The sequence below is a fragment of the Lolium rigidum genome, chromosome 2, assembly GCF_022539505.1.
Source record: "Lolium rigidum isolate FL_2022 chromosome 2, APGP_CSIRO_Lrig_0.1, whole genome shotgun sequence".
Lineage (NCBI taxonomy): Eukaryota > Viridiplantae > Streptophyta > Magnoliopsida > Poales > Poaceae > Lolium > Lolium rigidum.
This window is the reverse complement of record NC_061509.1, coordinates 209,018,881-209,088,819: the sequence shown is the minus strand read 5'-3', so window position 1 is coordinate 209,088,819 and position 69,939 is coordinate 209,018,881. Positions and strand designations below refer to the sequence as shown.

Here is a 69,939-nt window from a genome sequence, read left to right as displayed (position 1 = left end):
GTGATTATAGTAAACGAGCGAGGATTAAAATATCGTAGGCACGGGGACGGATGACGGGCGTTGCATGGATGAGAGAAACTCATGTAACAATCATAGCGGGGCATTTGCGGATAATAATAAAACGGTATCCAAGTACTAATCAATCAATAGGCATGTGTTCCAATTATAGTCGTACGTGCTCGCAATGAGAAACTTGCACAACATCTTTTGTCCTACCGGCCGGTGGCAGCCGGGCCTCAAGGGAAACTCATCTGGATATTAAGGTACTCCTTTTAATAGAGTACCGGAGCAAAGCATTAACACTCCGTGAACACATGTGATCCTCACATCACTACCATCCCCTCCGGTTGTCCCAATTTCGTCACTTCGGGGCCATTGGTTCCGGACGGCGACATGTGTATACAACTTGCGGGTAAGATCATAAACAACGAATATCATGATGAAATAATAACATGTTCAGATCTCGAGATCATGGCACTCGGGCCCTAGTGACAAGCATTAAGCATAACAAGTTGCAACAATATCATAAAAGTACCATCTACGGACACTAGGCACTATGCCCTAACAATCTTATGCTATTACATGACCAATCTCATCCAATCCCTACCATCCCCTTCGGCCTACAGCGGGGGAATTACTCACACATGGATGGGGGAAACATGGCTGGTTGATGTAGAGGCATTGGCGGTGATGGCGGTGATGATCTCCTCCAATTCCCCGTCCTGGCGGAGTGCCAGAACGGAGACTTCTGGCTCCCGCGACGGAGTTTCGCGATGTGGCGGCGTTCTGGAGGGTTTCTTGCAACTTCGACTTCTCTCCGTGCGTTTTTAGGTCGAGGCGAATAAGTAGTCCGAAGGAGGGCGTCGGAGGCCGGCCGAGGGGCCACACCACGGGCCGCGCGAGCCCCCCTGGGCCGCGCCGCCCTATGGTGTGGGGCCCTCGGGCCTCCACTTCAATTGCCCTTACGGCTCCGTTAGTTTCCTGGGAAAATAGGGCCTTCTGCATAAATTCCGAGGTTTTTCCCGAAAGTTGGATTTCTGCACAAAAACGAGACACCAGAGCAATTCTGCTGAAAACAGCGTTAGTCCGTGTTAGTTGCATCCAAAATACACAAATTCGAGGCCAAACAATAGCAAAAGTGTTCGGGAAAGTAGATACGTTTTGGACGTATCAGCCCCTCGCGTCGCCTCCTGACCTGCCCTTCCGCCTACTTAAAGCCTCCATCGCGAAACCCCCAGTACCGAGAGCCACGATACGGAAAACCTTACTGAGACGCCGCCGCCGCCAATCCCATCTCGGGGGATTCTGGAGATCTCCTCCGGCACCCTGCCGGAGAGGGGATTCATCTCCCGGAGGACTCTTCACCGCCATGGTCGCCTCCGGAGTGATGAGTGAGTAGTTCACCCCTGGACTATGGGTCCATAGCGGTAGCTAGATGGTTGTCTTCTCCTCATTGTGCTTCATTGTTGGATCTTGTGAGCTGCCTAACATGATCAAGATCATCTATCTGTAATGCTATATGTTGTGTTTGTCGGGATCCGATGGATAGAGAATACTATGTTATGTTAATTATCAAGTTATTACCTATGTGTTGTTTATGATATTGCATGCTCTCCGTTATTAGTAGAGGCTCTGGCTAAGTTTTCGCTATTAACTCCAAGAGGGAGTATTTATGCTCGATAGTGGGTTCATGTCTCCGTGAATGCGGGGAGTGACGAAACCCCTAAGGTTATGGATGTGTTGTTGCCACTAGGGATAAAACATTGATGCTATGTCCGAGGATGTAGTTATTGATTACATTACGCACCATACTTAATGCAATTGTCTGTTGTTTTGCAACTTAATACTGGAAGGGTTCGGACGATAACCTGAAGGTGGACTTTTTAGGCATAGATGCATGCTGGATAGCGGTCTATGTACTTTGTCGTAATGCCCAATTAAATCTCACTATATTTATCATGACATGTATGTGCATTGTTATGCCCTCTCTATTTGTCAATTGCCCGACTGTAATTTGTTCACCCAACATGCTTTTATCTTATGGGAGAGACACCTCTAGTGAACTGTGGACCCCGGTCCATTCTTTTATACTTGAAATACAAATCTGTTGCAATACTTGTTCTTTCTTGTTTTCTTGCAAACAATCATCTTCCACACAATACGGTTAATCCTTTGTTACATCAAGCCGGTGAGATTGACAACCTCACTTGTTTCGTTGGGGCAAAGTACTTTGGTTGTGTTGTGCGGGTTCCACGTTGGCGCCGGAATCTACGGTGTTGCGCCGCACTACAGCCCGCCGCCATCAACCGTCAACGTGCTTCTTGACTCCTACTCGGTTCGATTAAACCTTGGTTTCTTATCGAGGAAACTTGCCGTATTGCGCATCACACCTTCCTCTTGGGGTTCCCAACGGACGTGTCAACTACACGCATCAAGCAAATTTACGGCGCCGTTGCCGGGAACCGAAGAAAAGTTACACCACGGGGATCTCTAACTCCCACGTCAACTTTGCGCCGGCAACAAATTTCTGGCGCCGTTGCCGGGGAGATCAAGACACGCTGCAAGGGGAGTCTTCACTTCCCAATCTCTTTACTTTGTTTTTGTCTTGCTTTATTTTATTTACTACTTTGTTTGCTGCATTATATCAAAACACAAAAAAATTAGTTGCTAGCTTTACTTTATTTACTATCTTGTTTGCTATATCAAAAACACAAAAAAATTAGTTACTTGCATTTACTTTATCTAGTTTGCTTTATTTACTACTGCTAAAATGACCACCCCTGAAAATACCAAGTTGTGTGACTTCACAACCACAAATAATAATGATTTCTTATGCACACCTATTGCTCCACCTGCTACTACAGCAGAATTCTTTGAAATTAAACCTGCTTTACTGAATCTTGTTATGCGAGAGCAATTTTACGGTGTTAGTTACGATGCTGCTGCTGCCCATCTTAATAATTTTGTTGAACTATGTGAAATGCAAAAGTATAAGGATGTAGATGGTGATATTATTAAATTGAAATTGTTTCCTTTCTCATTAAGAGGAAGAGCTAAAGATTGGTTGCTATCTCTGCCTAAGAATAGTATTGATTCCTGGACTAAATGCAAGGATGCTTTTATTGGTAGATATTATCCCCCTGCTAAAATTATATCTTTGAGAAGTAGCATAATGAATTTTAAACAATTGGATAATGAACATGTTGCTCAAGCTTGGGAAAGAATGAAATCTTTGGTTAAAAATTGCCCAACCCATGGATCGACTACTTGGATGATCATCCAAACCTTCTATGCGGGACTAAATTTTTCTTCGCGGAATTTATTGGATTCAGTCTGCTGGAGGTACCTTTATGTCCATCACTCTTGGTGAAGCAACAAAGCTCCTTGATAATATGATGATTAATTACTCTGAATGGCACACGGAAAGAGCTCCACAAGGTAAGAAGGTAAATTCGTTGAAGAATCCTCTTCCTTGAGTGATAAGATTGATGCTATTATGTCTATGCTTGTGAATGATAGGACTAATGTTGATCCTAATAATGTTCCGTTAGCTTCATTGGTTGCCCAAGAAGAACATGTTGATGTAAACTTCATTAAAAATAGTAATTTCAACAACAATGCTTATCGGAACAATTCTAGTAATAACTATAGGCCATATCCTTATAATAATGGTAACGGTTATGCTAATTCTTATGGGAATTCTTAAAACAATAATAGGAACACACCCCCTGGACTTGAAGCTATGCTTAAAGAATTTATTAGTACACAAACTACCTTTAACAAATCTGTTGAGGAAAAGCTCAATAAAATTGATATTCTCGCTTCTAAGGTTGATAGTCTTGCCTCTGATGTTGATCTTTTGAAATCGAAAGTTATGCCTAATAGGGATATTGAAAATAAAATTGTTACTATAGCAAATGCCATCCAAGTTAGAATTAATGAGAATATAAGATTAATGGCTGAACTGCGTGCTAGGTGGGATAGAGAAGAAAACGAAAAACTAGCTAAAGAGAAAAATGTAGCTAAAGTTTGGACTATTACCACCACTAGCAATGCTAATGATTCACATGTTGCTGCACCTCCTACTATTAATGGTAAAATAATTGGTGTTGGCAATGTTTCTACTCCTAGTGCAAAGCGCGCAAAATTACCCGAAATTGCTAAAACTGTTGAAACCGACTCGTGATAAAGCTGCTGAAATTTTTTCCAACCTTGGGGATGATAATCCCATTGCTTTAGATTGTAATGATTTAGATTTTGATGATTGCCACATCTCTGAAGTTATAAAGTTCTTACAAAAACTTGCTAAGAGTCCCAATGCTAGCGCTGTAAACCTGGCTTTCACAAAACATATTACAAATGCTCTCATAAAAGCTAGAGAAGAGAAACTAAAACTTGAAACTTCTATTCCTAGGAAGCTAGAAGATGGTTGGGAGCCCATCATTAAAATGAGGGTCAATGATTTTGATTGTAATGCTTTATGTGATCTTGGTGCAAGTATTTCTGTTATGCCTAAGAAAGTCTATGATATGCTTGACTTGCCACCATTGAAAAATTGTTATTTGGATGTTAATCTCGCTGATAATGCTAAAAAGAAACCTTTGGGGAGAGTTGATAATGTTCATATTATGGTTAACAATAACCTTGTCCCCGTTGATTTTGTTGTCTTGGATATTGAATGCAATGCATCTTGCCCCATTATATTGGGAAGACCTTTTCTTCGAACAGTTGGTGCTACTATTGATATGAAGGAAGGTAATATTAAATATCAATTTCCTCTCAAGAAAGGTATGGAACACTTCCCTAGAAAGAGAATGAAGTTACCTTATAATTCTATTATTAGAACAAATTATGATGTTGATGCTTCGTCTCTTGATGTTACTTGATATACACTTTCTGCGCCTAGGCTGAAAGGCGTTAAAGAAAAGCGCTTATGGGAGACAACCCATGTTTTTACTACAGTATTTTTGTTTTATATTTGAGTCTTGGAAGTTGTTTACTACTGTAGCAACCTCTCCTTATCTTAGTTTTATGTTTTGTTGTGCCAAGTAAAGTCTTTGATAGTAAAGTGAATACTAGATTTGGATTACTCGCGCGAAACATGATTTCTTTCTTGTCACGAATGCGGGTCTAATTCTCTGTAGGTAACTCAGAAAATTAAGCCAATTTACGTGAGTGATCCTCAGATATGTACGCAACTTTCATTAAATTTGGGCATTTTCATTTGACCAAGTCTGGTGGCTCAATAAAATCCATCTTTACGGACTGTTCTGTTTTGACAGATTCTGCCTTTTATTTCGCATTGCCTCTTTTGCTATGTTGGATGAATTTCTTTGATCCATTAATATCCAGTAGCTTTATGCAATGTCCAGAAGTGTTAAGAATGATTGTGTCACCTCTGAACATGTTAATTTTTATTGTCCACTAACCCTCTAATGAGTTGTTTCGAGTTTGGTGTGGAGGAAGTTTTCAAGGATCAAGAGAGGAGTATGATACAATATGATCAAGGAGAGTGAAAGCTCTAAGCTTGGGGATGCCCCGGTGGTTCACCCCTGCATATTTTAAGAAGACTCAAGCGTCTAAGCTTGGGGATGCCCAAGGCATCCCATTCTTCATCGACAACATTATCAGGTTCCTCCCCTGAAACTATATTTTTATTCCGTCACATCTTATGCACTTTGCTTGGAGCGTCGGTTTGTTTTTGTTTTTGTTTTGTTTGAATAAAATGGATCCTAGCATTCATTGTATGGGAGAGAGACACGCTCCGTTGTAGCATATGGACAAATATGTCCTTAGGCTTTACTCATAATATTCATGGCGAAGTTTCTTCTTCGTTAAATTGTTATATGGTTGGAATTAGAAAATGCTACATGTAGTAATTCTAAAATGTCTTGGATAATTTGATACTTGGCAATTGTTGTGCTCATGTTTAAGCTCTTGCATCATATACTTTGCACCCATTAATGAAGAAACACCTAGAGCTTGCTAATTTGGTTTGCATATTTGGTTTCTCTAAAGTCTAGATAATTTCTAGTATTGAGTTTTGAACAACAAGGAAGACGGTGTAGAGTCTTATAATGTTTACAATATGTCTTTTATGTGAGTTTTGCTGCACCGTTCATCCTTGTGTTTGTTTCAAATAAACCTTGCTAGCCTAAACCTTGTATCGAGAGGGAATACTTCTCATGCATCCAAAATCCTTGAGCCAACCACTATGCCATTTGTGTCCACCATACCTACCTACTACATGGTATTTCTCCGCCATTCCAAAGTAAATTGCTTGAGTGCTACCTTTAAAATTCCATCATTCGCCTTTGCAATATATAGCTCATGGGACAAATAGCTTAAAAACTATTGTGGTATTGAATATGTACTTATGCACTTTATCTCTTATTAAGTTGCTTGTTGTGCGATAACCATGTTTCGGGGACGCCATCAACTATTCTTTGTTGAATATCATGTGAGTTGCTATGCATGTCCGTCTTGTCCGAAGTAAGAGAGATCTACCACCTTAATGGTTGGAGCATGCATATTGTTAGAGAAGAACATTGGGCCGCTAACTAAAGCCATGATTCATGGTGGAAGTTTCGAGTTTTGGACATATATCCTCAATCTCATATGAGAATAATAATTGTTGCCACATGCTTATGCATTAAAGAGGAGTCCATTATCTCGTTGTCCATGTTGTCCCGGTATGGATGTCTAAGTTGAGAATAATCAAAAGCGAGAAATCCAAAATGCGAGCTTTCTCCTTAGACCTTTGTACGAGGCGGCATGGAGGTACCCCATTGTGACACTTGGTTAAAACATGTGTATTGCGATGATCCGGTAGTCCAAGCTAATTAGGACAAGGTGCGGGCACTATTAGTATACTATGCATGAGGCTTGCAACTTGTAAGATATAATTTACATAACTCATATGCTTTATTACTACCGTTGACAAAATTGTTTCATGTTTTCAAAATAAAAGCTCTAGCACAAATATAGCAATCGATGCTTTCCTCTTTGAAGGACCATTCTTTTTACTTTTATGTTGAGTCAGTTCACCTATTTCTCTCCACCTCAAGAAGCAAACACTTGTGTGAACTCTGCATTGATTCCTACATACTTGCATATTGCATTTGTTATATTACTCTATGTTGACAATTATCCATGAGATACACATGTTATAAGTTGAAAGCAACCGCTGAAACTTAATCTTCCTTTGTGTTGCTTCAATACCTTTACTTTGATTTATTGCTTTATGAGTTAACTCTTATGCAAGACTTATTGATGCTTGTCTTGAAGTACTATTCATGAAAAGTCTTTGCTTTATGATTCACTTGTTTACTCATGTCATTACCATTGTTTTGATCGCTGCATTCATTACTTATGTTTACAAATAGTATGATCAAGGTTATGATGGCATGTCACTTCAGAAATTATCTTTGTTATCGTTTTACACCGCTCGGGACGAGCGGAACTAAGCTTGGGGATGCTGATACGTCTCCAACGTATCGATAATTTCTTATGTTCCATGCCACATTATTGATGATATCTACATGTTTTATGCACACTTTATGTCATATTCGTGCATTTTACGGAACTAACCTATTAACAAGATGCCGAAGAGCCGATTCTTGTTTTCTAGCTGTTTTTGGTTTCGAAATCCTAGTAAAGAAATATTCTCGGAATTGGACGAAATCAATGCCCGGGGTCCTATTTTGCCACGAAGCTTCCGGAAGACCGAAGACGTAACGAAGTGGGGCGACGAGGCGGCGACACGCCGGGCGGCGCGGCCCACCTCCCGGCCGCGCGGCCCTGTCGTGTGGGCCCCTCGCGTCGCCTCCCGACCTGCCCTTCCGCCTACTTAAAGCCTCCGTCGCGAAACCCCCGGTACCGAGAGCCACGATACGGAAAACCTTGCGAGACGCCGCCGCCGCGAATCCCATCTCGGGGGATTCGGAGATCTCCTCCGGCACCCTGCCGAGAGGGGATTCATCTCCCGGAGGACTCTTCACCGCCATGGTCGCCTCCGGAGTGATGAGTGAGTAGTTCACCCCTGGACTATGGGTCCATAGCGGTAGCTAGATGGTTGTCTTCTCCTCATTGTGCTTCATTGTTGGATCTTGTGAGCTGCCTAACATGATCAAGATCATCTATCCGTAATGCTATATGTTGTGTTTGTCGGGATCCGATGGATAGAGAATACTATGTTATGTTAATTATCAAGTTATTACCTATGTGTTGTTTATGATCTTGCATGCTCTCCGTTATTAGTAGAGGCTGCGGCCAAGTTTTCGCTATTAACTCCAAGAGGGAGTATTTATGCTCGATAGTGGGTTCATGTCTCCGTGAATGCAGGGAGTGACGAAACCCCTAAGGTTATGGATGTGTTGTTGCCACTAGGGATAAAACATTGATGCTATGTCCGAGGATGTAGTTATTGATTACATTACGCACCATACTTAATGCAATTGTCTGTTGTTTTGCAACTTAATACCGGAAGGGGTTCGGACGATAACCTCGAAGGTGGACTTTTTAGGCATAGATGCATGCTCGGATAGCGGTCTATGTACTTTGTCGTAATGCCCAATTAAATCTCACTATATTTATCATGACATGTATGTGCATTGTTATGCCCTCTCTATTTGTCAATTGCCCGACTGTAATTTGTTCACCCAACATGCTTTTATCTTATGGGAGAGACACCTCTAGTGAACTGTTGACCCAGGTCCATTCTTTTATACTGAAATACAAATCTGCTTTGCAATACTTGTTCTTTACTTGTTTTCTTGCAAACAATCATCTTCCACACAATACGGTTAATCCTTTGTTACGGCAAGCCGGTGAGATTGACAACCTCACTCGTTTCGTTGGGGCAAAGTACTTTGGTTGTGTTGTGCAGGTTCCACGTTGGCGCCGGAATCTCTGGTGTTGCGCCGCACTACATCCCGCCGCCATCAACCTTCAACGTGCTTCTTGACTCCTACTGGTTCGATTAAACCTTGGTTTCTTACTGAGGGAAACTTGCCGCTGTGCGCATCACACATTCCTCTTGGGGTTCCCAACGGACGTGTCAACTACACGCATCACCCTACGCTTTTGGGAATGGCTGAGTCCATCGGGGCACCACCTTGGCCGGTGGTACCTATCCTCTTCTTCATCTTCTGACTCTTCAAAGTCTTCATCTTGAGAGGACTCAGCACGCTTGTTCTGTGGCGGGAGAGGTCCTAGACGCTTGAAAACTGAAACTTCCCCTGCATCCTTCTTCCGGCGTCTACACTCCGGGCAGTTTTCGATTGTAGGCAATCGGCTCATCCCTGAGTCCCAGCAGTGTTTAAAGAAGGGACAGTCCCAGTGTTTATCCATGTCTTCCTGTTCCCTTGACCTCTCCTTAGCGTGGTGCTCACGCCCTTCGTCGTCTCTGTCATGCCGATGGTACCTTCCTTTATCTTCATCGGACCGATTGTATCTTTCGTCGTTTCTGTCGTACTGCCGACGTCGGTCATACTGATATTCATATTTGTTGAGGAGGTGCGTGGAGAGTGGTTTTGGTATCGCACGCTTCTCACTTGTTCCTTGGTAAGGTACCGCTTATCATCATATCGGGGCCGGTCGCGTGGATCGGCCTCCTCCTTTTCCTTGTTGCGGGAGTGACTGCATTCCTCTTTATCCTTGCCATGGTGGCGCGCAGGCCCTGCCATGTTGACATTGCACGAGAAATCCAGTCGACGCCTCGCGGAGTGGTTAGGTTCCACCATGTTGACTCCAGGGAACGGATGTGTGTCCACTTTCATGGCGAACTGTCCGAAGAGCAATCGGCCTTGTTCTATCGCCATTTGGATCTGCCGACGAAACACCTTGCGGTCTTTGGTGGTATGGGTGAACGAATGATGCCATTTGCGGTACGGCCTCCCATTCATTTCTTGTCTTGTAGGGGTTTTATGGCCTTCGGGTAACTTCAGCTATTTTTCCTTAAGCAATAGATCGAAAATCTGCTCAGCTTTGCTCAAATCGAAGTCAAACCCTTTTGGAGGCCCTTGTGGTTTTACCCACTTGCAGGACACGGGATGTGCCCCCCGAGCCCATTCAGCTACAGCCACCTCCAGGTCCGGTGTAGGATCTTCAGTTTCTTCAATCTCAATCAGACCCACCAGACGCTTGAACTTGTCTTGGTACAATTCAGGGTGCCGCTGCTCATAGGATGTGAGTTTCTGCACCATGTGCGACAATGAGCTCGTACTCCGCTTGGGAAGTCGGATCCTTGATTGGCGTTGCGAGGCCCGATCTTGCCGGCTCGATCGCTTCCTTCTCGGATAAACGAACCGAATAACATCGGTTCCCGACGATCTGAAACGTTGGATGTATTCAGATACTATTTCTCCCCGCTTCTGCCGCACCCGTGTCAGATCGGCAATGCCGGCCTCGGTAGCTTCTGAGTGATATTGCACATGAAACTGCTCCTCCATTTGCTTCCACGTCCGAACTGAGTTTGGTGGCAACGACGTGTACCATCCAAAGGCTGAACCCGTGAGAGATTGTGCGAAAAACCTCACACGTAACTGGTCTGACGCTGAAATCATGCCCAGCTGCGCCAAATATCGGCTTATGTGCTCTATTGAGCTAGATCCTTATGCTCCATTGAATTTTGAGAACTCATGGAGCCGATACTTGGGTGGCAGCGGGATCAGGTCATACTCGTCAGGGTACGGCTTGGAATAGCCGATTGTCTTCCTCTTCGGCAGGATGCCGAATTGGTCTCTCAAGATGGTGCTGATCTGCTCCATGGTGTTAGCTGTAGGGACCGAGCCTTCATGACTCGTTCCAGTAGCATATTTGGCCAGCCATGCTTGTTTATCAGCATCCACTCCAGAAATCCCTGTTGGTGCGATCTGGCATGTGCGCGCCCAGGCATTGCAGTCCGGCACGTATGTGCACACGTACCCATGCGGGATCTCCTTAGGCGGCTCATATAGGAACTGGCAATCGCTAGGATCGCCTCCAACCTTGTAGACGACGTACGCCGGTGAACCCGGCGGCTGCGGGGCTGCAAGCGCGAATGGCAGCGGCGGCCTGATCTGGAGCGGTACTTCTCCCTGGTGAGTCCCTAGGGTAGGTCCTGATGGGGAGTATTTATGCTTCATGATTTCCTGCACCACACAGACCGCGACGCGCTCGAGAGTATTCACCAGGCTCTCAGAATAGCGGTGTAGAGAATGAGACGCCATGTAATTGATTTCCTAGCGCAGAGCTCTGGTACGTTCCTCCGAGGGGGTAGACAGGTCTACTCCGTCAAGAACACCTTCAGGGGAGAACCCCTTCCACCTTACGCCATGTGAACGGGTCCTCACGAAAGAGCCGATGAGATCGGCTTCCAAGATGGCTTTCATCTCATCATACTTCTTCTTTTGCTCTTCCGGCGGATCCGCGTACGTGGTCGGTTCGCCGACCACCTCCTCCGCAGCTTTTGACATGGTTGCTTGCGGATGTCGATGTTGTCGTTGTTGCGAGTGTCCCACCGGGCGTGCCAGAATGTGTTGCGGTCAGAAACCCACCGGCGAGCAACGACATGCAACACAGTAGAGCCGGGAGGCTCCCAGGATTGCGGCTGACCCTGGTCCCTCGGGCGACGGCCCGCAATGCCTTCTGGCACACGCGTCCTGGTGATTACGAGGGCGTGCCACTTGACCTATACCTGGTCAGGAAGGTGATGGATTGCTTCGACTAGTTTCCTGCATGGCAAACACGTAAACATTAAATACGAGCCGCGATCGGCTCTTAAGTTGTTCTGTGGATCGGCTCAAAGAGCCGATTGCCCCATGGTTCATGTTAGATTTATAAGGACATGGGGATCATGCTTTATCAAAATCAAGCTAAGCTAATCTACGAGAGTTTAGGGTTTTCACCGTATAATCAGAACATCCTATGCGTAATTGAGCCTAGCAGATACGTAAGGTGATGGAAAACCAACCCTAAAGAGGCCTAAAAACCAACATGAAGTCGATCCCCGGAACAATCCCTCTAGAGCTTAGTAAACCACACCTTACGCGCTGCCGGATCCTTCAACTCGTTTATAAGGCCTAACCATACGGATATCAAACCAATCCTTGAAGAACAAGGAGCAACTATAACGGATTAGATCTACTCAATAACGAACAAGCAAGGTGCTTCCCTTACACCTAAAATAGGTGTAAGGGCAGCTAGATATCGAGGGGAAGCATAGCTAAACAAGTGCATCGTGAAAGCATTGTGATCAACCCCAAAACACCTAAGATAAGGGTGTTGCTCGCCATCAAAAAGGCTTCGGCACGAGCAACACCAAGAACGACTAAGCGATCTCGCCTAGATCGCGAGATGCGATCTAGGCGAGATGTTGCTTACCGGGAGAAACCCTCGAAACAAGGGGTGGCGATGCGCCTAGATTGATTTGTTGTGAACGTGATCGTCCTCCTTTCTCAATAACCCTAGATACATATTTATAGTCCGTAGACTCTCTAACTTGGGAAAAAACCCAAACGTGTACGAGCTAAACTCTATCTCTTAATTCTAACCGACACATATCCTACTATATTTACAGATACACGGGCAATCTTGCCCAAACTCCTTGTACAAGGCCGATTCGGGAATATCTTCCATGTATGTCTTGTAAGCCCATTTAATCACGGCCCATCTCCAGACTTGGTCAAATTCTGGTGATAACAGATAACCCACAAGTATAGGGGATCGCAACAGTCTTCGAGGGAAGTAAAACCCAAATTTATTGATTCGACACAAGGGGAGGTAAAGAATACTTATAAGCCTTAACAACTGAGTTGTCAATTCAGTTGCACACTGGAAAAGCACTAGTAACGGGGGTGATGTGAAAGCGACGATAATATGGGAGCAATAGTAACGAGTAACACAGCGGTAGTAGCGGTAATATGAGAGCAATGGCACCGGAAAATAGTTGATACTACTTCCAATGACATATAGGACCGAGTATATAATGATGAGAGATGGACCGGGGTTCCCGACTATCTACACTAGTGGTAACTCTCCAATAACAAGTGTTGGGTGAACAAATTACGGTTGGGCAATTGATAGGATTGAAATAGCATTAAGACAGAACATCAAGATTATTAATCATGTAGGCATGTTTTCCATATATAGTCATACGTGCTCGCAATGAGAAACTTGCATAACATCTTTTGTCCTACCAGGCTGGTGGCGCCGGGCCTTTAGGGAATCTATCGGAAATTAAGGTACTCCTTTTAATAGAGCACCGGAGCAAAGCATTAACACTCCGTGAAAACATGTGATCCTCATATCTAAGCCTTCTCCTCCGGTTATCCCGATTCTTTGTCACTCCGGGGCCTCGGGTTCCGGACATAGACATGTGCAAACAACTTGTAGATACAATCTAAGCAATAAGTATAGAGCTTAAATCTAAGATCATGCCACTCGGGCCCTAGTGACAAGCATTAAACACAACAAGATTGCGAGCAACGAGTAACTTCATAAACTTTATAGATAGACTAATCATAATGTAACAATCCATCGGATCCCAACAAACACAACACCGGTTACATCAGATGAATCTCAATCATGTAAGGCAGCTCATGAGATCATTGTATTGAAGTACATGGGGGAGAGAGTACCAACTAGCTACAGCTAGAACCCGTAGTCCATGGGGGAACTACTCACGGAGCATGATGGAGGCGGTGGCGTCGATGGGGATGGCTTCCGGGGGCACTTCCCCCTCCCGGCGGCGTGCCGGAACAGAGATTCTGTCCCCCGAATTGGATTTTCGCGATGGCGGCGGTGCCCCTGGAGTCTTTCTGGAGTTTCGTCAATTCGTATTGCGTTTTTAGGTCGCAAGGGCTTATATAGGCGAAGAGGCGGCGCAAGAGGGGCACCAGGGCGCCCTCCCCACCTGGTGGCGCGGCCAGGCCTGGGCCCGCGCCCAGGTGTGGTGTGGTGGCCCCCTGGCCCGCCTCCGACTCTCCTTCGGTGTTCTGGAACCTTTCGGGAAAAATAAGATATTTGGTCTTCGTTTCGTCGAATTCCGAGAATATTGTCCGAACAGCATTTCTGGAACAAAAAACAACAGAAAACAGGAACTGGGCACTTCAGCATCTTGTTAATAGGTTAGTTCCGAAAAATGCATGAAATCATTATAAAGTGCGAGCAAAACATGTAGGTATTGTCATAAAACTAGCATGGAACATCATAAATTATATATACGTTGGAGACGTATCATCCCGCCGAATCCGCTGGAAACTGACCGGATTTGAACTAGGGGTACGCTTTCCGTCGCTCAATAAATTCCACGAAAAATGTTTTTAGGTCTATAACACATCACTTTATATGATAATTTTTTTCCGTTTAGCGTGTTGGCGACGGTGCACCAGCGCGCCCGGTACAACCATTTCACATCTCCGAGGGGGCTGTTTTGGCCAGATGGCAAACTGGACGTCATATTTGGATTCCTGTAATTTTTAGGTTCAAATGATGATATGGATGTTATATTTAGATTCCTCTCATTTTTATTATCGATTTAGACATATTATTTGTGGAATTTCAGTTTTCCGATTTGAAGATATTAATTATTCCATATTAAATAGAATAAAGACCAAAAAAATAATTTTATTGTTATTTGAATTCATTATTATTATTACTTATATATTCTTGTTGTTTACTTAAGTAATTATTTGTAATTCAAAAATAAAGAGGTGTGATATCACGGTTCAAGGGTTAATTGGGTTGATATGCTATTATTATCAGCAAGGTGTCAATTCTGTAATGGATACTCATTCGAATGAAACCAAAAAGTTAAACGTGCTGAGCCTGGAGTAGTGTGAGGATGGGTGACCGACTGGCAAGTTTAACCATGATTGTAATTTTACCTAAGATTAAGCGTACTTAGAGTTAAAAGTGTCTTGGGTGAAAGATAAATAAGTAAAAAAAGAAAAAAAAGAAAATAATGGTATATAATAAATTAAAATTCCCGAAGGCAAAACCGTCGGCATACAAATTTAAAAAATCAAATTTCCATTTTCAAAAAAAATCCAAAAAAAATTTGAAAAAAAAATCATTTTTGACTATGCCGACGGCAATAATGACTGTGCCGAGGGCGGCCCTCGGTGTAGCCTATGCCGACGGTCAAAACAGGCTACACCGAGGGTTCCCTGCCCTCGGCATATCGGCCCATTCCTGTAGTGTATACGGGAATGCGGATTTTTTTTGAACAAGATAAGGGCCTAGAAGGCCCCAGAGGTTCCATTATATGACACGTGGCAGGTACAATTTACAAGGAGGTCCTATGGCATCTATTGCACAGAGAAACCATAAATTGTAGAAAGGCCCTCCAGAAATTACAACAAGCACCCTGAGACAAAAACTAGAAACGCGATCAGGTCCCTGGGCGCCTCCGCCACCAATCGCCGGTGTCCTCCAGGCGTCGCCGCCGAGGAGCAAGGGCCAGCTGCTCGGGAGCCCCCTTCCGACGAGAATCCGCTGCCGCGGTCCACCTCCATCCTGCGGGGAACGAATCACTTCGCATGAGAGAGGCTTCGAGCACCCGCGACGGGGACAGATCATGGCCTCCTCATCGGAGGTTGTAGAGTTGCCGTCCTCACGGCGATGGATAGCAACGGCGAGCTCGCCAGCTGCTTGGAAGAACTCAGAAGAATAGCACCGCGCAGGCAAGGGTCGTCGACGCTGGCCTTGAGGAGCAGTTGGTTCGCCGCACCTCTCCTCCTCGCCACCTCGGCAGGCCAGGAGAGCGTGCGGCCGAAACGCCCACCACCTCGAACAGCTCCGGCGACAGAAACCACCACCTCCTAGATCCAAAAACAGCAGATCTTGCTCCACCTCCTCCAGACCACCACGACCAGTAAGGGGATGAACAGAAGACCGCTTCTCCACTCCAGATCGGCTCTCCCCCTCGCCACCACGGCCGGAAAGAAGAGCTTCACCAACACCGAGAGATCGAGGAAAAGCAGGGGCTAGAACCACCAGATTATTGGGGAAGGCGGCATTGCCGATGCTCCTTCTTCCCTCCAGCCGCAGGAGAAGAAGAACAAGCAGCAGCCACCCTAGAAGCTCCATGGATCCGGTGGCCGGGATCCGAAGCTCTGCCTTCAACTAGGGGCAGAACGCCCAAAACGCCGGCAGAGGCCGGAAAACACCAAGAAACTACAGATCTAGGGACCTAATCTACTCCGGCGCCAACCTAAACCAACTCCGGCCAGCTAATCTGGCGGAGGCCCGGTCAACGACGGTGGCCTCTCAAGGGCACTGTAGCGAGAGGAGAGCCGTGTGTGTGCGTGCGTGTGTGTGTGGGGGGGGGGGTGGGGGGGGGGGGAATGAGCGGCCGGGAATGCGGAATGACGGTTCCCTTCCGGAAGGTTGGTCTCTACGTACCCGGTCGGTGTATAGGAATTTCCTTGCTGGGCTGCTACTCCGCAGAGCCAGTTACACGTTCTGTGATCAACCGGGCTGAGAAGATTTCCATGGGCCGATAGATGCCTTGAGCCCATCTTCCGACGCCTCGGTTTTATTACCATGATTCGACGAACCCTACCTCGCATCGTAGCACAGGCAATGGTGGTGGCGGCAGCAGTAGTCTCCTCTCAGCGTCTCGTCCCTTCCAAAAACTCTAGCTTCTACCTGTCTCCTAGACGTTCGTCTGATCCTCTATCTGCACAGGGGCAACCAGCTGGGATTATGGTTTTTGGGGAGAAACGGGACGGGGAAGGAGATATGGTGTGCCGCCATCGCCACTCGCCACGGCCCATTTTCCCCTCGGAAGAGAGCTCTCTGGATACTCGGATGGATTTCTAGGGGCTCGTGGCTCAGGAAGAACAAGAGCAAGGAAGGAGATGATGCGCACATGAGGAAGCTACAAGCCGCACAAGCCCCTTTTTCTTCCTTGTCCTTCTATCAGCCTTAATCAATGGGATTTATTTGTGTATTTCTCCACATGTGTTTTTTCTTATGAATTTTCTAGAATATGCTGGTGCCTGTACCCAAGGACTTACTTCAGATTGTACAGTTGAAGACGGGTACGTACCACCCCATTTTAGCCTCAAATTGAGTGTGTTCCTGAACTGATTTTGTCTCCTTACATAATTTTGATTTCGCTGTTAGTCGGTATGTCTGTTAAATATTAATATACCATTGTTTCCATAAGCAAGCTTGACCTCTTGGTTCTTGCTCGTGTGTATAGCGTAGTGAGTTTTTCATTATTGCCGGCAAAACAAAACGCTTGAGATCTTGGTAGTTAAGAATTTATTTTCAGTTTCTTTGCGCTGAAATTGTGTTATTGTCATTTCAGTGGTCGTGCAGTGGAGGACCTGTTTCAGCAAGAAAGATTTATCATGTATGAAAGCCAAGACCAGAATATGAATATTTTGCTTGCATCCCTTAGCTGTGTGCAAAGCCGTAAATGCCAGCTACAAGTCAATGTGGTCTGCTATTCATGTATGGATTAACTCTTTTCCGAGGCAAAATGCTGACTTGGTCATGGTTATATCACAAACAAATATGACTGCTTGTAACCGTATGTTACATCTAATTATTCACTAATCATTGTTGAAGGTAATTTATTTTGATCTGGCGATCCATAGCATCCCTTGTGATTCCACCTTATACATTTATCTGAAAGCATGAAGCATTTGGCTTTAACTTATCCATTAAATTACCTGATGTAGCAAAAAATAATTAGTCCATTTTTATTGTTCTTTTCATTAATCATTCGCAAATTATGTATTACCGATATTGATGGATTTGAACACCACATCCATTGCTTGGTACCATGCTGTTTATTTTCATTCCATCTAAAGTTATATTATTGTGTTCTCTTTTTTGTTTTCTGTGAATATTTTATTGTGTTCAGGATACCTCTTTCTTTTCATGGGTGAATAAATACATATAGAGTTATACGCTCAACACCTTCTTTTCCTAGGAATCAGTGTTGCGAAAAGGGAGTTATGTTGGTGAAAGTTTATATAAGGAGCATTGCTTGGATAATGATGACCATACCCTTTCTTTCTACTTCCTCGAGATTTATTTTGAGTCTGATTTTTGATGTGCGTGGTTAGCAAGAATTTGTTCTAGAAATCAAGCAGTCCCAAAATCACATGTCTAACAATGTAAAGAGGTTGTGAATTAACCACCAGTTCCAGATCCTTTTGAAAAGTATCTTCCTGCTAATTACCCAGTAAATGTAGCTGAGATACCATTTTTGTTAGTCTGAAAATGAACATGGTAAATTGTTATTCTTCTATTTGCTACATCCTTACCTTCTAATTGAGATTTCCAGTTACCTTTGGGGATAGGATGATGTGATGAGAATTCTTCAGATACTTTTGCTCAAAATGGCTGGACATTTTGTGGTGTGGCATTTGGATAGCAAAGGTCTGCAGTCCGTTAAACAAGTCTACAAGCTTCAGGTTTAGTTGGACAATCAATTCCATGGGATGGATGTGGGAAGTAGCTCAATCAATCCGGGAAACATTGGAAGCTGTAGTGACAACTTCTGCTGCCGCATTTGAGTTTTGTCTTGTCCTTCCAAAATCAAGGTGTTTGCTCAGGGAGTAGACAACAATTCTCTGGCTCTGCATGTAAACCTGAAAGTAAGAGGGAATAGTCATGGAGGATATGAAGTGACTTGTTTGTGGATGGGAAGATGAAGATGGGAATCAACTTTTTTATCTAATGCAAATTGATTAAAGCAATATGACGTGGCCTCTGTTTGGATTGATGTAGATCTGTGCTGGCAAAGATGCAATCGATTAGGGCTACTGTGAACTAATTTGGAAATTTTCAGAACTGAATCTTTTTCAGATCCTTGCTGGTGGTACATGTGGAATAACAGAAACAAAATTCAAGGGGATGATCGATGCACCACTGCCAGCGCATGAAGTGGTGCATAAAACGGTGCTATACAATCGGAGTACCTAGAAATTTTCAAGAAGGAAAAAAGGCAAGGAGAAGAATGATGAGGGGTAAGTGAAAGCCTCGGCTGAAGGATATTGACATTTTGACATAAATGGCTCTTAAATTCATAGGGGTGCCTTGGCCAGTTGGGGTGTTATCACCACAGATAAGGGGAGGTCGTAGCTCCTCTACCGGGAATGAAAGATCACGTCCATGATGCCATCTGAGCAGAACTGTGTGTGAAGTTGTTGGGTTGGCTACTCAACTTGGCGGGATCAAAGTCTGTTTGGAAATAGATTTGCATCTCAATGCCATGGAATCGCTGACTCCTCCACATATGCGAGTATATTGGAAGATGTTAAGGTGCAGCTCAAAACTTGGTTCTCTAGGTGAGATATCAACCAATGCAGAAGAGAAGGAAACATTCATGACGTCAGGTAAGTTTGTAGATTGTTTTCTCTTAATGACTTTCTATCGTGGGAGTTTCATATACCGGCGGAGGTTGCCACTTGTAAGGGACGAAATGCACAATCTGGCATCATAATAAAGAGGATTCTTCCCCTCAAAACTGCAAATGATATGCCACCGTTGTAAAAGAAAGTTATAAAAAACATATGATAAACTGCCACTTTGCTTCTGAGTCCAATGTATTTGTTCGGATTCCGCTTACATCGATATTTAGACAATTTTTGTTGTCAGTACTTCCCTGCATATGTGTTTACTGCTTCATGCATGCACTTCTATGCTTCAGTTTATGTAGTACTCCAGAAGTAGTTTTGTTCTTTCTACAAGATGTAGAGTGCATTTCTCACATATTATTATGTTAATTCAACTATAAATTTCTCAAATATTTATACTATTTATCTTTTTAAGATGGATGGGCGCGGCAACGTCCGCTTTTATTATCTAGTTTGTAAAAATAATTGGAGCTTTAGGAGAAGCCGAGAGAAAGACCATCGAGGCAGTTCGTCTTGGTTGCCTCCAGCGCATTTCTTATGCCAAAATCCGTTGAAACTTATGCAGATGGATCGCAGAGCGGTACAAATCTGAACTAGATGCATTTGTTATCGGTAGGGATGATATGGCTCAGTTGACCACCTTACCAGAGGTCGACCACTTGGTCTTCCTGCACGGGTAAGAGCACCTAAGACCAGAAGTGGTACAGATGTTCCATGAGATGAAACAAAAGAAAAAGCGGCGAATAACTTTCCCTGAATTGGAGCAGACAATTAGAAAAGGAATTAGTACATTAAGTGATGAGCTGCCTTTCCTTCAGGCATTTATTTTGTACACAATCATGTGTATTCTATACCCAATGTTACGTCAGTGCAGACTATATGCCATATGTGGTTATCAGGGAAGCAATCTTGGAGATAGACCTAAAGATCTCGAAAGAGGCCTTCAGGGGATTGTAAACCTTGAAGGGAATCTTCCGCTGTTGCAAGTATAATTTTTCACATGTTTTTAAACATATTACATGCATTCATGTTCTGAACAATTTGTGAATAACTATTTACACTATTTTGCAGTTTTGGTTTTGGGAGAAATTTCATGTGGACATACTTGATGCTTCAATCAACTACACAGGACGTGAGGCACCGCTCCTCCAATATTAAGATGAGAAAAGGCTCTTAAGGTCTGCGCCATTTTAAATGAGCACGGTCGTGACGTTGAAGAGGTACACATATTCTATAGTGTCCGTATTATTTATTACTCACAACGTATATAAATATAACCCGTGACATCTATCTTTTTAAGTATGTATTTGATCTAAATGAGGTTTGGGAGCCTCCGTCATCACCATTACCTTCGTTTGACCACTTCTCGCCAATATATTCAATATACTCGCATTAAGAAAATAGGATTAAGAAAATCCTTCCCGAAACCTCTTAATAATCTATTATTTCTTTGGTCTATAGTTGGTGCTAAAGCTGCACGAGTCGTTCATGAACATGAGACGTGATGTAATTCAAGATAATCTACTGACTCGCATAAAGATCGACAAACATGGCGATTATCTTTTTAAATTTGAACAGAAGCAAGATGTCTTTTGTGAGCAACGAGCCAAGGTGAGACTCAAACCTATTGGAATGCACCACAATACTTTTCACCTACATATACAAAAGAAAAAAAAATTATGCATGGATTCATGCAGGACTCGGCGACTTTGAGCGTGGACTAGCGACGTATGAGTACAGAGAATACAAGGACTTTAGCACGGACAGAACCTCCCCCGTGCTTGTCCGTGACTTGAACCAAAAGTTCGAGATAAATGGCTACATTATTCGTGATAGCAAATACAAACTTTTTCTAATGAACTCCTACATGTTACATACAATGTACTGGCGCGAACAACATCAAAAATAAAAGACCAAGTGACAACGTCCTCTCCTCACCCACAAAGAAGATCAGGATATAAGATGACACGACAGTACCACACAAAAGGGAACAAAGGAAAAGGACATCGACATGTAAGGATAGTGACTCTGTGTATTTCGAAGGCTCTAAACCACCTAGAAAATCAAAAAAAATCTCCAAATACTAGTAGTACTACAAAATCATATAGTAGTACTCCAGTTGAAGATGTGCAAGGTGAGGTCATTGACTATATCAATGCATCACCGGAAAACAAAATACTTGTGCACATAGATGATTGGACGCTGAATAAAGAGGACTCAAGTATCTAACATCTCCCGCAATTCGCACATGTATAGAAGGATGGTTGCACACCCCTGTAAGTGCTTAATTATGAAAGTCAGTTTCTATTTTACGTCATGAATGCTAACTTGTTCTTGTGGTGCCATTCAGCTCATGGATACAGTCATAACATGGATGTGTCACATGCGCCCCAATCAAGATATAAGGGCAGGTTGCACCGTCTACATGAAGAGGGCGAAGAGGGCATGAAGAGTGGACTTACTAGTTAGAGATGAAACACGAATCATGGTACTTGCATGGGAGAAACCTACATTTGCCATGACATGGTGAGTCTCATTGTGTCAGTTCTATACGTTATTTATTCAGATGCTCAAACGCTAATTATGTTTTTGCCACAGATTTTTCTAATAGTGAAGTATGACAATATACATTGGTATGTGGTTAATGTGAATCCCGAAGAGAGACTAATACAAGTTTTGGACTTCATGCGTAAAGAAACAAAAAACTGAGATATTAAGTCCATTCAACTGTTGCTATAAACAATTGTGCTAAGATAAAAACTGAGATATTAAGTCCATTGAACTGTTGCTATAAATAATTGTGCTAAGATAAATAATATTATATTTTCATACTTACAGCTCAAAGGAATGGAAGCACATCTAGACGTAAGAGCTCGACACGACTGCGAAAAGAGTGATATCTGGCCTGATTACGCCGTTAATAGTTGGCCAGTTTAAGTTGTAAAGAATGTGTCACAACAAAAAGACGGGTATATTGCATCATATTTTAACCACACCTTTAAAATTTCTAGTTTCCTACTATAAATATTGATTACAATACAATCTACATGAATTTTTTGCAGAATTCATGTAGATTGTTCGCATGAAATTCTGCAAAAAAAATCATGTAAATTGTATTGTAATCAATATTTACAGTAGGAAACTAGGAATTTTAAAGGTGTGGTTAAAATATAATGCAATGTATCCGTCTTTTTGTTGTGGCACATTCTGTACAACTTGAACTGACCAACTATTAACGACGTAATCAAGCCAACTATCACTCTTTTTCGCAGTTATATCGAGATGTTACATCTAGATGTGCTTCCATTTCTTTGAGCTATAAGTATGAAAATATAATATTAATTAGCTTATCACAATTTTTTATAGCAACTGTTGAATGGACATACCATCCTTGCTAGTTCTAGGTGGGCTTTTTTGAAGTTTTTTTGTTTCTTTACACATGGAGTCCAAAACTTGTATTAGTCTCTATTCGGGATTCACATTGACCACGTACCAGTGTATATTGTCATAGTTCACTGATAGACAAATCTATAGCAAAAACATAATTAGCGTTCGAGCATCTGAATAAATAAAGTACAGAACTGACACAATGAGACTTACCATGTCACGAGAAATGTAAGTTTTTCCATGCGAGTACCATGATTCTTGTTTCATACATCCCTTTCATATGCATCACTCCTCCCATCTCTAACTAGTATGTCTACTATCGATGCTCTCTGCATGTAGACATGCGACTTGCCCTTATATCTAGATTGGGGCGCATGTGACGCATCCATGTTATGATTGTATTCATGAGCTGAATGACACTACAAGAACAAGTTAGCATTCATGACGTAAAATGGCTATTTTTCATAATTAAGCACTTACAGGGGTGTGCGACCATCCTTCCGTACACGTGCGAATTGCAGGAGATGTTAGACAGCTGAGTTCCTCTTTATTCAGCGTCAAATCATCTATGTGCACAAGTATTTTGTTTTTACGGTGATGCATTGATATAGTCAATAACCTCACCTTGCACATCTTCAACTGGAGTACTACTATATGATTTTGTACTACTGGTCTTTGGAGTATTTTTTTTTTGGTTTTCCAGGTGGCTTAGAGTCTTCGAAGTACACGAAGTCACTATTCTTACATGTCGATATCCTTTTCCTTTGTTCCCGGTACTGTCGTGTCATCGTGTATCTTGATTTTATTTCTGGGTGAGGAGAGGACGTTGTCACTTGGCCTTTTATTTTTGATGTTGTTCGAGTCAGTACACTCTAGGTAAGATGTAGGAGTTCATTAGAAAAAGTTTGTATTTACTATCACGAATAGTGTAGCCATTTACCTCGAACTCTTTGTTCAAGTCACAGACAAGCACGAGGGAGGTTCTGTCCATGCTGAAATCCTTGTATCTGAAGGTATATATGATGCCCCCCACGGGGGCCTCACAGCGTATCCACGTTAGCCACTAGGCGTGCACCGGCTGGGCGATTTCCTCCTCTCACGGTTGGGCGACGTGCCACTTGAAGATTGGGCCTGTGCAAAAATATCTCCTGAGAGAGAAACCAAACCTAATCCCTACGTCTCCAATCCCCTCCCCATCGCCTCCTTCCCATATGCCTGCTCGACCGCCGCCATAGCCGCTCGTGCCGCCTCCCACTCCCTCGCCTCGATCTCATTCTCTCCTTTCTCCTCCGTGGAAGTAGCGCCGCTGGCGGGGCATGGTGCGAGCGCGCGGGAGAGGCGATGTCGATGGAGCGTTGTAGCTCCTCCTCCCCACCCTCTTCTCCGCGCGCGCCCACCGTCGCATCTCACTCCGTCCCCTGCTCTTCTTCGTCTTGTTGAGCGGCTGGTCGAGCTCCATCTCTTCGACCCCGGCCAAGCCCGAGCAACGACAACACATCGCCAAGGCATCCTCCTTCGTCACGTTGCTGCCGTTGCCGTCGTGTTCTTCGGCCCGGATGCCGCAAGGAGGGCTCCTCAGTGCCAGCAAAGCAGGGGAGTTTGCCCTACTAGGAGGGGATTAACCTTGTGGAGCGCATCGACCTCGTCAGAGCGATAGACATACAGGTTTGTTTCCTCTGCTTTCTTGTCTATACGAGTGTGTGGGGGTCTTCTGTACAAATTGCCAGTGAGATGCTTGAGCAACATCTGCATATCTACTACGCCTACGACTATCGATGTACCTGCCCGTGAGTTGATGGAATTTACATGTCAGGTGGTTCTCTCCATGATGCATACAAGGTGTTTGATGAAAATACAGGCAGACCATAGGTGAAATTAATTATTATTTTTTCTTGAATTTAGCGTCAATAAGGATGACTCCCATTTGTGCAACTTGCATGTTTGATATATGACTTTCATGTGCAACCTACCACTAATGATATGTATGAGTAAATTTCTAGGAAAATAATATGTGCTTGACTGTTTGAGACACCCATCAAATAATATACCTCTCCCTGGAAGCCCATGTACAGCTTTCTCAGCTGTTTGAGAAGTACTAGATAATTTCAGTGCCTTTTTTGCTGATCAAGAACAGGGTTGTTGTCTTGATCAAGAGCAAGAGCAGGGTCCTTTAGGATGCCAACAAATTATCTCTAGGTAACTTACTACTCAGCATCTGGTACTTTTTAGCTATATCAAATACATAGACGCATAAGTTCACTGCCTAGTTCTCAAATATTTACGTAAGAGTTGAATTATCTTTTGCAGATTTGCATTCTTTGCCTATATCGTCTCTGTCAACAGCTCGAGCATGGACAGCAAGACTTAAGGACGTGGTCTCCACATTAGTAATCATCTCCCCCTGATCAAGATTTATGCTATTTTCCTCTATTTAGTTCCCACAGGTTACAGATCTATCTTTTTATTTGATTAGGTTTGTGATGCCTGCTAGCCATTTGATCCAGAAATTTAATTAAGTATGGAGCTCTTGGTGTGGCTGCCAATTGTTCAATTGAGAAAATTGATTCCATGTTTTTCTACATGTTAGTCATTTGTATGGTGCGGGTTCACGAACAATAAATGGTTCTAGAATGGTTCCATATTTTCTTTGTTTGAGCGCCCAATTCATACATGTTTTGATTCTTTATGTTTCTTTCTAATTTATTCACGAGGTATTTGAAGTTTTCCCCTTGTGGCAGTCTGGTCGTAACTAATTATTTGCCACCATCTTTAATTATGCAACAAGTTATGGGAATATTTTCTATCAATATATAATTATATATGCTGCTGGCCAGTCAATAAAGTGCCTTATTGCTTCTCATCAGATGCTTTGTCAATTATACGCGTGGATGTGGTTTCCGACAATGAAACTGGTTGGGCAGAACACATTGTTGTCGGCTCTTGGTGCGTGGAGTCCACTCTTCAGGTACCAATGTTGCAGTAGGTAGGATCACAAGCTAGGATGAAGGAGCTATGCAGATATCCAATCATAACAAGTACATTTTTCCTGCACTGCGATCAGTTGTCAATTCCTACTTCTCTTAAAAGATAGTACTTTTTTGATCTTCAAAGCTATAGGTGTGTATTATGTTAATTGTTAATGTGGCGTGAACCAGAAACCGCTATGAATTTCAAGCCTTTTCATTTATCTTCTTGACTTTTGTTAAAACGGAAGTGAACTTGGTCCTAAACATGCACTGGCTATGATACTATCTCTTTTGTGTCATGGAGAACTGGAAACCGCTATGAATTTCAAGCCTTTTCATCAATCTTCTTGACTTTTTGTTGAAACAGAAGTGAACTTGGTCCTAAACTTGCACCGGCTATGGTAGTATCTCTTTTGTGTGATGGAGAACTAGAAACTGCTATGAATTTCAAGCCTTTTCATCAATCTTCTTGACATTTTATTGAAACCGAAGTCAACTTGGTCCTAAACTTGCATGGGCTATATCAATATTTTCATATTTGAATGTCTGCACCTTTTGACTAACTAAAATATTATTTTGATACTTTATTTGTATCTGCCCTCTAAAGCCATTGAATTTAAGTGTTTTGTAGATCCTTTTCCGTCAAATATATATATGGCCCAACGAGTCGAGCTTTTGTGTGTCTCGGTTGGACAATATGGGCCTGTGAGGGATCTGTACTAACATCTGGTCTGAAGTTTTTCAATCCTATGTGGTACCTTACACCTGGACATAAAGTACCCTCAGGTAGATCAGTTGCCTCTCTCCAGTGATACTTCCTCATTCATGGACATCTATTTTCCCTTATTTGATGAAATCCATCTTTTTTGTCTAGGTTATTTTTATCCCCTTCTCTTCATGCCCTTGGCAATGCCCACTTCAGTTGTGTAGAGTGGTGTTCTTTTATTTCTGTACAGTTTTCTACTGAGTTGCTTGAGCAACAGTTGCGTTCATTTCCTTCTACATGATTAATAACACTTGATTTGTGATATTCCTGAGGGAAAGGTGTTATATTCTTCATCCGCTACAAAACTGTTTTTTGTTGCTTCGGTCCAAGCTTATGTGTCTGATGGCCAGATCGTCTGATCTGAAGGTACTACTCTCTTCAGTAAGTTTTTAACATAGTTGTAGATGAAGTTTAAATGATATGCATATTGTCATCCTACTGCCAAATGAGTAGCTTTGAATACGTTGACCCAAGATGGTGCTCACAGATGCGGTATTGCACTGGTCAATGGTGACATCCCAGTTCATGTAAAGATCAACAACCTCTAGTGCCTACCAGCCGGTACCCTCTTGCCCTAGGTATTTTTTATACTACTCAGCATGAATACATTTTATCATGTATTTGAAGTATATCACATTGTCAGTTTTTCTACACTACTCTCCCTTTGTTTTGATGCAAGTTTGATATCAAAATCTAATCGTGTATGGAGCTCTTGGTGGTTGTAAATTGGTCTATCTAGAAAATAATTGATTTCTGGAAATTTTGTTGGTCTCCTCGGTTCTTAAGTTTGTCCATGAATTTTAGCTAGGCCATAAAAGAAAGAAGTTTGAGTAATAAATTGGGTGTCTGTTCTGACTAAACAAGATGTGCGACGGAATCACCTTCAGGTCTCAAGTCACCAACTTGGATGGCTTTTATTGTTTTCGCATAAATGATTTTTTCCATTGATATATGCTATCATGCAATTATACGGATTTGTGTATGCGTGATCGCGAGAGAAATCTTGAGTTCTTTTATTCAAGAACCATTGGTTAATGTGGTTTACCGTTTCTGTGCCTTTTCTATACATGTACTGTTATTTCTAGAGCTGCATTTTTTGATTATCAGTGCTTAATCCATGTGGTAAGAAAATGTGTCATGTGTTTTGCTATATGATTATATCATATCAAGCAAAATTAAGGGTTATGTGTTGGAATATACTACAGATAAAGGGGGTTTGATAAGGCTATTTGTTGTAGTGACGTATTGACCAACTGTGTGCTAAACTTTGTGGTGTTATGCACTTTATAATTAGTATTCAAATCCATGGGTCAGATGCTTATGCTTAATGTGCAATTTGGCACTGAGGCCAAAAGAATTTTATCTGGCTACACTAAAATCCATTGTAGGCTACAGTGTATTTGAGAGTTGGGATCTTTTTGTTCAGATTAAAAATTTACGCATTACGGATAAACCTTTATTATGGTGATATAGAGCGTGCTTTAGTTTTCTTTAACTCTGCAAATTCTGCATCTGATTTAGTTATAACACTATTAAAATGCAGGTTCAAGGACAACCTACGGCTTGTCTGATCGCATCTCTGGATATGATCCACATCTTCAAGGCAAATGGTTTAGAGGTTAGGAAGTTTGATGATTGAAACTATAGATTAATAGCTCCAAATGCAAAGCCCCATTCAGTTTGAGCGAATAAATAGTTTCTCATGTATAAAATATTGCTCTGGCATGCTACAATATAGTATAATTTTATTCAGGATATTCTGGAGATGCAATTTTAGAAAATAGTTAATTTCTCGTGTTTTTGTTCATGGTGTTTCATGATTAGGATGAGGTCAGTAGACATGTGGATTCCCATGTGTTGTTGTCAAGAGGTAGTCAGCATCATTTACAGCTTGCAGTGTATCTCCCAACTCGGATATAGCATCCTGTGAGGTCAAGATTTACTCAAATGGTTTTACTTGGAGTTGGAGGAGGCATTACTTCTAAGCAACATGTAATCCATCGCCCTTCGCCATTTTATATTCCATAAAGGTCAGTGCTCATGTGCCCACTGCCCACAAGTGCTGGTGATGTTAAAAAGATGGTCTAAATAAATGGAAATCTTCCATTTGGTTGGGCAGTGAGGTTGAGCTTATACAGTGAGTAAATGTAAGAATCATCGGCGATATTGCAGGTTATTAATTAAAAGTCCTACTAAAATTCCTAGCAAATAAAGAAAGCAGGCGTGCTTACCTTTAGCTGTACTAGCAAGTATAAATGCCATGCACTTTCAGTTTGTGTAGATCTAATCCATCTTCAGAGGCTTTTCCATTTATAAAAAAGTTTCTCCTTAGAAAAATTAGAGAAGGAAAAGAAAGGGGCACGTTCAATCGTGATAATGATTGCTTACTGCTTGATTCGTGTACACCGGTTCGTGATTCTAAGCTGAGCACACTACTCAGCAACTCAAGACAAAGGGTATATTGCTTTATGCATCCTGTATGTTATGAAGTTAAGATTATGTGCGTTGACAGATAATCGTGTCTCTGCCTTTTTCTTTTCAGGTGCTACAGTGTAATATTAGTTTCAAAGATCCACTTCAGTCCTGCTGTTATCTTCAGCTACAACCATCAAAGGAAAGCTCTTGGCTTGCATCGAACAGTGATCTGTGAAACATCATAAAGAAAAATTGGTTTCTGAAACGTTTGTCTTGCTTAATCCCTGGTGCTATGCATTACTAATGGGGCTTATTTCAGGATCTTATCTACTTTTACAAACTACTCAAACTGTAGTCATGTTTTCCTATGCCATTTTCATCTGGTGCATAAATGTTATTGCCTAAATAAAATTCATGGGCCTCTCAGTTTAGCATGCGCTCACTCTAATTAAGCATGTTTAAGTAGTATTTTACCTTTCTGTCACTTATTTGTATGTTCTTATATTTTTAGTGCCATCTCTGCAGTTTTGCGTATGTGGAAAAAAAGCATAAACATGCTGAAAAGCTGGTCTTAGATATCAAAATTTAGTAACATTGCTATTAAATATTCTTGCAGAGTTGCTCATTTTCTTGGTATTTTTAGAATATGCTCATATATAGTTACCATACATTATGATTCTTTTTTTTGCTTGATACGGGAAGTACATACAGTGTTAAAATGCCATGTCCTGTTTTTTGCAGTTCTATAAATGGCTGTTCTTTTTCGGTGCTAGAGTGTTGGACATTACTAATGGTTGCCATACTCTTAGTGATGTTGTGTACATTAGCAAGTACTGTAGGTTGTTGAGAAGGAAAGGGATGATCAACTTGTATAGAAATTGAAGAATAAGTTGAACATTTCTTTCGAAGGAAACAACAAGGAATCTATCTAATTTGCTGAGGTTAGGCGCATAGACTTTCTAATGAAGGTCCGCATCCATGCCAATCGTTTCACCAGTCTCTGAAGTACTTAATTTTTTCAGCTGCTTACTGTTTTGAGTATGTTTTCTTAGAATGTTTTCTTAGAAAACAGTGTGTACTTCTGTATGTCTTCTGTACTAATACTCCATTCCACTCTAGAGCTGTTTTACACTTTTGTCCTTTCTTATATCAATTAAACTTGGAGACTCCAAAGAAGCCGAGGCGGTGCAGGGGGTTGGGGAGGTGGTTCCGGTGGCGTATGAATCTTTGGTGGGCTGATCCGCTAGCGGAGTGTTTGTACATGAATATGGGTGTATAGATGCCCCTAAATCACAGCGGAGTACATACAAATAGTATGTGATACTGGTGGTGCTTGCCTTAGAAATAGATGGCAACATGCTACGGTCTTCTATTTTGTAAAGAACTCATATTTGATTTGATATGACTACGAATATTATAGTGTTACTTTTGTCATTGAGCCGCATATACTTGAAAAAAAATCTACAACTGAGGTACATTGTCCAATTTTTTTTGTACTTTGAATTAAACATGAATTGATCTTCAACTCTTAACATTTATTTCATTTGTCTCACTTTTCAGTGCCAATTTGTTTATCTTCTCATTTACAGCGGTGTTTTCTTTTAGTGGTGTGAGCATCTATTATGGCCACGTTTCCTTTGTGTCGTAGCCTTTGAAGACCATGTTGCCACATTGTCCATAGGCAGATTATGTAAATGTTGGCTCTCCCTACTTCTATTACTCTTCATAGAACATTCCCGTATTTCCCTGATTGTATATAAGCTTTTGTTGCTCTCTGTCCACTATTGTCACTCTCTTGTTGTGCTGGTGCTGTGAGTGTAGTGATATCAGAGAAGACAAACAGGGAAGATCAAGTGAGGATCATGCATGGACAGTCCAATACCAACACAAGGAGTTCTGGATGCTTTGCAAGGAGGAGAACAAAAGCGAAGTGGCTGTGACAAAGAAATAGCAGCTGCCTGTAGAGGAATAGATCAAAATCAACATAACTGAAAGGGGGCTTGGGGGGTAGTAGTGCAAGTTAACGAAACAATCATTAGATCTATTTTTTGTGACTTTAAGATTTACCTCTCTTCTGTGGGAGTTAGCATTGAACGAAGCAAAGTTCTCATTAGATCTAATTTTCGTGACTTTATGATTCTGTACTGCCCCAGAACTTGTAATCAGGTAGCTCATGAGCTGACAGCAAAAGGTGAACAAATGGCTGGAGAGCCTGACTTTCTGTCCGATGGAAACCTGTTACCCAAACGGAAGATGGCATGCCGGCGTCTTCGATAAAGCTATGCCGGCGCACTTGACGACGCATATTTGAGGGGTACCGGTGGAGATGCTCTAAGGATAACTCCCATCGGGCTCAAATCATGCTCGGTCGATGACAAAAAATTATTTTAGATTGATGCATATGTCACTAGCCGGCTAGGCCTACTAGCTAGGTTTAACAAGACGAGTGAGTCGGGATGGAGTGCACGGCGGTCTTCATCACGCGCGTAGAAGAGAACAAGAGAAAAGGGGACCTGCCTGGTGGGTGGTGGGCAATCGCTCGGCCATACTAGGATGCAGGCCTGCAGCCTGCAAGGCCTCTTTCACCTCGACTCTTATTGCCCAAACAGCCCATGTCACATGTTAGACAGCTAAGAAATGGAACAACTCATGAGTGCATCTCGATCCAATTTGGCCTCTAGGCTCTTCCCGGTCAGCAAGATTCTTCACCATTGCATTTCGAAAAGCGTTTGTTTAGCTGTGTACGTATGGGAACCAGGATAGTAGCACTGTAGCAGTGAGTCGATGAGTGCGGAATCTCAATGAGTGGTGCGTGGAACCTGTGATATTATTCTTGCAGATTCGTGTGCGATCAATGAGTCGAATGCTTCTGGCCGCACGTACTGGAAAGAGAAGATGCGAAAAAGAAAGGCTGGATTATATAAGTTGGGTGCGTACGAATCATACGATCATGTGCCTTTGCGAAGTGGAGAGAAAAGCTGGCCTCAATTACCAAGTTCCTCCTGACACCAGCGATTCCGGATTAAACAATCCAGCACACACTCGAATACTCGATTACAAGGTGACTCGACCACTTGAGTTTTTATATCACATTGTTACCGCGTGCTTTGTCAAACGGCGGCGCTCTGGAGTAGCACTACTAATTAAAAAGAGGTGATGCAAATCCAATAGCGATACGGGGTAAAACCATCTCTAAACACGTTCCCCGAACGGTTCAACAAAAACGTCACGTCATGTCGTATTTGGAATATACCTGTTTCCAACCAGGTTTTCCAAACGATGTTTCAAATTGATTTTTTTTTTCTATCTCTAGTCTTTGAACACACACGGTCGTATATTGGGGGACCTCCAAACACACCGGTACCCCCGTGTCACCTTCCCGAGCAAGGTGATCGGGCGGCCCTCCCTCCCCTCCTCCCCTAGAGCTCCTCTCCGACCTCCTTCCCTCCTGTCGTCTTCGCCGACGGGTGTTGCTCGGCCGGGCCCGCGTGCGATGCATCACTGGCGGTGGCGGCCCCTTCTTTTACTTGGTGCTAGCGTGGCTCGGCTTGGGAAGGTGTGTCCTGGTGGCGGTGTAGATCGGCCGCCAGCGTTCCGACGTGGTTCTGGGTGATGGTGCCACTTAGTGACGCGTGCAACAGGTGCAAGCCTTGACTGGCAGCGCCCTTCAGTCCTAGATCTAGGTCCACTAGGATCGATCTGGGTCAGGGGGTCTGGTTCGGGCTCGATCGTGCGGTCGTGCCGCCTCCGGTTGATCAAAAGAACCAATCAGGATAGGGGTGGCGGTGACGACAACGTGTCTGCTGCAGCGCGACGGTCGGAGCTTCACCAACCCTATCTGGCCCGGTCGGACCTATGTCACTGAGCTTGATGGTAGAGGTGGCGATGGCCTAAGAGCTGCAGCGTAGCGATGACGACTTGTCACTGCTGTCATGTCTGGTCTGCACCCGCCACTAGCGGTGGAGGAATTCCTCCAGGTGGTTGCGCTATTTCCGCTCTACGGTTCCAATTGGTCTGGCGTGCTTCTATTGTTGTGCCCGTCCGGCTATCGCCTATGGCGATGGGGGTTGTTCCTTCCAGCGTGGTTGCGGTGCTACCGCCCCTTGTCTACGGCCGTTTCTTCTCGGTCCGTCCGGCCTCACAACGTTCACCATGGTGAGACGAAGATGGTAACCGCAAGATCGTGGTGGCGCATGTTAGTGGGTGACAAGTTTGGTGCAGTGCTAGGGATTGTTCGAGTTGTGGTTTTTTGGGGGTCGGGAGAAATCCCCGCCAGCTTGTTTGGCATCGATGCGGTGACACCTGCGGGCACCGTCGTTCCTTATTAAAGGGCGTCGGGTGTATCCCTTCCCCACTCCCTTCCATGTACCGCAAGAAATGCTAGGACCAGTCGGGGCAGCAGCGTCGTCATGATCGCATTCCTTATTGAAGGTGTTGCTTCATACGCGGCGATTCGGCGACATAGGAGCATGGTGGGACTTCTCCACATGGCATAACGGTTGCGGGTCATCATTGCTTTTTCACGACTAGTGTTGTTAGCATTAATTTCTCTTACTTACTTTTTTGTTTGTCTTGGGTTTGTTTGTGCTATTTTCCCCAGCAGAGATCACACAAGTGCATCATGTGGTTGCTATATTAATATAGTGGGGCGAAATACGTGACGAAAACCTGTTTCGATGAGTCTTTGAGCACGCATGCTATAAATCTGTCTTATAATATGTTTTGAATGAAAATAAAAAATACAATAATTTTAATAATTTGAAGTAGTTAACCCTGATCCAAACGAGAGCACAATTGACTATCCTTTGAGCCTTCATAGCTGCTCCATGAGATTATTTTATAATTAGTGATGAGCATGTGTGTATAGATTTTTGCATGACCAGAAAACTAGCCAAATCAGCGGACACCTAGTGATCAACATGGGCAAGAGGACGCTGACACTAATAGGGACCCACATCAATCAATGAACTCTTGCGCTCACTCTGGTTGATCGTGTTGTGCATGATCCCACAAGCATTCATCATCTCATGCATTTGATCTTGAGACCAGGTAGAAGCAGGGTATCAAATAATAATAAATTGAGATTGGAGCATACCAAATGCTTGTTCGACGTCCTTCATGCAACTTGACACGAAGCAAAGTGAGACTTCATCTGATCTAGACGCTTGAAGATTTTTTTTAACAAATGTCGACCATCTTGGGTAGATCCATTGACTAGGTAGTATCCACTGGTATATAGGTGACCATTGATCTCATAGTTGCATAGTGGAGAATGACCTTCAACTAGTTTGACAAACACTTGAGAGGGTTCTGATACGTTGATGTTATTGTGCGATCCCACCATGCACAAGAAAGAGTGCGAAATCCACATTTCTTGATTCGCCACAACTTCAAGTGCCACACTACAATATCTGCGATGACCTTTGTACAAACCTTGCCAAGCAAACGGGTAGTTCTTTAATGACCAGTGTATGCAACAAATTCTTCCAAGCATTCCAAGAAATCCTCTTGACGTGTGACTCTAACAGTCTCTCCTTCATTTTGCTCTCTCAAATAGTCTAACCCAAACTTTCCCACAACCGCTCTGCAAAATCTATACAAGCAATCAATGGTTTTGGACTCACTCATGCGCTTGTATTCATCCTTTGAATCTCTAGGCTCCATAGTAACCTCATGGCAGCGGTGCATTTCTGAATTGATGAGAAACAAGCCATGCCATAACAGTCGTGTTTCAGAACGAAGTACTTATCGTACTCTATCACGCTATGAAGAATCTGCATGAATAACTCCTTGTTCATCCTATAGCACCCCCGAAAATCCTTTGCGCTCTATGTTCATTGTTGGTATAGTAGTTGGTGTAGAGCATGGTATGACCTTCCATCCTCTGCCAGAGCGTGGTTTTCCTTCTCCCAAAATTAAGAACCTACATGTTGTACCTTCTTCTGCTCGTCGGCTTGCATTTTTCGAAGACAAGTTACACGTGCTCCTGAACATCGGCGGCGGCACCCTCCTCCTCCATCAATTGATAGATCATCATATTGTCCCCGTTGTCCATGTCTTCAAGTCAACATGAGAAATCATCAATCAAACGAGCGGCGACGAGAGAGAGGCAAGAACTACGAAGATCTCGCCTACCAAAGCAAAAGGCTGAACACCTTGCATGCAGGGCGGACACGCGAAGTGACTGACACATTTGGGGCTCGAGTCGACGAACACTCTAGGCCGCAAAATGGGCAAGAGGAGAGGGGGAAGCGTTGTGGAAGCAGGCGCATGCGCATTACCGGTGTCGACATGGGGTGGCAGGAGGGATGGGAGGAGAGGCGCGCCGTGTAAGAGATGGTGACTGGGCTGGAGCGCTTGCAGGTGGTACCCGACCGACTTCTACATGGCGAGAGGTGCGGCTCGTGTCCGGCGCGGCTAGAAAATCCTATATGTTGGCCTTGAGGGCATCTCCAACGGGGCGACCCATCCCGCGCCCGCGCGTCCGGATGGGTCGATCCGGACAAAAACCCGGCCCAACGCGGGGACGCACCGCAAAAGCGGACGGCCGCGGCGTCCGGAACGACGCAAACCCGGCCCAAATCCGGGCCGGGTTTGCGTGGCCGCGGATGGCACGCGGCGTCCTCGCGTGTCCGCCCTGTCCGCGTGGCTGGCCCACCTGTCGGTGCCCCGGTCCTATTAAATGTGGACTGGGGAAGGGGACTGTCCCTATCCAGGTCCCCACTTTCCACTCCGGCCGCACGCGCGAGCTCGAAGCTTCCGCGCCGCCATGGCCCCGAAGCGCGAGTTCTCGCCATCCGCCAACGACCACGAGGCCGGCAGCAGCCGGCCAGCCGCGCCGGCGCCGTTCGCCATGGGGCCGCCGGCGACGCCCGTACGCGACCGGATCTACGCCACCGTAGCGGTGGCGCAGATGTTCCGGGACGCCGGCGTCCCAATGCCGTGGGGGACGTGCACCTCCCCACGGCCGGCACCCGAGCCCGGATCGGGTTCCGGTGCCGCCCATCCCGGCGTCCGGCCGCGCCCGCTACGCCGAGATCCGAGGCGCCGCGCTCGGCCGCCGGCGGACCTCCGGCAGGACCCCGCGTACGGCGACGCAAGTCCCAACCGGGACTTGTGGTTCGAGGTGGAGCACGATGCGCGGCGGCGCACGTGCTTCACATCCGCGACGGCGCGGCCCCGCGCGCAGCCGAGCACAGCCGCTAGGCGGGCTGGCCGCCGCCCCGGCGGCCTCTACATCGGCGAGCCCGCGCCCGGCCCCGGCCCCGCACCGCAGCCCCGGGAGGAGGAGAACGACCCGGAGCCGCAGGGCGGCGCCGCGGCGTCCCGCGAGCAGCGAGGACCTCGACGAGCCGGCCAAATGGCCGCTCCTCGCCGAGACGCCGCGCACCTCCGCGCCGGAGGAGGCGGCCGGGAAGGCCCGGGAGGACGCCCGGGCGGACGCGTGGGCCTTCCTCCAGCCGGCGCGCCGTCGGGAGGAGGCCGCTACGCGTCGGCGGCGCTCCGGGAGGAGGAGCGCCGGGCCGCGCGCCCGGCGGAGGAGGAGCGCCCGGCCACGCAGCGGAGGAGCAGCTCCGACAGGAGTCCGCGCGGAGGACACGGCTGCGCAGGCCGGCGAGCCCGCCGAACGCGCACTCCGCCTGGGAAAGGGCGCAGTGGGACCCCTGGCCGGAGTCCCCGGTGCCCTCCGGCGTGTCGAGCCGGAACAGCGCGTCGCCGCCGGGCGGCGTCGTCGTCATCGACGCCGACGATGACGAGTACCACTGGGGGTAGTATCGCCGGCGGCCACCGCGAGCTCGCAAACCCTGGCTAGGGTTTGCTTTTTTTTTTAGTTTAAAGCCATATATGGCTTTCTTTTGTGTAAAATTTGCCCAAAATAGGGCTAAGTTTAATGACCAACTAGTTTAAATTTATGTTTTGTTCTTTTCCTTTTTTATTTTCATTTCTGTTTTATTTTATTACCAATGCGCTGCGTCCGCGCGTTGGGCGCAGCGTGCGACCCAAACGGACACGCGGACGCGGGCCGCTGTCCGGGTGTCCGTTCGGCCACGCAAACGGCCCAAAACGGACGGCCCAGCGCGTCCGTTTGGGTCGCCCGGTTGGAGATGCCCTGAGGCCTTCGAACATGCTATTAGATGCGTCAGACGAAAACAGCCTTTGAGTCACCCGGCTGAGCGCGGTTTTCTATGGGAAGCCCGGATGTATATGGTGAGGCTCTGAACGGGTAAAAAAAAAAGGTGCTCGTGCATGCAGGTCACAGCGTCCGAAAGTGAAGATGAGATCACCTCAGTCTCGAAAGGAAAAGGCTCCTCTGTCCACTGTTGTCGTTTTATTTTTGTTGCTTTCAAAAAGGAAAAAAAAAGTGATGCGAGTATATGTGCAGCGGATCTTCTTTTTCTGCCCGCTGCATCTGACACTCCTAGCTTCAGTTGTAAGTAATGGTAATAACAATATGAAAAGAACCAGGCGTAAAGAGAGAATTATTAGATGCTTTAAACGTACAAGAATGGGCTAGCACACCTTGGGCGGCCAGTCTTTAGGCTCCAGCTAGCTAAGCTTGCTTCGATGATCAGATGCACACATCAAAAAGTAATTAACCGGCATTAGATTCCGAGCGTGTTTTCTATCCTTGAAGGCTTGCAAACGTGTACCAGCATGTACAAGCGAATCGATAGTAGGTGAGGTGGTCGAATTTCACCCAGGGCATCTCGATGCAGCGGCATGATTTATTTTGAATACTAAATATATGTTTTGGTTCGTTTGGATTAGGTCGTGGACATAATGGCGACTCAAAACCGCTTATTTGTTTAGGTCGGGGGTCAGATTTAGCGGGCTGGCGCATTTCTTCTCACCGCCATTGACCCGGATGTGATCTACGTCCCGTTGATAAACTTCCCGCCAGGCCGTTTCCCACGTTGGTTGTGGCTAGAGGGTTGCCGCTTGGGTGGACGGGCAAACACTAGCACCCATGGCAAACTAGGACAAACATAGCGAGATGGCCCACTTCCGGGACGATACCGAGGTGGCCGAGATCGCCATGAGGGAGGCGTTGGATGTGAAGGAGGTGTACTTAGGTGTCCTCATGTCGGCAGACCAAACCGCACAGACCTGATTTGTTTGGTCGGTACACTGGACATGCCCTAGGATTGTTACGTAGGAGTAGAATATACGGAAAGTGATTTTGACTCCCGAGCTCCAGTGCTCTCGCCATTTTAAAAAAATATAATTTTTTTAATTAGTTATCAAAAAAAAATTGAAAAATAATTTTGAAGATTATCGTGATACATCTCACAATCTCTGGACCCAAAATTCTTTTTATTTCATGCTAGATAAAAATAACAAAATCTGACATTTTTTTTGAAGATTTGAAAATGACAAATCAGATCTGAACTTTTGTCTTTTTTGTGTAGCTTAAAATATAAATTATTTGAAAATTAATAGTTTACACGTTTGTGGAATACATTATTGACTAGCAGATTTTTTTGTCAGAATTTTTTAAAACTCAGATTTTTTTTGGTTTATTTGAAAAACAAGATCAGTGGTGCACATGTGCACCAAATCTCTGTCCTAGGATATATTTCTAGACTAGTGTACGGGGAGAAGCAACAAGTTCTAGTTAAGCCAAGTTACCGGTTTTGGTGTTTGTGCATTTTCTCACACGAGTAGACTCACTATTCTAGCCAAGACGGTATCTGAAGACGTACGCTAGCTACAACATTTGACGGCAGAAGAATGGAGCATCACGGATCCCACCACGGAAGAGGCCAGCCATGAAGTACTGGAGAAGTATGTCGAGAAATTTGTTCAAGGTACAAGATCGAGCTGCCGTCGCCGTCGACCACTCTTATTTTTTTTCCTTTTCCAGGTCCTGGGTGGCAACAGAAAAATGAAAGATGTATGATGATGAGTACGTGTAGAATATGCTCGAGTCCTCCGTCTACCATGACTGCGTCAAGTCTGAAGGGTCACGTACGTCTTCCTTTACCAAAGCGAACTTTGTACAGTGCTACGAGCAGCGGTAGTGCTAGTGCCATGCCACACCCTACCCTACCAGTCTTAAAGCGAGCCACTATAGCCTGCCTTGCCATCTCCTCCCTTCTTTAAAGTGGCTTGCCGGACTCGGCCAGTCGGCCCTCTCCCAAAGCCAAAGCAGGTTCTAGCCAGCCATCACCACACTGCACCGAGCAGCTCTAGCCTCAGCAGCACGCGGCCATGGCTACGGCGTCGCCGGCGGGGATGATACAGGCGCTGCTGGCGCTCGTGGCCTTCTCCGCGGTGGCGGAGGCGGCTAAGGTGCCGGCGATGTACGTGTTCGGCGACTCGACGGCGGACGTCGGCAGCAACAACTACCTTCCGGGCAGCGCGGTGCCGCGGGCCAACTTCCCGCACAACGGCGTCGACTTCCCCACGTCGCGCGCCACCGGCCGGTTCAGCAATGGCTACAACGGCGTCGACTTCCTGGGTACGTGCGCCGCCCGTGCTTCGTCCTCCTCTGCTGCATTTCTCTCAGCCTGTTAGCTTCAGCTAACACCAGCTTGGACTAGCTTACCGTATAGCGGCCCCATTTATGGTGTGCGATATTTTGCGGCCGGACGAAATCATGGATCCGCCGTTTCAGTTCACCGTGGACGATGAATCGCTGAATTTGATTTTGATCAGAAATAAGTTGCTGAAAGGGTTAGGCCTCAGAGGTTGAAACTGATCAGTTCAAGCATGCCTGTTCCCTGGCGTGTGTGTTCTTGATCTTGAGCAAACTCATTTATCGTTGTTTTTTTCTTGGTAGTGTGCTCATTTTAGCAGTCCCGTGGAGAAAAAAATTGAGAGGCAAGGGTCACAGTCACAGAGTTACAGTAGAACAGAGAGCTGGCCCGCACGCAATCAATTCCGCTGCGTCTCGCTTGTCGCTTCCCGCCGCGCGACTACACACTATGGCAGTAGTGCAGGCTGCAGACACTCGGGACTCACACAGTGCGGTGAAGGGACAAGTCTCTCTCGGAGTGATCTTTATCCTACATGTTTTTTCTTTTTTTAAATTTAGACCACCTTTCTCATTTCCCAAAACTTTAAAACTTATATAACCTTTTTTTTGTCACGTCATACTGGATGGTTAATCGAAACGAAGGACACACAATTTTAGAGCATCTCCACTCTCGTCCCCCGACGAGGCCCCCGAGCGACGTTTTTTCCATCCGGACGGCGAAATTCGGCCCAGTCGCGCCCCCGGTTCCTCGTTTTCGTCCGGATTTGGCCCTTAATCCATCCGGCGAGCCCACGCCAACCCCGGCCCCCGGGGCGCGCTCGGGGACTCCGGACGAAACGAAGCGCGCGAAACGGCGTGTGGACCCGCGTAGTCGGCGACTGGAAAACCAAATCCTGTGATTTTCCCTCTAATTTGCTTGCATTTCCCCATTCCCTCCAATTTGCTTGCATATCCCCATTCTCTCCCGCCGAAATCCCCCAATCTCCTCGTCTTCCAGCTCCAGCTTCCTGGCGGCGTCTTCTCGTCCACCACCACTCTCCTCCTCGTCTTCTCGTCCACCACAATGCCGCCGAAGGCGCCGGCGAGGAAGATGCGGAAGAAGAAGACGAAGCCGCCGGGCATGTCGAACGCCGAGTGGGCGGCGGACGAGAAACGGCGCGACGTGGAAACAAGCGCCAGGGCGGAGAGGGTGAAAAGAGCCGCCGCCAAGAGGTCGGCGGCGACATGGAAATGATGGACGAGGAGACGAGGAATTGGTACCAGGGCCACCGCAACGACATCCTCCGAGCCACTACGTCGTCTCCGCCGGCTCCTACCTCGTCTACCTCACCATCTACCTCGTCGACCGCGGCTGCTTCGACGTCCACCGCCGCCGCCGCTTCATCGTCGCCCGCCGCAGCCGCTTCGGCGTGTGAGGAAACTGGTCCGTCGGACACCGCCGTGCCGGCCGGGACTGCCGACGAGCCTGTCTCCGTGTAATTTCCCCCGATCGCCGATCTGTGGCTGATCCTTTTGCTCCTTTTGCCGATCAACTGCCCGTACTTGTAGCGCGGGACACGGCGATTTGTTTGAATTTAAACTCTATCCGCCGAACTCCGGGTGGACGACTGGAAATATGGTACTCCCCACGACTTAATTTCGTCCAATCCGGCGGTAGTTTCGTCCGGATTTGGGCGTGGGGAGCCCAAACGAGTGGGGATGCTCTTAGTTGGCAAGTTTCTATAAAATTTGTGCAAAAAATCGCTAAGTCATTTCATTTTAGTCATACTAAATGGCGTGACCTACATATTTTCTGTTTTCTACTTATTAGAGGATTTGCAAACGTTTTTTGAAGGTCCAAGATCTATCCAAACTAGCAAACTGAAATGACGCGGCAAAAATAGCTAAATGGTTTTAGTCTAGCCAGCTGGCATGCATGTACTTTAGTTAAATCATCCACCATAAAAACTATAGCCACATAATTTAAAATTTTAGAACGCGCCAAAAATGGTCTAATATTGAAAAAGAGTCATTTAGGTAAAAAAAAAAAAGAACTGTCGAATCGTTTGTTGCTACACATTCAATTTACCAACACGCATAAACGAGACGGTCTGGCAACCGTGACGCCGTGGTTTGTAGGCTCCAACATAGTTCAGTTTACACCAAGTAAATTAAAGAAAAGTACCACGTTTCGGGTAATAGGTCAGTACCAACTTTGCTAATTTATGCAAAAAAAAGCTACCAATTTAGGGGCACAACATCACAAATCGCACTAATTCATGTCTAAGAACATTTTGACGACAGTCCTGGTAGGTAGGTGTTAGAATTACATGTTTCCATATATGTAACGGAATATAAGTATAAAGTATATTTCGATCTAGTCAATCTGCCTAATTCATGCAATCCTTGTAATCGTGTGTAACCATATATAGCCTATTGGGTAAGAGCTGACATGGCCGCCAACTGTGGAGGATGAGCTGAGTTGGAGATGAGGTGGACGTAGGGCTCACCTGTCAGCACCCATTCTTTTTCTTTGTGAAATCTGTCAGCACCCATTCTTTCCCCTTATTCCGTCTCTCTCCCGTGGATCTGTGCTGCCAACTAAGCCCTGACGAGCGGGACCCACTTGTCAGGATTGTTGTCAAAATGCTATTAGATTAGAATTAGTGCGATCTGTGACTTCACGCCCCAGAATTGGTATGTTTTTGCAAAAATTAGCAAAGCTAACCTGTTACCCTAGCCCAAAAATTAGCAAAAATTAGTTTTTTTTGTGATTTACTCGTTTATATACCACACAATACTGCAGATCTACAGTTGCTTCTAGCCTACGCAAAATGTACACCTCGCATGGTGAACCCACAGACCCATTCCGTGGTCACAGGTCGCACCCATATCTGGTTGCTTCACCCTGATGTTTTTTATGAGGGCATCTTCAGCTTCCAATCACAAAACGTCCGTTATGAAATGAATATAAAAAATGTATGTTATGGTCTGTTTGAGCTGGGAAAACGTCGATATGGACATGCGCCGGGCCGCTGTTTGCATCGAGCCGCAGAAGATGCCCTCGTACACGGTTTGGTAAAAATCAGGGCACACCGTTGTTTTCAGATTTGATCACGATTTCAGAATTTAGTTTGTTCTTTATCTTTGTGCATATAACTGATGTTTTCTACCCTGTCCTAAAATATAAGCCTATTTCGAAACAGAGGTAATACTTCAAAAAGTTTTTCTCCAATTTCTGCTGATAGAAACCATAGACTAAAAGGATCACCAAATTAGAAAGTAGAGGCACGACCTTCCGATGTTCTGAATTTGGTACTATTCCTAACTAGCATGCAGTTTGTTTGTTACGCGATTGTGACCATAATATTCCGTGATCTTTGTCAGCTCTTAACATGGGATTCAAGCGCAGCCCCCCGCCATTCCTCTCGGTTGCCAACCGAACCAACAAGCAGATTGCCACAGGACTGCTGGGAGTGAACTTCGCCTCTGCAGGATCAGGCATTCTCGACACGACGGTAAGCAACTGACCAAAGCGATCTTAACCTCCTGCATGTTCTGAACTCACCATGATTTCCTTCTTCACGCAGGGAGACTCAATCGTCGCAATGAGCAAGCAGGTCGAACAATTCGAGACTCTTCGGTGCAACATTTCTGCACGTATCAGCAGGGAAGCAGCGGACAACGTGCTGTCGAGATCCTTGTTCCTCCTCAGCACCGGCGGCAACGACATCTTTGCATTCTTCTCGGCGAACAGCACGCCGACGGTAGAGCAGAAGCAGCTCTTCACCCGCGACCTCGTTTCGCAGTACAAAACACATATGAAGGTATGGCAGCCTCTTGTCAGTGCTCTATCTGTTCTAACAAATATAGTATGATCTCACAAGTGCGAGTGTGTGTTTATACGGAAGGCTCTATATGATCTCGGGGCGAGGAAGATCGCCGTCATCGACGTCCCGCCGATCGGGTGCTGCCCCTACCCGAGAAGCCTGCACCCTCTCGGTGCCTGCATCGATGTCCTGAACGAGCTCACTCGTGGGTTCAACAAGGGCGTCAAGGATGCCATGCATAGCCTCAGCGCCAGCTTGAGTGGCTTCAAGTACTCCATAGGGAGCTCGCACGCCGTTGTGCAGAGCATCATTAAGCACCCACAAAGACTAGGTACGTGATCAACACAGATGTGCTCGTTAGAGAACACAGGTTCAGTCTTCACAGGCTGACGGCAATTTTTATTTCTTCAGGGTTCAAGGAGGTCACTACGGCGTGCTGCGGCTCAGGCAGGTTCAACGGCAAGACGGGGTGCACGCCCAACGCCACGCTGTGCGACAACCGGCACGAGTACCTCTTCTGGGATCTGCTGCATCCCACGCATGCCACCTCCAAGCTCGCCGCCGTGGCCATCTACAACGGCTCGCTGCACTTCGCGGCGCCCATAAATTTCAGGCAGCTAGTGGAGGACCAGTCCTAGAGCTCGGATCTGTGCATGATCGAGTTGTGTTATAAATTTGGTTTATATGTCTGTTGGTGGTACTAGTGTAGGATATGCACGGCGATGTTCGTCTCTGGTTTATCTTGTGTACATTATGTGTGGTGGTGTCGCGTAGTGTGGATTATGAAAATCAAAATGACATCTCTCAACCCTTTCTTTGTTGATACTTCCTTCATTCAGGTTTGCTAGGTCACTTTCCCAATCTCAGAAAACTGAGACTAGGAGGCTTCTCTCCTACTTTTCTTGCATAAGCATGTTCCTATTTAATTCGTTTATTTGGTTTCCAAATCACCATTTATTCTTGCGTTGGTACAATGTTTTTGTCTTTTTGGCATGATCATGTCTCTTCTCCCATTGCCTTGGTACCGGCTTCTCTCAATAAGTGCCCTTTTAATTCCGCAAAAAAAAGCGCCCTTTTAAACCCAAATGAGAAAAGATCTGATGGAAACCGGTGAAAACTATGTTTCAAATTCTGAAAACAATATTGATTTCGTATTTTGGGCAGGTAATGGTCTACAAACATGTAGAATTCAAGGTTAAAATCAGTTCACTGGAGAGGTACGGAAAAAACTCTATGGGTGAACCGTTCTAAACGGTACAATATCATTTTTGCGTGCATAATTTGTTTCTTAACACCAATTTAATGTGGTTTTGAGCAACAAGTTCCCATGTTTCCATGAAGTTTTTATTGGTTTCCACCATATATTTTTGAACCCGAGTGTAGTAATTCTCCGCGCATAAGGCATACACTAGAAATAGCTATTGTCTAGGCCATATCCTATAGATATATCTACCAAAAGGTAAGGGTACTGAATTACGAGCATACATTTATTTATACATATACCCTACATTGATGGAAATGTCACATTTAATCCGTGGAGTCGTTATTTCAAAAAAAAAATCGCGGAGTCGTGTGATTTTTTAATTTTTTTCGTATATAAGAGAATTTGGTGTACAAATCCATTTAATAAATAATCTATAAAATATTTTTTATTACAATTTACGTTCAAAATTTAGGGGCGAAAGGTAGTTAATAAGAGAATTTGGTGTACAAATCCATTCAATGGACAAAGGAGGTAGTTAATAATGTTAAATTTTTGTATTATGATCAATTATAAACTAGGACCTTATTTTCATACTAGAAGAAACTTAGACAAGGAGACCCCCACTCTATTTTACTCTTTAACATCAACATAGGTGTTCTAGTTAGTAGAGCACAAGAGAGTGTCTTAATTATGGGGCCTTCTTTAGAATTGTTGAATGATAGAATAACTATGATTTAGTGACATCCTTGTCACTGCCCTATCTTTTCTAACAAAGTATAGTGAATGTATGAGATCTCACCGAAGAGAGCCTGTATTTGTACGGTAGGCTCTGTACGATCTCGGGGCGAGGAAAATCGCAGTGATCGACGTCCCGCCAATCGGGTGCTGCCCCTACCCGTGAAGTCTGCACTGCACCCTCTTGGTGCTTGCATCGATGTTCAGAATGACCTGACTCGTGGGTTCAACCAGGGCGTCAACGATGACATGCATAGCCTCAGCGCGAGCTGGAGTGGCTTCAAGTACTCCATCAGGAGCTCGCACGCCGTCGTGCAAAGCATCATGAAGCACCTGCAAAGACTAGTACATGAACAATATAGATGTGCTCGTGAGAACAAATGTTCAGATCACTTCAGAGACCAACGACGAATTTTCCTTTGCAGGATTATGCAACCACCTTTTATAAAGACTTGTCTTGACCTATGAAACGGTTACATGTGTGTCCTTTTGTTCCTTTAAGCCCTGATTTAAGTGAAGTCGTTAGAGTTTTTTTAATAGAACCTTTTTCCCTTAAGGAGATAAGGATGTTGTTTTCTCAATGAAACATAATAGGGCTCCCGCACCTGATGGTTTCCTGGTAGAATTTTCCCTTTTGAAGACTTTCATAGAGGTAAGTTAGATATCCATCATTTTAACTACGGTATCATTGTGTTAATGCTTAATGGACAAGGAGGGGATAAGCTGCAGATGTATAGACCATTTTGGTTTCTTAATGCTATAGAATGTGCATTACATGAATGGGTCTCGAGTATATTTATCTGTCACATCGATGGAAAAATTCCACTCTTGATACGTACTACCCATCAACTACTTTCTGAGATATGTAAGGACACTTGTTTGGTCACCAAGTGACGTTTGATGCTCTCAAAGTATTATTCCGGTACTAGGGAGCAACATAATTTCATGGTCTAAGGATCGGTATATATTTCACATTGAAATGCTATAGCAATTTAATCATTGATATGATTATATTGCTTCTCTTGTTTAGGTATTGTTCATCATGTCATTCTCCAAATGACATGACCCTATTTTTAATCGATAACACATGTATTGATGTTTATAAACCACACATGTAGTAATATTTCATATTAAACACTTATCATGCAAAAGATATGACAATAACAATATTATTATTGCCTCTACAATATATTTCCACCAACTCCTGATCGTGACGTAGGGCTAGCGAGCCGAAGTTAGACGTCGGGTTGCCCCATGGACTAGTAACAACCAAGTATTATTAGAGGTTGGTCGTTGATAAGCTAGCTTCTAGTAGTGCAAGTTTGCGATCCCACAAAACCAAAATTGTTTCTTTTTTTTTGAACAGGGGACGGTCCCGAAGGACTGAGAGCTTTCTATTTCATTCCAGCAGTGGACATACATTTTACAAGGAGGGACAAAAGTAAATATAAAATTACAAGTAGGTCCCTACAATTTGTATCAAGGTCCTCAGAAGAAATCGTGAAAAAGCAATTGAGGACAACTCCTTCTCCACCGCAGAGAGCGCCATCGCAGTCACCCTCACCGTCGTCGGGGACACCACCTCTTGGGACGGTGAGGAGGGAGCCAACTACGCTGTCGTCATGTAGCCTCCATCTCGGCATCAAGGCCACGAGGTTCAAGAAGACCTGCAGGCATCGGCGGAAGGTATCCAAGAGCGATGCCAGAGGAGGGAGTGGTCGCCGTTCGACCATAGAAGACGCATGCGAGCTCGTTGCCGGCGTGGATGAACTCCCAAGAGAAAGAAAAGCTTTTCCAGTGCTGCAGAATAAAGAACCCTCTGCCAACTCCACCTTGGACAACGGAGAAGCTATCGATCCCACTTTTTGATGTTGAGCAACCGCTGTCTGAGTTTCCCCTTCTCTCCTCGCCTCTGCGGCCGGCCAGAGAACGGCAAGACCTCCAAGAACATTGATACGTCCAAAACGTATCTACTTTCCCGAACACTTTTGCTATTGTTTTGCCTCTAATTTATGTATTTTGGATACAACTAACACGGACTAACGCTGTTTTTCAGCAGAATTGCCCTGGTGTCTTATTTTTGTGCATAAACTCAACTTTCAGGAAAATCCCCGGAAATAATTGCAATGGGCCTATTTTCACAGAAGATTGACGGAGCCAGAAGACGAGACAGAGGGGGGCCACGAGGCGCCCACCCCACAAGGCGGCACGGTGGGCCCCTGGGCCGCGCCGCCCTATGGTGGCGTCACCTCGGCCGCCCCCCGACGCTCCCCTCTGGATTACTTAAGGCTTTCGACCTAAAAACGCACGGGGGTTCGACCAATTTGCCAGAAGACATCCAGAACTCCGCCGCCATCGCGAAACTCCGTCTCGGGACCAGAAACTCCGTTCTGGCACCCCGCCGGGACGGGGAATTGGAGGAGATCATCGCCATCATCACCACCGATGCCTCTCCATCGACCATCCATGTTTCCCCCATCCATGTGTGAGTAATTCCCCCACTGTAGGCTGAAGGGGATGGTAGGGATTGGATGAGACTGATCATGTAATAGTCATAAGATTGTTAGGGCATAGTGCCTAGTATCCGTAGTTGGTACTTTTATGATATTGTTGCAACTTGTTATGCTTAATGCTTGTCACTAGGGCCCGAGTGCCATGATTTCAGATCTAAGCATGTTATTGTTTCATGATGATATTCATTGTTTTATGATCTTACCTGCAAGTTGTATACACATATTGCTGTCCGGAACCCGAGGTCCCAAAGTGACAGAAATTGGGACAATCGGAGGGGAAGGCTGTGATATGAGGATCACATGTGTTCACAGAGTGTTAATGCTTTGCTTCGGTGCTCTATTAAAAGGAGTACCTTAATTACCAGTAGATTCCCTAGAGGCCCGGCTGCCACCGGCCGGTAGGACAAAAGATGTTGTGCAAGTTTCTCATTGCGAGCACGTACGACTATATACGGAACACATGCCTATGGTTGTTTAGTACTTGGATACCGTTTTATTATTATCTGCAAATGCCCCGCCTTGATTGTTACATGAGTTCTCTTATCCATGCAGCGCCCGTTCATCCATCCATGTGCCTACAGTATTTTAATCCTGATGTTTACTATAATCACTATTGTTGTCTTTGTTACACTGCTGCTTATATTTCACTACTTCTACTGCTATAAAACTATTGCTACTGATAAACTCTTGCGAGCAAGTCTATTTCCAGGTGCAGCTGAATTGACAACTCCGCTGTTAAGGCTTACAAATATTCTTTGGCTCCCCTTGTGTCGAATCAATAAATTGGGTTTTACTTCCCTCGAAGACTGTTGCGATCCCCTATACTTGTGGGTCATCAAACATCGCCCCTTTTCCTCCCGCCACCACAGACGACCGGAGGAGGAAACAATGCTTGCTTCAATAAGGAAAGCTCATCAGAAGATAGGGCCTTTTTGACGGAGACTGTGGCTCCCTTGTCCAGCTTCCCCTTCGACCACCGGAGCTGAAAAAGACAACAGGAAAACCCTAAGACACCTCTGATTTGGCCGCATAGAACTGAGGTCCTGCTCCAAACTACGGGCAAGAAGCCCACTAACGGCCTAAAGCCGAGATCCCTATCACTAAAGCTATACATATTCTAGCCTCCTTTCCTCCATCCCCTCCAGCCGGCGAGGCCGCCGGAGAAGGTGGAGGAAGGAGCCGGAAGGATAGAGACCCTCTCAAGAGGGGAGGGCAGAGGAGAGTGGTGCGGGGGGATGAGCCCTCAACTGTTTCTAGCGCACTCCTACTTCTCTTCGACGGAAATAGTGTCACTATAGTGACCTAAACAGCGCACTACAACGTAATGTTACTAGGATGCTCTTCGATGAAACAAATGGCTTAGGAAGTCATCAATAGGTTCCCCTGCCAATTCTTGAATTCTCGGTTTTTATATATCTACTAATCCCGCACTAGAGAAAATCATTGTCTAGGCCATATTCTATAGGTATATTTATCAAAGCGTATGGTACAGAATTAAGAGAGGACGCATTTACTTATGCATATATACTACATTGATGGAAATGTCAGATTTAATCCATGGAGTCATGTGGGTTTTTTTTTTTTACTTTTCCGTTTTCGTATATAAGAAAATTTGGTGTGAGATCCTTTTAATATACACCCAAACTAAAATATAACGTTAATTTCAGTACAAATTACATTCAAAATTTAGTACCGAATGTAAATATTTTTTTCATTGGTATATGATTTAAATTTGTAAAAAAGATCACCATGATATTTGGCAAAATTGATGTACTGTTAACAATTACAACTATGTAGTATTTTTTTATCAAATGTATATTCAATAAGTATAAAAGTTTAGTATAAAAAGACTATTTTACATCACCCGCATACTACAGCCCCACCCGACTTAAGATCATCAATACTTATCTTGTTGTAGTTAAGAAACGATGAGGCCAAGATCTCGGACATACCTAAGCTCTAGGCCAATCTATTGGTTTTACACCATCTCAAGAACCCTAAAGATCCTATACTGCATATGAAATTACGGAAAACTCTATGGAGCAGACAATAGAACCGATGACAGACAAAGCTCATAGGGAAAAAAAATTGCGCGGTGTCATGGCTCAATGCTATTCCATATCATGGAATTTTTAAATTACTTAATTTATTGGATGTTAGTTGAAGTAATGTGGAGATAGATTGACGGCTTCAAAAGATTTAGGCTTAGTATTTTGTTTCAACAAGAATGTTTTTTGTTAATGTTTGTTAATGTATTTACCTTAATTTTTATTTTTCATTGAATATATTATTGATTAAAATATATGGTTTTGATCAACTATAGATGAACTAAGTTGTGTTTATACAATACAAAATCCAATTATAAGTATCCACATGGCATCAATTTAACCAACACAACGAAGTAATTATTGGTAAATATATGGTCTTGACCAATCAAAACAGGTTATATAAATCAGGACCAAGGGACTACTAATTTGTAATATCCCTAGTAAGGTGGTATCTTAATCTGAAATATATGGCATTTCAGATATCACGCTTTCAAATTCTGAATAATTGGAATTTGGCAAGGCATTCATAACTATACCATAATGTTGTACATTATTAGATTTCTCAAGGAAAACATTTTTCACAGTATAATGGTTTATGTTTTTTGTTTACATGTTCATATGGAAAGTAAATGTCAAATCAATACGTTAGAATGGCCCATTCGATTTTGGAACTCAAACAACCGTTAACATCCGTCTCATTAAGATTTTTCACATCCATTTTGCAAAATAGTTTCGCCTAATTTCTCAACATGCAGTCCTAAAGTTTAGGAGAATTTGCAAACGGGCCGGTGAGCCAAGGGACATCACGTATGACCTTACCTGGTGCACAGGGTCCAAACATGTAACTACACTTGAGCAGGCCATGGCGATTTTTGTCCCGTACTGCCAGCTGATATGTCCTAAGCTAGCTGCACCAGCTGTGTGTGCCTGCCTGACGTCTCCGTCGCGGTTCCTCGTCTCTGGCCACCAGCCAGGGCTTCGTTGTGCAGGCCAGGACTTGTTTAAAGCCAATCTGAACCAGTCCTATTTCGTTTGATTATACGGCCGTAGATTCTTTGACTCTAATACAGCTTTAAGCACTTTAGCAGATGGATCCATAATAGGGACATAAGTTACCTGAACTTACAAGTTGATAATGCTCCAAAACAACCAGCTTGCGTGCTCGCGGGCGACATACTCGATGAAAACTCCATTATTCTATGCTTCGTCCTGGACAATTTGTGTTCCCTAGAACCTATATATACTTCATGACATACTCTGACAAATCCAGCACCTGAAAGAAACAGAGGTCCAAGTAGAGCAAGCAGCAGAGCCCCAAAATGGCCAACCAATCTGCTTCATACCTGCTCGTGGCTCTGTGCCTGTTCGTGCTCGTGGCGAAGCACGCCGAGGCGAGGCCGCCCCGGCTTGTGCCCGCGGTCTTCGTGTTCGGCGACTCCACCGTCGACGTCGGCAACAACAACTTTCTGGGCGGCACGCGAAAGGAGGGCAAAGCCAACTTCCCGCAGTACGGCGTGGACTTCCCGACCTCGATGCCCACCGGCCGGTTCAGCAATGGCTTCAACACCGCAGACCAGCTAGGTGCGCGCATTGCTCTTGCACATCAAACTAGATCAGATAATATTTCTTCCGTGTAAGTGTTTTAACAATTTGACATGTTTGGATGATGAACAGCTCAGCTACTTGGCTTCCCGATGAGCCCTCCGGCCTACCTCTCACTGTCGAGGCCGCTGAAATCACACCAGCTCAGTAAGGGAGTCAACTTTGCGTCAGGAGGTTCAGGACTTGGCAAACACACCGGCCGTTTAATCGTAAAGATTTCTAAACCTTATCCATATGACACGTCGGAGTAGCAGCGCAGGACTGATTGATCTGAACCACATTATGTGCAAGCAGGCTGGTGAGGTGATCCCGATGAGCCTGCAGCTGGAGTACTTTGCGACGGTTGTCGAGCACATTTCCAAGAGTGCAGGTTCGAGGAGAACCGCCAGCTTCCTCTCCAAGTCCATCTTCTTCATCAGCACCGGCAGCAACGACATGTTCGAGTACTCCTTCTCCCGTAGCGACGACAGCAAGTTCTTGCTCGGCCTCGTCGCCTCCTACAAGCATCATCTCAAGGTACCACGAGTTTCCCATCCCCCGTGAAGCAGAAACCTTCAGATAAACCTTGAGATAAAACTGAAACTGAACCTGCATTGTTCCGCAGTCCCTGTACCGGCTGGGCGCGAGGAAGTTCAGCATCATCAGCATCCCGCCTCTGGGGTGCACTCCGTCGCAGAGGCTGCGGCGGCTCGAGCAGATGGGCACCCAGGGCTGCTTCGACCCCTTGAACGACCTCTCGCTCCGGTCATACCCGATGCTGGCCGCGATGGTGGAGGAGCTGGCGCACGAGCTGCCCGGCATGGCCTACTCCCTCGGAAACGCCTACACCATGGTCTCCTTCGTCTTCGCCAACCCACAGACAAAAGACTGGCGTAAGCAACTGTTAACTGTCATTTCTCTTTACCTTGGCATGCATGGTTTCTCGCGTGTGGAAGAACACGTACAGTCGATCTTTTCGGACACTAAAATTCTACAAGATTCTTATAGATTTCACGGAGCTGGTGGCGGCGTGCTGTGGCGAGGGGCCGTTCGGAGCGTCCGGCTGCAACCAGACGGTCCCGTTGTGCGGCAACCGCAACGACCACCTGTTCTGGGACGGCAACCACCCGACGCAGGCGGTGTCCGCCATCGCCGCGCAGACGCTCTTCGTCGGCAACGGGACGTTCGTCAACCCCATCAACGTCCTGCAGCTGGTGCAGCTGTAACCGAGATTGTAGGAGGCAATCTCATGCGCAGCTAATTTATATACTCTATTTTCTCTTCTCCTAGCTGGAGTAACTAAATAAGAAGTAGTCAGAGATTTACATAGGACTACCGGCTGAGAGCGGCTATAGATAGCTAGCTGGTGTCGAACACTGTCTTACACAGACATAAACGGCGATAAATCTTAGTCTCCTCGCCTGTGCTTGAATCAGGAATCTCTTACTAGTACAAGAATTTGGAATATTGGTTTCAAGTTTTGCCACGATATTTAAGTTCATCTGGAAGAATCTCTCACCCTCTCTATCTCTCTGGATCGATCGCTCATTGACAAGCACTGTTATTTTCTCAGTAACGTGCAGCCTCAGACGGGAGCTCCTATACAGCGCTTCTAGCGGGAGCGATCGTGGCTCCGCTCAAGGCATCCTGCCTGGGCCGTTTATAATACGGCCCAATAAAGGTACTGTTTCTTTCTCTATTTTTTTTTGTTTCAGTTTGATTTTTACAAAAAAATAAATAAAAAAAGTTCATATTTGGAATAAGTTTGGATTTAAAAATGTTCAAATTTAAAAAATGTTTAAACCTAAAAAATGTTTGAATTTAAAAATTGTTCAAATATAAAAAATGTTCGAATTTAGAAAAAATTCAAATCTAAAAAATGTTCGAATTTAAAAATGTTCAAATCAAAAAATGTGAAAAATTTATAAATATTTGAATGTAAAAATGTTCAAATTTTAAAAAGTTCAAATCTAAAAATTGTTCTGAGTTGAAAAATGTTCAAAATTAAAACTGTTCAAAATTCGAAAAAGTTCAAAAAAAATGTTCGGATTTAAAAATTCGAAAATTTTGAAATTCAAGATTTGAAAAAAATTAAAAAACCGATAAGAAAAAACGAAAAACAATAGAAAACCAAAAAACCAACCAGAAGAAAAAACCAGAGCAAATAAGAGAAAACCGCCTAAAAAGGAAGAAACCCTGGGAAAAAAATTACTGCCGCCGCTAATTGGCCGGCCCATCCCGTCGGCCGCTTCAGGCGGGAGCGATTCGCTCCCGCAGTAAGCGGGGAATAGGGATTGCCGCCTCAGACGCTTACGTCATCACATCAGTTGCCTTTCGTCGCATTTGGGCCTTTGGTGTCGTCTGTAGTTAGAAAGGCTAACGTGATTTCTGCGGCTCAAAGACTACTAGGCCTAGGATAATAGGCCTGCAAAACAAAACGCACTTCCGGTAGCACCACAATAAATCAGAGCCCGCAAAAATCGGAAACACTATCACCCGCTTGTGTGTGCGGGATGGAATGCGTGCCGCACACGCGGGTTCGCGATTTTGGGCGCGGCCTGTTAACGTGGGTGTACCGGCAGAGCCGCAAAAAGCATTCTGGGATTCTGGTTTTTTTTTTCCGGTTTTGGGAAAATGCTACAACCTTCTGGTTGTACTTCTCTTGGTTTTCTTTTTTTCTTCTTCGCTGGTCCAGTGGTTCTGTTAGTTTTCTATCGCCATTTTTGTTTTTTCTCATTTATTTACTGTTCTTTTTTATATGGTTTTTTTATTTCTTAGGCTGCATTGGGAGTTCCCCCCTCCCCCCCCCCCCCACCCCACACATACACACGAGTGAGGCGCAACGTACGCACACCGCTCTCGCACACACGCGAGCGGGCAATAGTCAAGGTGGCAATGAGGATGGGGATGATCGGGGATGCCTCCACCGTCCCCGCCCCGATCCCCAAACCCGGCAGTCCTCGCCAACCTATCGGGGTAGGGGGGATGGCCCCCGTCCCCGGAAATATCGGATACCCGGCTGGCCCTCGCCGGGTTCTCTACGGGGATGCAAGTGAGGCGCCGGCGATGAGGGAATGTAGTCCTGCGCCGGCAACGAGGTGATGTGGGGGACGCCCGCGACAAGGTGACAAGGCGCTGCGTCTGCGATGAGGTGATGTGGCACGACATCGACGATGAGCTGATGTATAACGACGGATGTGCTCGCATATGCGCTCGGACTAGCGACGACGATGAGCTCCTTGCTGACGAAGACCAGACGCGAGGAAGGAACGTGGGCGGACCGTCGGAGTGCTACGGCTAGGCCTCTCCCTCGCGTGATTTGGGTGAGTGGCGGGCGGCGCTTGAGTGAGGGAGAGAAGAGGAGTGGGGTGGCCGGGTGGAGCAAGTTAGGGTTTTTTTTTTAATATATGGTGTCCTTATTACACTGACAAGTGGGGTCTCGGGTCCCCATGGAGTATCCGCGGGGGGTTTCCCTCCCCGTACCCACCCCGTTTCGTTACCGAGTACCCGCCCCACTATCACCATGGGGCCTCCTCATGGGGAAAACTGCCATCCTGAGACGATAGGGTTCCCGCAAAAAATACACAACTAGGCTCAGCCTGTCTAGGCGTTAGATGCTGGCAAAACACTGTTTGAGATATGTGTGAGTCAAAACAATGGTCATACTCCAAAATAGAGGATCATGAACAAAAACTATAAAAGATCTAGCGGAATAGTTTGTAAGCATTTGCAATAGGAAGTTTCAAATGAGTCTAACCTTGAGGATTTTTTTTATTTATCTTTGAAAACTTGGGTGAATAATTCTTCAAAAAATACTCCCCGGTCTAAATTACTTGTTGCAGATTCGGATGAGAGAGTGGAATTTCATAAAGGGGTTATGGAGAAAATTGATAAATATAAATGGCGTTGAGGTGCGTCTGGGTGGGCACGAACGAGCGGAAGAGAGCGAGCGAGTGAGCGATGCATGTTTGAATGTTTTTTTGTTTTTAGTTTTAATAGACAAAGAAGTGCATAGTGCAACACGAAATATAGGTGTACAAACCGAAGTACAGAGTGCAAAATTACATTAATGGAGGTACAAACTACGAGTGTAGTTCAAGTACAGCTATTCTAAAAATAAGGCACAGAATACTTAAGCCTCCTTTTTATAGGATTTGTATAGAAATTGTGTAGGATTTGGATCTTATGGTAAAATTTTCTACAAATGTTGTTTGATTTATAAGAACATATCCTATATGAATCTCGTAGTGTAAATTTCATAGGAAAAACTACTAGATCATACCTCATGAAAAATCTTTTTGCCACAATCAAACAAACTTCCATAGCATTCAAATAAGCATGGAATTTCAATTCTATATTTTTTCCTATTCACATGTTGTTCCTATTCTAGAAATCAAAGCTAAGTATGCTAAATGAAGGTACAAACTACAAGTGTAGTCCAAGTACAAGTATACTAAAACCGAAGTACAAAGTACAAACCATACTAGCCAAAATACAAGTACTAGTTTGAAAAAACAAGGAACAAAGTACAATAAAAACTGAACTACAAATAGATAGAAATTGAAGTACACTCACACTGCAACCCGAGTACACATGTAGTAGTTTTGAAAGTAAAAAAAACTTCGACAAAACCTACCAAAGTGGGATCTAGGTTTGATGACCTTGACGTGAGAAACTCAAAAGTGAAAATGGTTCGTAATTTGGATGAACGGTTCTCCAATGTTTTGTTTTAAAGTATCGGTTTCAAAAAAAAGAGGGAAAATTGTACTCCCACCTCTTCCGTGTCCTCCCCTCTCTCATACTAATCTTGTTTTTCTCCTCGATACATGGTAAACATGCAGACACCCATTGGGGAAACACGCGAAGGAGAAGACGGCACTTGGCGAAACCACAACCCACAGGAAACGAGAATGCAGAACTTGGCGCGACAATGGCGCATGGGGTGGGCCTTTGAGAATGTTGGTGTATTCTTACCGATTTCCCATAGAGTTGTGGAGGAAGAGGTGGAGTTCTAACCAAAAAAAGTGTCCCCCTTTGGCTGTAGTATGTTGGCACAAAACCAAGGAGATTTAGGAGTTAACCTCGATGTCCAGAATGATTTTTTCCAATGAAAAAACTTAATAAATTAAGTACTCCCTGCAATTCATATTAATTGACTCACTTTTTTATTTACATACGGATGTATCTAGTCAACAAACGCATCTAGATATATCTATATCTAGACAAAGTTGAGTCAATTAATATGAATCATAGGGATTAACATAGTGTTATCACCAGATTTTGGCTAAATCAGGAGGTGGGCCGCGATCAAGATGGGCTTGGAAGATTACACGTGGAAGATCCCTGAAGCGGCCTTGCACGGAGAATTTGGGCTAGATTGCCCGTGTATCTTTAATTACAGTAGATTGTATCTAAATTAACAGGTAGAGTTTAGCCCGTGCACGGTTAGGTGCACGCCTCAGTTAGAAAGTCCCTTGGACTATAAATATGTATCTAGGGTTTATGGAATAAACAACAACCAACGTTCAACACAAACAAATCTCGGCGCATCGCCAACTCCTTCGTCTCGAGGGTTTCTCCGGTAAACACCATGCTGCCTAGATCGCATCTCGCGATCTAGGCAGCACAAGCCTGCCCACGTTGTTCATGCGTTGCTCGTGTTGAAGCCTTTTTGATGGCGAGCAACGTAGTTATCTTAGATGTGTTAGGGTTAGCATTGTTCTTCGAATTACATGCTTTCGTTATGCAACCCTTGCACATCTAGCCGCCCTTACACCTATCTTAGGTGTAGGGGCGGCACCCCCCTTGATCATAGTTTAGTAGATCTGATCCGTTACGGTTGCTCCTTGTTCATCAAGGATTAGTTTAACATCCGCAATAGTTAGGCCTTAGAAAGGGTTGGAGGATCCAGCGGCGTGTAGGGTGACGTATGCTAGCCCTAGAAAGGATGTTCCGGGGATCAACCTCGTGTTGGTTTTTAGGCCCTGTCTAGGATCGGCTTACGGTCACCGTGCGCGAGCGCGAGGCCCAATCGTGAGTAGGATGATCCGATTATGCGGTGAAAACCCTAAATCGTCGTAGATCTAATTAGCTTTATCTTGATCAAGCAGGACCACCATATATTCGGACACCTTGTACGAATCATGGGTGGATCGGCTCTTTGAGCCGATTCACGGGATAACCTCGAGAGCCGATCGAGGCTCGTATTTAATGTTTACGTGTATGCCATGCAGGAAACTAAGCGAGGCATCATCCACACCTTCCCGACCGGGTATAGGTCAGGTGGCACGCCCTTGCGATAGCATCGGACGTGTGACCAGGAGGCTTTGCGGGCCGTCGCTCTGAGGGACTGGGGCCAGCCGCAGCTCTAGTTGTTCCTGGCTCTACTGTGTTGCCCGTGTCTGCCCGCCAGGGGGTTTCTGACGTCAACACATTCTGGCACGCTCGGTGGGACAACCTTCGACATCCACCACATCGCCATCTACATCCAAGATGGCGGAAGGCACTCCGGTCAAGTACGTGGATCTGCCTGATGAGCTCAAGAAGAAACATGACGAGATCAAGGCAACCCTCGAAGCCGAACTCATCGGCTTCTTTGAGAAGACCCGTCCGCACGGTATCAAGCTCGATAGAAGCTCACGTCCGTTGTCTGGCGTCAGCATGGTGGATCTCAGCCACTCCATATGCCAGCCAGAGTTCTCCTTTGGTGTCAACATGGCAGGGCTTGCAAGCCGCCATGACAAAGATGAAGCAGAAAGCAGCCACTCCCGTGGCAAGGATAAAGTGGAGGCCGATCCGCGCGACCGGCCCCAAGATAATGACAGACGGTACCTGACAGAGGAGGAAGTGAGAAGCGTGCGATATCAACGTCCACTCTCCGAACATCTCCTCAACAAATATGAGCAGCAGTACGACCGACGTCGGCGCTACGACGTAGATGATGAGAGAAATTGTCGGTCTGATGCAGAGGACATGAGGTACCGTCAGCATGATAGAAACAACAACGGGTACAATCGTCACGCTCGAGAGAGGCCAAGGGGGCAGGATGACATGGATAGGCACTGGGACTGTCCTTTCTTCAAACATTGCTGGGACTCAGGAATGAGCCGATTGCCAACAATCGAGAACTGCCCAGAATGCAAACAAAGGAAGAAGGAGGCAGCTAACCTGTCCGTGTTCAAGCGTCTAGGGCCTCTCCCGCCTCGGAACAAGCATGCTGAGTCCGCTCAGGTGGAAGATCTCGAGGAACTAGAGGACGATGATGAAGAAGACAAATATCATCGGCCCAGGTGGTGCCCTGATGGGCTCAGCCGTTCCCAAAAGCGAAGGGTTCAGCGTCTGCGTGGGTTGGAAGAAGCCGAAAGATTGTACCTGCACACGCTGAGGAAGGCACGGCCTGATCTGGCCGCCAAAATTCAGCGAACCCTGGACGAAGAAGGTCGGCCACAAAGAAAAGAGTGGCGCCCCAAGCAGAGGAAAGCCGATGATGATGCGTCGGCTGGCACAAACATGGTCTTCATTCTTCCAACGGAGTTTAGCGCTCCAAAATTATATGAAGCACCTGTGGCGCAATTGGACTGCGGCCCACGACCGGTCATCTTTGAGAAGCCACAAGAAAGAAGTTACAGGCATCTGAAGGCCCTGTACTTGAGAGGTTACATCGATGGGCAGCCTGTCAACAAGATGTTGGTAGACACCGGAGCGGCAGTTAACATCATGCCATACTCCATGCTACGTCGGTTGGGACGTTCCAGCTCGGATCTGATCAAGACCCATGTGACACTGAGCGATTTCAACGGCCAAGCATCTGACGCACAAGGTGTGCTGAATGTGGATCTAACCGTAGGAAGGAAAACCGTCCCTACGGCGTTCTTTATTGTCGACAGCAAGAGTACCTACGCTTTCCTACTAGGGAGAGATTGGATCCACGCCAACTGTTGCATTCCATCCACGATGCACCAATGCCTAATACAGTGGGATGGAGATGAAGTAGAAGTCGTCCACGCAGATGATTCAGTCGAGGTTTCAACAGTCCGGCATGGACATTTGGGAGACATCAGGCCAAGAGCCGCTCTCAGGCATCAATTTGGACGACTGTGAGCGCATCGACGTGACAAAGAACGGGGTTAGGCTGGTTTTATCCACCGGCCTGACCGTGTAACAAAGCAAACGTCGATGGATGAACGTGGCGAGGTTGATCCTTGTGATCGGCCCCAAAAAAAATTTTGAAGGGACATTACAAAACCTTCACCGAGCAAGCAACGTGGAGGCCGATTCCAGCAATCGGCCGAAATTATCCTCACCATCCATTCTCGCTCGGGTTCAACATGTAATCCAACAGAGCCGATACCATCAATTCTCTTGACAGAATCGGCTCGGGGGGCACCCAGGTGGATAAAACACGAGGATATGTAGTAGAAGCGTCTCATCCTTTGGTGATAGGGGCCGATACATAAATCGGCCAAAAATTCGAAACTTTTTAAGCACAGCCGATGTGCAGACATCGACTTAAGGATATAAAGCCGAGGCATGGCCATCGACTCAAGAGGTATAACTGTGATAATTAGAGGATCAATGGAGCAGGAAGTGGATCTTCTCTTCAAGGATCTCCGGTTTCTCTTTGCGAGTATTCGTTCGTCATCGGCTGGGGCAGTTGGAGGATCATGACCCGGACCAACGACGAGAGTAGCATAAAAGGGTAAGGATGAGCCTAACGAAGGGAGCATATCTCTTCTAGGACCAGGAGAACAGCCGATGACGAAGCAATCAGCTGTAACGTTTTTTGCCTAAGGCTTGACCAAGGTTGTGACTTGGTAGCTGTCACTTCCAGGGGTTGTTACGTCCAGAGTTTTGGAGGGCATCAGAAATTCAAAGGCATCCTCACCGGAAGTTACTTCGGCCTGCCAAAGATGATGAGCCGATCTGACCAGCCAGGCGCAAGATGTGAGCTGGAGAAGCTCGGGGGGCAGCTCACCTTGAAATTTCTTCACTCTGAAGAACCGATTTGTGTTGGAATCGGCTGATGCTGCATTACGAGTTGGAAACCGAGGATGACCGACTTGGTCGGCTCACTGTTGTTCTCGCCCCGACTGAGGCTCGGGGGGCAGCTTGCCACGGAAGGTCCTTTGCTATAAGGAGCCGATTTTGCTGAAATCGGTTGGCTCTGCATTTCAATTTATCGTGAGAGATGGTTGCTGTAAGAAAACAAAGCAGGATTATAAACGTCATTGCAGACTATCACAAGGGAATTTGTGGACAAGTGATGCCTGTTCTGCAGAAGTGGCAGCTTCAACGTTTGAGTTGACCCAGCAACAGTCCTGGGGCTCTCATGAAAGCAAAGAGGATCTGAAAGAGAGGGATGCGGTAGAAGAATGTCTGAAATTTAAAGTTAATAAGGAGACTGGACATTATTTCAGGAGTTTTGCCGCTAAGTTTAACATTTCATTCGGTTGGATCTGCATTTACAAGATCTAGGGGTTGCACGATTATGGCTTGGCCCTGTTTGACCGGGAGTTTGGGGGGTCCGGATGGATCTATCTCGAGATTTATCGTGAGAGACCGATGCGTTGCCATCGGCTCATTAAGCATTGGCTGAGTGACGATCGGCGGATCAGCATAAAGGGAAATCGGCTAATTTGGCATAAAGGAAATCGGCAAAATCAAATTGGGGAATTTCTTCATTGATAAACCAGATTTCTTACATAGAAGAGCTGATTGCTCTCAAAAGGAAGTACTAAGGGGATACATTGCCCCGTCTACTACTGCTAGTCCTATGCTAAAGGTCCTATCTACGGGCCGTCGCTGCCCTCGTCGTCACCCTCGCCGCCGCTGTCGGCGCTGCTCCCGGCGGGCTCGTCGTCGCTGCTGTAGCGGCCACCGGCGGGACCTTCGTTGTCCTCGTCCTCCTCATCGTCGTCGTCATCGCTGTCGTAGTCACTGAGATTCCCTGGCCGGGGCAGTGGCGTTTGGCCGGCGGCTCGTCGGAGGGGCTGTCGTCGTCGTCCTCCTCCTCCTCTTCCTCCTCCTTCACCTCCTCGGAGGAGGTGAAGTCATCCCAGGAGAAGCGATCGTCATCGCTCTCCTCCTCCGATTCCCTGCCAGCAAGGAAGCAGAGGTCGCTCTCCCCATCCGTCGAGGACTTGTCGTCCTCGGACCAGATGGAGAAGTCATGGTCTGGCTCCTCCCCGGCTTCTATGGCGCGACGGGTGTTGGCTGCATGGACCTCTTGTGGGTTCGGTTCTGGCGTCGGCTCGTGGGAAGAAGAGGACTCGAGAGAAAGTCCCGATGAGGCGGAGGAGGAAGAAGACATGGTGCGCAGAAGGGCTTTTGGAGTGCTAATGCGGAAGGGATGAGGAGAAGAACCGCTCGGTACGGTTAGATAAAAGAAGTGGGGATTTAATGTCCGAACGGTTTTCGAGGAAGTGGTGCCAAAAAGCTGTCAAATCGTGCGGAGAAGTTGGGAAGGCAAGTTGTCATGATGGAGATATCTGCGACGGTTCTGCTCTGCCACGACATGACCCCTCGGAGGAAAAACGAGTGGTTTTGAAATTATCATTACCAAAACCAGGGGGCATGTGTTATCACCAGATTTTGGCTAAATCAGGAGGTGGGCCGCGATCAAGATGGGCTTGGAAGATTACACGTGGAAGATCTCTGAAGCGGCCTTGCACGGAGAATTTGGGCTAGATTGCCCGTGTATCTTTAATTATAGTAGATTGTATCTAAATTAACAGGTAGAGTTTAGCCCGTGCACGGTTAGGTGCACGCCTCAGTTAGAAAGTCCCTTGGACTATAAATATGTATCTAGGGTTTATGGAATAAACAACAACCAACGTTCAACACAAACAAATCTCGGCGCATCGCCAACTCCTTCGTCTCGAGGGTTTCTCCGGTAAACACCATGCTGCCTAGATCGCATCTCGCGATCTAGGCAGCACAAGCCTGCCCACGTTGTTCATGCGTTGCTCGTGCTCGAAGCCTTTTTGATGGCGAGCAACGTAGTTATCTTAGATGTGTTAGGGTTAGCATTGTTCTTCGAATTACATGCTTTCGTTATGCAACCCTTGCACATCTAGCCGCCCTTACACATATCTTAGGTGTAGGGGCGGCACCCCGCTTGATCATAGTTTAGTAGATCTGATCCGTTACGGTTGCTCCTTGTTCATCAAGGATTAGTTTAACATCCGCAATAGTTAGGCCTTACAAAGGGTTGGAGGATCCAGCGGCGTCTAGGGTGACGTTTGCGAGCCCTAGAAAGGATGTTCCGGGGATCAACCTCGTGTTGGTTTTTAGGCCCTGTCTAGGATCGGCTTACGGTCACCGTGCGCGAGCGCGAGGCCCAATCGTGAGTAGGATGATCCGATTATGCGGTGAAAACCCTAAATCGTCGTAGATCTAATTAGCTTTATCTTGATCAAGCAGGACCACCATATATTCGGACACCTTGTACGAATCATGGGTGGATCGGCTCTTTGAGCCGATTCACGAGATAACCCGAGAGCCGATCGAGGCTCGTATTTAATGTTTACGTGTATGCCATGCAGGAAACTAAGCGAGGCATCATCCACACCTTCCCGACCAGGTATAGGTCAGGTGGCACGCCCTTGCGATAGCATCGGACGTGTGACCAGGAGGCTTTGCGGGCCGTCGCTCTGAGGGACTGGGGCCGGCCGCAGCCCTAGTTGTTCCCGGCTCTACTGTGTTGCCCGTCTCTGCCCGCCAGGGGGTTTCTGACGTCAACACATAGTTGAGTACACTCGGTTTATTTCGGTATGCAAGATATATTATCATTCTAGACTGCCCCTAGGACATACCATTATGTTTTTTCCTTTTAGTGGGAGGATCACCTAAAACTACTACCTGGTTTTTGCACTCTTAAGGATGAAAGATACATCATGCTAGTTATGGATGATTGATTGGCAACCATCTGAAAAAACTTCATAAACTTTGAAACATAGTTGACGTACACTTGGTTTATTTTTGTATGTTGGATTTATTATCATTATGGACTGCCCGTAGGAAATACCATGATGCTTTTCCTTTTAGGGGGAGGGATTACCTAAAAGTACTACCTGGTTTTTGCAATCTAGAATAGGAAAAAGATAGGAATAATAAACGCATGGTGTTGGGATGTCATGGTCATGTGAATCCTATGGAAAGATGAAGCGTGTTTGATTGTAGCAAAGGAATTTTTCATGAGGTATGACCTAATGCTTTTTTTCTATAGGATTTGCACTACAAGATTCCTATAGGATTAAAATGCGTTCCTATGAATCAAACAACTTGTACACAAAAATTTCTTATAAGATCCTAACCTACACAGTTCTTTTCCAAACCCTATGAATCAAAGGAGCCCTTAAGGATGAAAGATCCATCATGCTATGGAAGATTGATTGACAAACATCTGATTTTAAATGCATTTCTATACCTCAAAAATGAACAAATCTCCATGAAGGAAGCTATCCTTCAGACTAAAGTGTAATAAGTGTCATCTTCCTCTTTAGAAGATGCTTATGTTTAACACAGAGATTATAATTTGGTGTTCATGGGATTTAATTGCATATACTATTCATACATGGCCATACCCTTGGAACTCATCGATTTTTTTTTATTAAGAGATGTTTTGTGAACCTCGTGCCCTACTTTCTATTGAACGAGAAAACCTACACCAAGAAAAAACACACAGAAAGACCGAAAAATTCCACATAGACTGACAACATATCATAGTCATCTAGGAAAACTTCCAAGAGGTCTAACCTCCACCAGTATAATGGAATTTTATTGTACGAAACAAATGCAACAAATTTGGGACGGTCATTCCGTTCAACAAGAGGGATTCCATATTAGTCGTTTTACGATAGCTCAGTGTAGCCTACTGATACGTTGCAAACGTATCTATAATCTTTGATGCTCCAGGTTTGTTTTACACCAATTGCTATATGTTTTGTTTACACTTCGTGGTACTTTTATGCATTTTTCGGAACTAACCTATGACAAGATGTCACATTGCTAGTTTCCTGTTTTCTGTTGTTTTGTATTTCAGAAAAGTTGTACAGGAAATATTCTCGGAATTGGACGAAACAAAAGCCAAAGTTCCTATTTTTCCCGGAGCGAAGACGGAGTCTAGAGCAAAGACGGAGGAGGTTCACATAGTGGCCAGACCATGCCTAGGCGCGGTCTGGCCCTGACCCGCGCCAAGGGGTGGTCTAGGGCCACCAGGCCTCCACCGACCTCTCCCTTCCGCCTATAAGAAGCCTCCCAATGCGTGAACCCTAAATCAATTGGCCTCCATCTACGAAAAGTTTTGTAGCTCCGCCGCCGCCGCAGACAAGATTCAGAGGACAAAAGTCTCAGTTCCGGCACCCTGCCGGGACGGGGAATTGCCCCGGAGCCATCTCCATCGACTCCACCGCCATCTTCATCGCCATTGCTGACTCCCACAATGAGGAGTGAGTAGTTCTCCCCCGAGGATGAGGGATTTACCGGTAGTTATGTGGTCTATCTATCTCTCCATTTATGATCTTTATGTGATCATGGAGCTTTGTAATCTAGTTGAATAAGTAGATGTTATCCTTCAACTATTATGCTACTCAAGTGGTTTTATTATGTGATCTTCGGGGACCCCTTGTCCAATGGTGTGAAGGTGATAGTGTGCACACCATGTTTGTTTTTCTTAAGCTTAATTTACAAAAATACTTATGAATTGTAGTGACTAGTTAGTACCAGCTTTATATGCTCAAAGTGACAGCGTGGGGTGTCCATAGATTGGGAATGCGAACTTTAAGAAATGTTTATGCATCCCTACGCAGTGAATTTGTGTTTATTATCAAATCGGAGAGTGGTTCAGAGTAGCGTAGTGAAGTGATATTATCTATGTATTCCATTATGGTATCATTGTTGAGAGTGTCCACTAGTGAAAGTATGATCCCTAAGCCTTGTTTCCAAGCATTGAAACACCGTTTACAACCAGTTCTGCTACATGTTTGCTTGCTGCCATTTTTATTTCAGATTGCAATTACCACTCATAATCATCCATATTACTTGTATTTCACTATCTTCTCCGAACTAGTGCACCTATACACCTGACAAGTGTATTGGGTGTGTTGGGGACACAAGAGACTTCTTGTATCGTAATTGCAGAGTTGCTTGACAGGGATATCTTTGACCTCTACCTTCCTGAGTTCGATAAACCTTGGGTGATCCACTTAAGGGAAACTTGCTGTTGTTCTACCAACCTCTGCACTTGGAGGCCCAACACTGTCTACCAGAATAAAAGCGTTCGTAGACATCACCTACCAGAGAAACGGAACCCGTATGTCGCACCCTAGGGCAACATGGGGCGATACCTCACGTCGCCAACCTCCACCCCCAACTTTGGCTCCCCTCGTTGGTGATATGCCGAACTATTGAAGGTCTGATCTGATCCTCTGGGTATGATATGGCCCTTCTAGGCCTAGGTGGGCGTGTGGCGCCGCATCAGCCTTCTCCTCCACTGATCTAACCGGTGGTGTGGGGGCCTGCTGGTTTTGCTGGAATAATGGTGGGTTCGTCGTGTTGTCTCCGAGCACGAAGCCACCCATCTACTTATGAAGGCCTCCTTGATTTGACCACTAACGAGTTTCGGCCTTTCTCTCGGTGATTTTCGTTGTTTCGCTCATGGTGTCGTTGGATATCTAGATCAGAATAGGTTGTGCACGCTCAATGAGGCTTCATGGGGGCTTGGCGTGAAGGTTCGCTTTCCTGTGGTGCCATGGGACATGTCTAAATATATATGTATATTTCCATGGAGTTGACAGAAGTGGAGAAAGTTTGTGTGTGTGAGATCGGAGGTTGGTAATGGCGGAGAGGTGTGTTGGTTGCGATGAACACTATGCTGCACAGGTTCTTTGGGTGTTTCGAGACTTGCAGCAGCAGCGTTGGCAAGAGGGGGTGGCAGCATAGGTGGACCGTATTTTTTGTGTTGCTTCTCAAGTACCAAATCATGATTTTCAGGGTGAAAATCCAAAATCTCTTATTCATTGGTTATACTTGGTAATGATCCTGTTGAAGATATTGTTTTGGAAGTTCAGATTTTCTCCAAGGTGAAAATCCAAGATCTTCGATCAGGCAATGACAATGTTGGTGCATTTTTTCCCTGGAGGTGTTGCTTTTGGAGAATATTTGTTGTATTTCGAGTGTTATCTTTGGTGATGGTTAGAGTGATATTGTTGCGACTGTTTCATCGCCGCGGTAGGTCTTTGTTTAATTTCTTTCTCTTTCTTGTTTATTTTTTCTTATTTGTGTGCATTTTTTATGTCTCTGGACATCTAGTTGTTGCAGAGGCTGAATGTAATTTATATTTTCACGATATTAATATGTTCTTTTTATCAAAAAAACAATTATTTTTCCGTAAAATGTTAATAAATAGGCAGCTCCAAAAAAATCAGAAAGTCATGTTATCTTTGACATCTCAGTCTACTACTACACCTAAACCTAGCATCACTTTCTTCCTTGAGGATCTTGTTCAGTTTAGTGGTCACAACGAAGAGAAGCACCAACCCAGCGGACCATCAGCAAAGCTGCGCCCCCACGGACGACCACAAAAGCAGACCTCTGAAACATGCCATGGCCCTTGCATGTCAACACCACCAAGCACCAAAGGCTGCCCAGAACATCCCAAAAGTCCACAAGGTAGTGGAACATTTTAGCTTTTGTCGATCATAGAGAAGAGAAAAGATCCAATCCTGCGGTGCAGTAGTACCACTCCCGCGTGGCATGCACAGGCACATCACCCCGGCCTGATCGAATATCTTCTCCCCTCGATAGCTCGACCTAGCGCCCGTAGCTAGCCGCAGACACGTACAGTTCGCAGATGATGAGGAAAAGGAAGACGCTGCATGCAGATGAGATGCAGATGGAGCAAAGGGCATGATGGCGCGTGCGAAAAACTGTGGGGCTGTTGCGGCCGGCTCCGGATCGTTGGGATGGATGGCGTCAATCCATCACTGCCACTCCTCTCGATCCATGGAATGCATGCCGCCACAGTACGCTCCACCCCAGCTCGTTGCCTCGTTCCGGCATAAAATCTCCCGGTCATCATCGAAAGGATCTTTTGGTATGATATATGAACCGTGCCCCTTGTGCCGTTGTGCATGCAGGGCAGGGAGCTACGGCTAGGTAGCTGGCGCTGGATCTGGATTGCTTTCTTTTTCGGTCACGTACGTTGCATCTCCTTTGGTTTTGTTCGTTGGGAAACACTCGTAAACATACCGATTAATCACCTTTTTTTAATGGAGGATGAGACCCTGGCCTTTGCATCGAAAAGTTGCATTCCGAATTTTTTATTAATTTATTCAAAAAAACATGAAGAAAGAGCATACATAAAAAAACATGTAACCTCCACACATTAACTAGATGAAGATCATGTCAGCATGACCTTGTGCCCACAGAAAACATAATACCTTTATCAGTTAGAAGTCAAGAACATATCGCACATCCCGAGACGTAGGCGAAAGGAGAACGCTCATGCGGTCTAGTAGACTCTAGCGATCATCTCATATAAATGCTACAATGTCATCACCACCACCGGACCAGTGAGCAATCTACATGGTTAAAGATCTGCATAAACATCGTCGACCTACCGATGTTGCCACCATGGCGCCAAACGTCGGCCACTCCCCGCGCACGCACCTCACTAGACATCGTTTGTCGAGACTCCGCGGCTCCACACCGCCGAGACCCTCCATAGTCGATGCCATAAGAGCAACACAGCTCCACCTCAGAGCCCCCTCCCCCACCCATCCCCTAGCCAGCATTTGCTCCAAAAATGATATCTCTAGGGGGAGAATGGCTCCGCGCAGTGCGGATTGCCATCGTCCGATCTAGGAGACCCATATCTAGGGTTTCCCCTAGCGCAGCCCGAGTGAGGAGACGAAGGTTGCAACAACGATGCCTTTAACAACGTAGCGACTCACATGCGCCGTCATTGTCCACCGAGGTCTAAGTCGGGTTCGATTTTCACTTGCAGCCATGCCTCCCCAATCCCCGCAGTCAGCTAGATCGCCACCAGCCGTGAGGTCGGTGCCGCCACCATCACCGGAGTTGTTGAGCCATGACACCCAACAATGCCACCGCGATGGACACCTAGCTCGTCAACGCCGGCACCACCATGGTGCCAGTTAGCCTTTCTAGCCAAGACGAACCGCCACACCGCCTATAGCCACTGACCAAGACGTCGACGGCCATAGCTACAACGGGCGGCACCACCACCATATGCGACGAGGTCGCCTCCGAAGATCCACAACACCGCGCGGGCGAAACCTTGGTGCCCACCGGCCACCACGGATGAAGGGGACCACCTGCAGGCAGCTGGGTTCAATGGGGAACAATAATGGCAGCCTGAGTTTCCTGCTAGTACTACATGTAAGCAGGAATTGCATGCTAAAGAGAGAGGGGGGGTTGCAGAAGAGTGGTAGTACTGGTGGCTGCGACGCTGCAAGCCTGAAAACATGTAAAGTGATGACCCCTAGCATGCATGCAGCTGAGCAAGCTCTCGTTCATTGACTCACTATGCACCCAAGACCAAAAGGTGACAGGCCTTCATTATTAGCAGTGCAGGCTGTTCAGTCTTGTTGCCCGTGTCCATGATGATTTGATTCCCGTGGTGGAAATGGAATCCCCCATATGGTGCATCGATCGGCCTACTCTCTGCGTGCTAGCCTTTGACATGAAAGAACATTGAGAGGTCGCACCTAGCACACCTCTTTGTGCCAACAAAATCTGTTTCTCGAAGATGGTGAGATGCATAGCTAGCTATATTATCTCCTGACTTCCTGAGCATTTAGAAAGTTTTGGTTTCTTGTATGCTCTCAGATCATGATAGTCCGTTGAAGTAGCTGCATACACTGCTGCACGGCTGACAGGGATCACGGATCTATTAAAGGAACTGATAGCGTGAAAGGTGTGGCTGTATCGATCAAGAAGACAAAAATCTATCTGGGAAACTGACAGGACAAAAGGAACAGAAAGATAAATCTGGAAATCAGAAAATTTAATTTTTCTCAGTCCTAGGCTCAGGCTGGACCAGTCCAATAAATATACATGAGGTTAGAAATCGAATGAAGAGCCCTCTGGAATGAACTATCTCCTAAGAGCAAGTACAATAGAGTCCAGTCAGCTGACTATAAGATATTAAATAATATATTTTAGATGAGTTGGAGGAGAGAGAAGAGGAGAGAGAAGGGAGGTGGGCTACTATGCAATAGCCAGCTCTTGCACGTGCTTCTAGGCACCTTGTGAGACTGAAAGGTGGGCCATATATTAGTAAGTACTACATTCTTATAGCCAACTATTGTACATGTTAGCTATATGATAACTACAAATGATATGATATCTTGTTATAGCCAACAGTTGGCTATACTATTGGAATTGCTCTAAGCAGCCAATCATAATATGGTGATGTCAGCCTTCTCTTAAACTTGTCATGTTGAATTGATGTTTACTTAGAGGAGGAAATAAAGAAACAAAAGGTTGTACCTTCTCTTAGCTAAAAGATGATGTTTCAGAAAATTAGAAAGAAATCTATTTTTTCGTTGTATCATGACTCTTTCTTTAGCAACAGAATTTGCTACTAAATTAAATTAATCCTAATTCACTGTTAGAGATAACAATAATAAATAATACATTTTACCACTTTT

The 69,939-nt window shown here is 45.3% G+C and overlaps 2 protein-coding genes and 2 long non-coding RNA genes across 9 annotated transcripts; all 4 read left to right on the top strand.

Moving 5' to 3' along the window:
* The first annotated feature begins 16,569 nt into the window (after positions 1 to 16,569).
* Positions 16,570 to 19,428, top strand: LOC124692886. The gene is made up of 3 exons (XR_006999766.1): positions 16,570 to 17,027; positions 17,300 to 17,562; positions 18,287 to 19,428. It is a non-coding gene; the product is annotated as an uncharacterized LOC124692886 (long non-coding RNA).
* Positions 19,429 to 22,430: 3,002 nt separating this feature from the next.
* On the top strand, positions 22,431 to 30,420 carry LOC124692885. 6 transcript variants are annotated; one of them, XR_006999764.1, is made up of 7 exons: positions 22,431 to 24,413; positions 24,562 to 24,944; positions 25,056 to 25,135; positions 25,613 to 25,713; positions 26,346 to 26,500; positions 26,589 to 27,058; positions 28,024 to 30,420. It is a non-coding gene; the product is annotated as an uncharacterized LOC124692885 (long non-coding RNA). The 6 variants fall into 6 exon arrangements; XR_006999765.1 differs by having other exon boundaries at positions 22,433 to 24,413; positions 25,613 to 26,500; positions 28,024 to 28,098; positions 28,305 to 30,420; XR_006999762.1 differs by having other exon boundaries at positions 22,433 to 24,413; positions 25,613 to 26,500; positions 28,024 to 28,472; positions 29,023 to 30,420.
* Positions 30,421 to 42,749: 12,329 nt separating this feature from the next.
* Positions 42,750 to 44,022, top strand: LOC124688046 (GDSL esterase/lipase At1g71250-like). The gene is made up of 4 exons (XM_047221763.1): positions 42,750 to 42,872; positions 42,945 to 43,181; positions 43,266 to 43,515; positions 43,596 to 44,022. Exons 1-4 carry the CDS (start codon positions 42,750 to 42,752, stop codon positions 43,820 to 43,822), a joined length of 837 nt encoding a protein of 278 aa, XP_047077719.1. The 3' UTR covers positions 43,823 to 44,022.
* Positions 44,023 to 51,003: 6,981 nt separating this feature from the next.
* Positions 51,004 to 52,491, top strand: LOC124689100 (GDSL esterase/lipase At5g55050-like). The gene is made up of 5 exons (XM_047222695.1): positions 51,004 to 51,265; positions 51,359 to 51,495; positions 51,581 to 51,802; positions 51,891 to 52,158; positions 52,274 to 52,491. The coding sequence occupies exons 1-5, from the start codon at positions 51,004 to 51,006 to the stop codon at positions 52,489 to 52,491; spliced, it is 1,107 nt and encodes a 368-aa protein (XP_047078651.1).
* The last annotated feature ends 17,448 nt before the right edge of the window (positions 52,492 to 69,939 follow it).

Excerpts from the sequence above, each read along its gene's own strand:
- LOC124688046 (XM_047221763.1), top strand. The coding sequence starts at position 42,750 with ATGGGATTCAAGCGCAGCCCCCCGCCATTCCTCTCGGTTGCCAACCGA. Across the intron at positions 42,873-42,944 it reads CAGGCATTCTCGACACGACG|GGAGACTCAATCGTCGCAAT; the intron begins GTAAGCAACTGA and ends TTCTTCACGCAG. Across the intron at positions 43,516-43,595 it reads TAAGCACCCACAAAGACTAG|GGTTCAAGGAGGTCACTACG; the intron begins GTACGTGATCAA and ends TTATTTCTTCAG.
- LOC124689100 (XM_047222695.1), top strand. The coding sequence starts at position 51,004 with ATGGCCAACCAATCTGCTTCATACCTGCTCGTGGCTCTGTGCCTGTTC. Across the intron at positions 51,496-51,580 it reads AACACACCGGCCGTTTAATC|GCTGGTGAGGTGATCCCGAT; the intron begins GTAAAGATTTCT and ends ATGTGCAAGCAG. Across the intron at positions 51,803-51,890 it reads CCTACAAGCATCATCTCAAG|TCCCTGTACCGGCTGGGCGC; the intron begins GTACCACGAGTT and ends ATTGTTCCGCAG.